The sequence below is a fragment of the Peromyscus leucopus genome, chromosome 22 (assembly GCF_004664715.2).
Source record: "Peromyscus leucopus breed LL Stock chromosome 22, UCI_PerLeu_2.1, whole genome shotgun sequence".
NCBI classification, from domain to species: domain Eukaryota; kingdom Metazoa; phylum Chordata; class Mammalia; order Rodentia; family Cricetidae; genus Peromyscus; species Peromyscus leucopus.
Genome location: NC_051081.1, coordinates 25,932,428 through 26,004,273, shown reverse-complemented (window position 1 = coordinate 26,004,273; position 71,846 = coordinate 25,932,428). Strand labels below are relative to the sequence as shown.

At 45.8% G+C, this 71,846-nt stretch overlaps 1 protein-coding gene and 2 long non-coding RNA genes across 4 annotated transcripts; 1 reads left to right on the top strand and 2 right to left on the bottom strand.

Annotated features, from left to right (window-relative positions):
* Nucleotides 1-13,604: 13,604 nt before the first annotated feature.
* LOC114683578 (cytochrome P450 1B1) lies at nt 13,605-22,415 on the bottom strand. Its single transcript, XM_028857902.2, is given in 4 exon segments — nt 13,605-17,114; nt 17,117-17,568; nt 20,566-21,609; nt 21,985-22,415. Coding segments are annotated over 3 exon segments (1,629 nt in total). The 5' UTR covers nt 21,609; nt 21,985-22,415; the 3' UTR covers nt 13,605-16,980.
* A 7,826-nt stretch (nt 22,416-30,241) lies between these two features.
* LOC119086456 lies at nt 30,242-37,841 on the bottom strand. 2 transcript variants are annotated; one of them, XR_005089736.1, is made up of 3 exons: nt 37,476-37,841; nt 36,904-37,025; nt 30,242-32,765 (listed from the first exon to the last, which is right to left on the bottom strand). It is a non-coding gene; the product is annotated as an uncharacterized LOC119086456 (long non-coding RNA). The 2 variants fall into 2 exon arrangements; XR_005089735.1 differs by lacking the exon at nt 30,242-32,765 and having other exon boundaries at nt 35,904-37,025.
* Nucleotides 37,842-39,796: 1,955 nt separating this feature from the next.
* Nucleotides 39,797-43,971, top strand: LOC114683571. The gene is made up of 3 exons (XR_003733173.2): nt 39,797-40,346; nt 41,521-41,624; nt 43,741-43,971. It is a non-coding gene; the product is annotated as an uncharacterized LOC114683571 (long non-coding RNA).
* Nucleotides 43,972-71,846: the final 27,875 nt, after the last annotated feature.

Genomic DNA, 71,846 nt, shown 5'->3' with positions numbered 1-71,846 from the left:
CCGGCAGAACCTGTGGAACTTGGCGTTCATCCCCTGTACTCACAGATCGGGCCCTGAGAATGCTCACCAGTTCCGGCCTTCTCTCTTTTCAACAACACTTAGATGATCTCCTTTCTCCCTTCTCTTGTTTCCATTCTTTGCCCATCTAGATGTTGAAGCCTCCATTTCAATCCACAGAAATCTGAAGCCTGGACAGGGACTTTCCACAGACTGGCCTCTGCCTTGGACCTAGGAGTCCTTGGAGGGGGCCAACCCAGTGTCTCCAAGATGCAAGGGGATCCAGTCCAGGGAGGATTCTGCTAACTGTGACTCTCTGTGCACAGTACTCTGACTTCGCTTCCCTTGGGAGTATTTTTGGATTTTTCCCAACAACGGAATAAGCTGAGTGTTACTAGTTCAGTTATATTGTTGCTCAGGGGAGAGGGCCAAGGGGAAACTTGATAACCGTTGCAGAGTGAGCTCTTTTCTGGGAAATTCTGAAATGTCTTCTTTATGATTCAAGGCTGGTTACCTCTGTCTGCATCGCAACCCTGGAAGTTGGCCGTGCCTTTAGCAAGTACCTCAGCACTGGGGACCAGGTTGTGTTCTTTTATCTTCCGAGGTAGTCTAGAGCCAAATGGAAATCACACACCTTCAATCTTGTATCCAAAGCATCTAGAAAAACAAAAACAAAAACCTGCCACACAGCGGGCACCAGGTAAAAAATATCAGAGTGGGAAGTGAGTTGATCATAATGAGCGTCTCTCGTGAACGTGGGCTTGGGACTGACAGCTGTGTTGTGGACAGGCACAGGCAGTGACGCCTTGGTCTTGTCAGACCCGAGTCTAGAGTCCAGACCAGGGGACCACAATGTCATTTCTTAGCATCTCCAAGGATAACCCTGCCCTGAGGGGTTTTCCTCCATTGGTCCCCAGGGATTCTGGGCCAGTGTGTCCCGCTGGGACCCAACCAGAGAGAGTGTGCAGTTCCCTTGTGCTCAAATTTGAGTTTGACAAATGACAAATAATTTTGAGCAATACTTAATCAGCCAAATGCTATGGAGCTCTCTGTAGATGCCATTTCTCATCCTTATGATTGCCCTGCAATGATAATCTCTTGTTTTAGGATTGTCCTTTAAGACTTCCGTCAGTTGAGATTATCTTTATTCACAAAGCGGAAACTCCGTCGATTTCTACTGTAATTCCTGCTGCTTCCTTTTTCTTCCATATTTAGGTTTACTGTACTTCCTGTCTGTAAGGCGATAGGTAGAACCTAGTTACTGATTTGGGGACTTTGTTATTTTCTAATGAATGCATCAAAGTTTGTAAATTTCTATTTTTTTAAAAAGATTTATCTATTTTATGTGTGTTTGCCTTTGTCTATCCACATGCTTGTCCGGTACCCACAGAGACTCCCCTAAAACAGGAATTACAGATAGCTGTGAGTAACCCAAATATGGATGCTGGAAACCAAACCCAGGTTTTCTGCAAGAGCATCAAGTGATCTTGACAACTGGGCCATCTCTCCAGCCTTCTCTATAATTATTGTTACCTGCATCCCACAGGGTTTTTTTTTTTTTAAGTGAGTTTTATTTCATTTGGTGCAAAATATTTTAAAAACTTCCCTTGATGTCTCTTTTTAGAGGTTTTTTGGTTTTTTGTTTTTTGTTTTTTTTTAATCTGTCTTCTTCTTGGTTTTCCCATAGGCTGAGACTATATTGTAGGGTTTCCTTTTTTAATTTTTAAAATATTTTTTTATAACTTTGAGTGTGGTCTCTCTTGGTGAATGTTCCATGTGACCTAAAAAAGGAAAATGTGCCATGCTGTGTTGGCTGGAAGAGTCCACAGACATCAGTTAGATCTGGATCATTGCCAGTGTCCTATTGGTACTGAGTCTCTAACAGCTCTACCTACCCACTTTTAACCAATACAACTATTAAAGTACCTTCATAAACTGTACTTAGATGTACTATGAAAAAAGTACTATGAAAGCTCTTTTTCTTTTTCTGTTTTGTTTGTTTGTTTTGTTTTTTTGAAACAGGGTTTCTCTGTGTAGCTCTGGCTCTCCTGGAACTCACTCTGTAGACCAGGCTGGCCTTGAACTCACAGAGATCCACCTGCCTCTGTCTCCCGAGGACTGGGATTAATGGTGTGTGCCACCACAACTGCCCAGAACACTATTTTTCTTAAGTATACTTGTGTGTGTGTGTGTGTGTGTGTGTGTGTGTGTGTGTGTGTGTATGTATAATCTGAGTGTGTGTGCAGGTGTGCACTTAATGAGGTCAGAGGCCAATGTGGTGTTAGACCGGGGTTATAGTCAAGTACTACCATGTTCAGTTTTATATGGGTGCTAGGGATCTGAACTCAGATCCTCATAACTTACATAATAACACTCTTACCCACTGAGCCATCTGCCCAGCCTTAAAAAGTACTATTTAAAGGGCTATGAAAGTCTTCTCCTTGATGTATTTGACACTGTTGTTAGAGTCACACACACATTCTGAAATAATCAACCCTTTCACAATTATGTCCATCTTTATCTAATTATTATCCTTGTCAGTGCTTCTTAAATTAATGTAGCTATTGCAGAGTTGTTTGTTTGTTTGTTTGAGACAGGGTTTCTCTGTGTAGTTTTGGTGCCTGTCCTGGATCTCACTCTGTAGACCAGACTGGCCTCGAACTCACAGGGATCCGCCTGGCTCTGCCTCCCGAGTGCTGGGATTAAAGGCATGCGCCACCCCTGCCTGGCTTGGCTTGCAGAGTTCTTTTAACCTGCATCAGCATGATACACCTGCCTCTATCCCTTTACTTTTAAACTATATTTAACATTGACATAGGGCCGGGCGTGGTGGTTGCTTGCTTAGGCATTTGTATAGGAAAAGATTGTGGAATAACATGGTCCCGTTATAAAGCTCCGACTCATTCTACTCATTTTTAAGATTGTAAATGTTCAATTTCATTCTTTCAAATGGTAAAGCACAATTGTCAGTGGCGTTCATTTTGACAAATGTTAGGTTTGCATAACTGCATGTTAATGGATTTGAGGAGGAATGACCTAAGGCACATCTAAATTTACTTTTGAAAAAAAAGAAAAGAAAAGGTATGTAATTAACACTATGTTGGCTTAGGAGGTGCTGGTACATTTATGTAATTGCAAGTACAATTAAACTTACAATGGTTTAATTATTTTCTCCATATGTGCTTTTAAAAAATTGCCCATAGAAGAAAAATAACTGAGGTTGAGCTGAGCATTGGATTCGGTGGTTCATGAATGTAATCCCAGCACTTGAGAGGTTGAGGTAGGAGGATTGCAATGAGTTCAAAGACAGCCAGCTGTAAAGGGGGTGGGGGGAAGGAACAGTAAATGGATGCCTGGGGCCCAGTTGTGATCCAGAATGATCCCCAGGTTTCCCAGGGGCCCCTAAATACTTTCTGAGAGTCTGAGAGTGCAGTTTGGAGGCCGGGGAAGAGATGGCTTAATTCTCGGTACTGTAGCTCACATATTTCTCTTCTACACTGCATTTTCAAATCTCCATAGGCAAGCTGTGGTTAGTTAGAAATCTTATGACCTTGTTTCCCCAGCATCTAGGCCTGATGTTCCCAATAATAATTATGACTCTAGCTGCGGTACCTGGTGTTTTGTTCCACGCTTCTCCGCTGCAATTTTGTGCCAAGGTTTTAGCATGCACTGTTTACTTGAATACTTACTCTAGGGGCAGTTGTCTGTGTTTCACCCCTGAAACACTACCCCTAGTAGGCAGCAGGTAACTGCTAGGTACCTGCGCCCACCCAGGGCATGGCCAAGATGGAGACCCCTTAAGACCTGAGATGTGTACATCCGTGATTTCTCTTGGCTACCTCGTGATCCTGGACGCTGGATGCTGGACCGCAGACCAAGTCAGAGTTCACCAGAGAACTGCATTGGGACTGTGCCTTACCTCTCCTGGATCCCATAACTGACCCCTTTGCTTGCTGTAAATTGATCCAAAATAAACCTCTTTTGACTATCAGAAAAACTACATGGAATTGCCTCATTCATTTCCATTAAACTTGTGAAACTCTAGGAACCTGAGCCTTTATCAAGGTCTTTGTCCCCAGGAGTAAATACCCACTTTAAACAGTTACAGGTAACAGCAAGTTCACACACATTTTCATAACCTGACAAAGACAGTACCCGAACATGAGATCCAAAGAAAGTTCTTAAACCCACATTACACGAGCCCCAGGAAATTTGGTACCATGTCCCAAAAGCATCTTGGCCTCCTCCTTCCCAGAGTCTTTCCCCATACAAACATTTCCTTCACCCTTTCCTCTCTCCCTTTAGAATCAGTATGTGCACGTGCCTAAATACATCTTAACCGTGAATCCCTTTTGTAGGCCCACACACACAGCCCCAACTTTTAAATGTTTCTCTTCATGTTCCCAAGAAAGCAAGTCATGTAGAATGTGACAACCTTAGAACTCCAACATTTCTGAAGAGCCTTAAAAAGTCCCTTACAGAAGCCCAGCCGTGGTGGCCTTTAACCCCAGCACTCAGGAGGCAGGTCTCTGCTGTGGGATGTTCTGTATGTCCTGTGGGAGCCCGTTCTTGAGTTCCTTGTGGTTTTACCCAGCAGGTCCGAATAGAGGATGATTAGGACCATGGGCCTGAGTGCAGGTGTCTGAGATGGTCTGCACTTGGTTGTGCTGTGGAATGGTCTGTATGTCAAGTTGCTCTGATTGGTCAATAAATAAAACCTGATTGGCCGGTGGCTAGGCAGGAAGTATAGGAGGGACTAACAGAGAGGAGAAATAAAGGAACAGGAAGGCAGAAGGAGTCACTGCCAGCTGCAGCCAGGACAAGCAGCATGTGAAAATGCTGGTAAGCCACGAGTCGCGTGGCAGGGTATAGATTTGTGGGGAATGGATTAATTTAAGCTATAAGAACAGTTAGCAAGAAGCCTGCCACGGCCATACAGTTTGTAAGCAATATAAGTCTCTGTGTTTACTTGATTGGGTCTGAGTGGCTGTGGGACTGGTAGGTGACAAAGATTTGTCCTGACTGTAGGCCAGGCAGGAAAACTCTAGCTACAGGTCTCTGTGAGTTCGAGGCCAGCCTGGTCTACAGAGCGAGTTCCAGGATGGCCAAGGCTACATGGAATCCATATGGCCTATACCCAAGACTCTGATAGCAAGTAGGAAAATGGTTTGCATTACGCAAACACCCATAATACTTGCCACGCCCCCTCAGTCCGATACACCCAGCCATTGCACACAGATGCATACATGCATGAATCCTCCACCACACCTAGACCATTAACACCCCTAAGCACATCCCAGCCTCTCACCTTACAGCTATTTCCTGAGCACTGTAAGGTGGCAGTGCTGCCGTGTGCCCTGGGATTCTAGAGTTATGCCCGCTGGGTTCCCCAGGGCTGTCCGTGACTTTCCTACCTTACCTCAACATTGTATCTCTCTGACCAACTGCTAAGTGTCTTCTTCAGCTCAGACACCTCCTTGCTGGAGCCTTTCCTAACGGTCCTCTCCCCACAAGCTCTTGATATTTCTTCATCATTGTTCCCAATGCTCTTAATACACATCTCTTTTTAAATGTTCATCAATATTTAAATGTGTTGCTTCAACTAGAAAAGGCACCTCTGAGTCAGTGTGTACGTTGATCTTTATAATGTTCAGTTTCATAACACTTTATAATAGTGCCTAACAACATTTAGGAACATCAATTAGATGCTGAATAAGTGATGGGTTGGAGGGCCTGACTTTATATAAAATTATATTGTATTTGACAACTTTAAGAAGATACAGGACTTCTCCAAAACACAGTTCAGGGTACCCCTGGTGATTAAAGGATTAAACATATTGAATAGGTACCATCAAATGTTTTAGGTTATATGCAAGAATGGTGAAGTGATAGCTAACCACAGAAGGTATAAAACCCTGGAGCCCCCAGAATACCAGGCATTACGTTTCCGAGCTTCAGCATGGTGCCTGTTGACTGGCCTCTTCCCATCACCCTCTCCCTGTTGCTCTCCCCAGCCGCTGGTTACCTCGACTCTTTGTCTCCGTTTCTACGAGCAACATCCACTATTTTTAGATTGGAAAAGAGGACGTTGGATGTACTCACCGTAAAGAAATGAAAAAGGTTTGTAGATGATGGACGTGCTGGCCACAGGGGTGACCCCTAGCCAACAAACAATGAGCCAGAACATTGCCTTGTACCTCATAATACGTATAAAATTATTTGTTGGTTAAAAACAGAGTAAAGTAAGAATTTAGTCCTAAAAGTCGGAAAGTCAGAATCAAGAAGAAGAAAAAAAGCCTTCAAGATCCGAAACCACAAACCTCCTTCCACTTGCTTTTAATGCTGTTATAGCAACTTGTGGGTCTGAATTCTGCCTCTAGTTGCTGGGTTCCTTGGTTCATGACACACTGTGGACATTTTCAGAGTCTGGAATATTGCCTTTGTGAAAAATATGACTGACGTGTTTGGGGGGATCTTGGCTTTGCGGGTTTGTGTCTCTCTGTGAGGCAGCCCCAGCTTGTCAGGTTGCTTGCACAGTCCAAGGCCAGCCAAGACACAGGCAGAAACAATCCTATGGGAGCGCTTTGCCAGCCAAAGAGTGCTTTCAAGCTTGAAGAGGTTGCTATCCCTATTAGTCAGTGCCTGGAGAAGTGGATCGTGTAGACCACAGTTGACAAGCTTTCTCTGTAAAAGGCCAGAGAGTGAATATTTTCGGCATTGCGGGCCATGTGGTATCTGTCATAGCTACTGAACTCTGCCATTGTACCATGAAAGCAGCCACGAGCAATACGAGAGCAAATTAATGTGGCTGTGTTCCAGCTGGTTTTATTCACGGGTATAAGAATTTGACTTTCATAACATGTTCTTGTGTCGTGAAATATTATTCGTCTCTCGATTTCTTCCAACCACTTAGAAATGTAAAACTACTCGTAGCTCACAAGCTGTATAAACACAGGTGGTAGATCAGATTTGGTTCGTGGGCTGAGGTCTGTGGACCTCTGATGTCATTTCAGATGGCTGGTAGCCAATGGAGCCACCATATCAGAGGAACGACTCAGAAAAACATCCAACATGTGATGGCAGTATTCAATTAAACATAGCTGTCGCTTCTCCATGCTTTGTTCTTTGACTTGAGTCTATTTTCCCATGAGGGTGTTGGCATGTCTGCCTGTAGGTAAAGGCCAGGTCAGGATGAGTCAACCATATGGAATAGGGGAAGAGGTGGAGGAAGGCAGGGTGGAGGTCCCCAAGGAGGTGAGAAACCACACTCAACTGCTCATCATCCTTCCACATGTCTTTAGGTCAAGGCTTCATGCTTAGCCCTGAAAGAAGAAGCCATCTTAGAGACATCACTCCTGGGAGGGCAGTTCTCAGCCCATCAGGGGAAGGATTGGAGGAAGGATCATGCAGACTCCCATCTGTTTCCCCCAGCTCCGTTCTAGCAGGGTACCAGATACACTGGTCTACATTCTGAGGAGCAGCATGATGGGATTAGAGACAGACAACAAACCAAAAATTAAATTATGTTAACTTCATGCTGTCTCGGGATACATGCAGGGATTGCCAACAGAGAAATAGAGCAAGGTTCAGCATTTGAAAGAGCTTGAAAGAGGGGACAGCTGGGCGGTGTGGCACACGCCTTTAATCTCAGCACTCAGGAGGCAGAGGCAGGCTGATCTCTGTGAGTTCGAGGCCAGCCTGGTCTACAAAGAGCGTTCCAGGAAAGGCGCAAAGCTACACAGAGAATCCCTGTCTTGGAAAAAAAAAAAGAAAGAGAGAGAGAGAGAGAGAGGAAGGAAGGAAGGAAGGAAGGAAGGAAGGAAGGAAGGAAGGAAGGAAGGAAAGGAAGGAAGGATGGAAGGAAGAAGGAAGGAGGAAGGAAGGAAGAGGAAGAAGAAGGAAGAAAGAAAGAGAGAAAGGACAGATAGGCTCACCTTGTTTCTATAGCAACTGGTTCCTGGAAGCCACATTGCAAAACACGGTGAAACATCAACCCCTTTCTTCCACGGCTTCGTCCAGTGTCAAGGCCAAACTGAGCACGGCTGGATCTGCTGTGGGCCTGTGGACACCGAGGAAACGGAGCCTTAAATTACAACGATGATGACTGAGTAAGAGAACAAAGGTGGCCCTTGAGTCTGACTGTGTGAGGACAGCGGTGAAACATGAGCCAAGAGAACAGAACGGATGGTGGCGGGAAGTGAGCTCAGAAAATCCTGAGCTTCATCACCACAGATTTCCCTGAGGCCTCTGCCTCTCAAGCTGAATGTAACCTGACGCCTGGTGTCCCAGAGAACTGTGTGGTGGAACAGCAAAGCAAAGGCCAGAAGAGAAGCCTCCGCACGGGCTGCTGGCCAGCAGAGGATGTGTGACACGCCCCCCCTCACCCCCCCGCCCCCCTATACAGTCTCCCTCCAGGCGACCCATTCTCGGCAACTCTACTGGGATTCGGTGACTCTCTTTTTCAATCATAGCTAGTAAAAGTGTGTTCCCCTGGCACAGTCTCAAGAAGTGTGGAAGAACCACGGAGATACACAAAATCAATTTGGAGACATTTGGTACACGCCACGTTCAAGAATCCCACAGATCATTAGAACACACTTTTTGTTTATTTTATTTCTGTTCCCGAGACAGGGTCTCACGCAGCCTGGGCAATCCTCAAACTTACTATGTGTGGGAGGATGGCCTTGACCTCATGCCTCTGCTTCCGAGTGCTAGGATTACAGGCATGCACCATCAGAATCCACTGTAATTTGTATTTTTAAAGGCACTGTTGAAAAGTATGTTCGCTCCGGAAGCCTGCTGTCCGGTTGTTCATTTCTAGAAGGAGCCAGTGAGCTGGAGTCAGGGAATGGTCTGGACCACACCAATGCCATTTGGCAAAAGCAGAAGCCAAAGCAGAGGAAGGACTTGCCCACAACATCTGTCACAGGGTGTGCTCGGACTAGTTTACTTCAAATTGCCCGGATTTTAAGTGGCTATGAAATCAACTCAATGGGTGTAGCCAGACTTTTTGTTAGTGCTGTGGGTAATTCATGTGCTGTCCGGTGATGACTCCCTGTCTGAATTTCCTGCACAGGGAGGACTTAGGCAGAAGCTGACATCCTCAATGCTTACCCCTTGGTATTGCTTCCCTTAGAGAGTGTTCCCTGACTACTCATTGTAAACAGTCTCCCAACACACTCACACATGCTCATGAACACAAACACACACACACACACACACACACACACTCACATGCATATATACACACTCTGTATGCACACCACACACACATGTACACACACACACCACTCTGCTTTTATAACACAACTGAAATGTTGTTTCCACCCACCCGTCCATCCCACTAAGACTATTGATTGGCTCCATGAGCTCAGGGCCTGGGGTTAATTGTTATATCCAGGTTCCCACAACAATGCCTGGTTGATACACAGTTAACACCCAAAGGCATCACAGTAAAATGTCTCTGGCTTGTGAGTGGTTCTACCCCAAAGACTGGTGGTCCATTTCCTGTTGAACTTGGAGAATCTGGCATGCCCCCTCCCCAACACACACACACACACACACACACACACACACACACACACACACACACTCCAAACAGCAATAGTGTCAACTCAGGCCTTGACCCTTCTTCACAAAACCGTCTTGTTGCTTATGCAGAAAGAGTTGCCATGGGCTCTAGCAACCTATCTCAGTCCGTGGAAGCTTCTTTACACCAACTCCCCTTTAAAACTTTTAAAATTGTTCTGTTACGATTTTATTTCTCATTAAAATTATATGTCCATGTAGCTATTTCCATAATCAAGAACTATGTTGCGGAATATTACTTTAACGATGTAAAGATGTGTTACATTTGTCTGTGCTGCATTTGTTTAATTATGTAAAGATGTCCTGCGTTTGTTTCACCTTGCCAGCCCAGGGCACCTGATTGGTCTGATAAAGAGCTAGACAGCCAATAGCTAGGCAGAGAGAGGGAGAGGCGGGGCTGACAGGCAGAGGGAATAAGTAGGAGGAGAAATCTAGGCTCCAGAAAGAGGAGAGAATGAGGGAGAGGTAAAGGGGCACGCTTGGGCCCAGAAGCCAAGGAGCTGCCAGACGGACAGACAGACACACACACACAAGAAGCAGAGAAAGTAAGATATACAGAAAGAAAATAGAACCCCAAGGCAAAATGTAGATAAAGAGGAACAGATTAAAATAAGAGCTAAGCTAAGACTGAGCATTCATAGTTAAGAATAAGTCTCCACGTCATGATTTGCAAGCTGGCTGGTGGTCCAAAAGCAAAAGCCTGGTACAAAACTAAATCCAACTTTCTCCACCACTAAACTGTTGGAATCATGCAGTATATAACCTTTTGAGACTGACTTTATTTATTTTTTAACTAACATAACTCCCTTGACAAGTGTCCACATTGTTGGGTTTATATTCAGTTATTCCTTTTCATTACTGAGTCAGATTCTATTATGTGACTGTACCACATTCACTTTGGCTAATCACCTTTGGGGGAAAAAGTCATTTCCAGTTTGAGTGATTCCGAATAGAGCTGCTGCAAACATTTAGGTATAGTTTCTGTGTGCATTTATTTCTCCTATGTAAGATGAATATCCTGGAGTCGGGTCATACCACACCATTTTGCATTCCCCTCTGGACTGTATCAAAATTCCAGGAACTTCACCTATTCCCTAACTCTTACTACTACCAGCTTTGTTTGCTTTTTAAAAAATAAATGTAGCAGCCAGGCAGTCATGGCACACGCCTTTAATCCCAGCACTCAGGAGGCAGAGGCAGGCAGATCCCTGAGTTCAAGGCCAACCTGGTCTACAGAGCAAGTTCCAGGACAGTCAGAGCTACCAGAGAAACCCTGTGTTGTAGAATATTATTTTATGATGTGTTGCTTTTGTTTGTGCTGTGGAACATTTGTTTAATGATGCAAAGATGTGTTGCATTCTTTTTTGCTGCATTTGTTTAACTCTGTGAAGCTGTGTTACTGTGCCTGTCTAAAACACCTGATGGTCTAGTAAAGAGATGAACGGCCAATAGCAAGGCAGGAGAAGGGATGGGCGGGGCTGGCAGGCAGAGAGAATAAATAGAAGGAGAAATCTGGGAGGAGAAGAAGAAAAGAGCAAGATAGCAAGGAGAGGAGGATGCTAGGACCCAGCCACACTGCTAGCCACAGAATAAGAGTGAAAGTATGATAGACTGAAGTAAGAGAAAGGTATAAACCCAGAGGCAAAAGGTAGATGAGTTATTTAAAGTTAAGAAAAGCTGGCTAGAAACAAGCCAAGCTAAGGCAGGGCATTTAAAAGTAAGAATAAGACTCCGTGTGTGTAATTTATTTGGGAGCTGGGTGGCAGCCTCCCCCAAAGAGCAAAGAGCAAAAACAGCCAACAACAACAACAACCCTGTCTGGAAAAACTAAAATAAATAAATAAATAAATAAATAAATAAATAAATAAATACATTTAGCCACTAGAATGGATTTGCAATAATATGGTCCCCCCAAAAGGATGGAAACTGTTTGTGAGACTACCAAGGATCATGCCTTTCAAAAGCTGGCAAACTACCTTGTATTTCCAATCATAGGCCAGTTGGGAAGAGACAGGTGACGGTACCAAGGCAAGGAAGTCAGCTTTCCGGGACAGTCCCGATGAGGATGCTGCTGCCCCTCCACCGAAGACTGCCACACTAGAATGTGTTAAGAGCTTACTTAAGTACATTGATCCAAAAGCCCTAAGTGTACACTATTCCTTCCGTTTGTCTTTACTCTCTTACCTGATGCATGCTGAAAAACAGTAATGACCTTTTTTTAAAATTTTCTTCAAGTTTGTACTTGTGTTTTGCCAGGGGTGTGGGGTCCCTCAGGACTGGAGTTACAGACAGTTGTGAGCTGCCATGTGGGTGCTGGGAATTGACCCCGGGTCCTCTGGAAGAGCAGCCGGTGCTCTTAACCACTGAGCCACCTCTCCAGCCAGAACATGTTTCGTTTTCCTTCCTTTTTCCTCCTTTTCCAAGGATAACTAAGAGGAGCAAGCCAGAGAGCAAAGATTCACCAAGCTAAAATAAGAGAAAGCTGAAAGCCAGTTAGTTTCTGAAACATGTGTACAGAAAAGTGGACAGATGTTAAAGTGCCAGGATGACCTGGTATTAGATTCAGGTTCTTCAGGATAGGGCACCTTTTGAAATGATCTCTGTAACGTGCCATCTACCCCTGCTCCAGACTTTTCTGGATCTTAGCATGTGTCTCTTGTTTGATATTGTTCATGTTGATCGTAGTTCCATCTTATCTAGGTCATTACCCCTTATTCCTCCTGAACAATATTTGATAATCATTCCTATTGTATATAGTCTTGTATTAGGTTTGAACTTTCTTATTTAGACAAAAGGAAGAGATGTAGTAGGTAGCTGTTCCAGCTTTGACCTGGAAATACTACCCCCATTGAGGCTTCCAGTAACTGTTATGCCTACGAGGCAGGGCTGAGACAGGAGCCCTTAAGACCCGAGATCCAGATGGGCCAGCTCTCTTGGTTCCTGGGCCCTGGACACTGGACGTAGACCGAACAGAGTTTTCCAGAGAACATCGCTGGACTGCACTACACCTTTCCCAGATCCTGTAACCTATCCCTTCACTTGTAAGTCACCCCACAAAAAAAAGCTTCCTTTTACTACATGGAGTTGCCTTAATACTTCCACTAACACAAGCCTCCAGTGAGCACACCTGGGTGATGCCCAGAGCCGCCTTCCTTTCCCACCTGCATGTAGCCTGGATTCTATCAGTTAATTGGGTCTACTCCCCCAAACAAAAAAAAAAAAACCTGACCCCACTGAGATTTTAATTTCCCCCCAGAAAGCATTTCTCCCTTGTCCTGAATGGATATGACCTTTTTACAAGAACTTTTTTTTTTTTCCAAACATGCATCTGGAAAACAGGTGAATATTCCTTAAGACCAACTCACAGCCATCCCTTTTGGGTTGCTAAACGGATGCTCCCAGCCAAAGTATCGGTGACATAGAGTGCCATTTTGTCTTTCCTGTTTATTTTCTCATTTTCATAACAACTGGGGCAGTTGTCTGGAAGAAATAAGGGCCCCTGACATTGCACGGCCCCACCGCCTGTGTGTGCAGAACAGTGAGGCTCTGGCTATGCGTCCCGTGACACCATGCAACTTACCAAATACATACAGGTTGCAGAAGAGTATTTCCACATAGTGCACCGCAGAATTTTCTCATCCATTCTATTTTATCGGACGTCAGCTACGCTTCCTAATCAAGGGGCACAAATCTTCAAAATGAATGGATGGCATGCTCAAAGAAACGGTCAGCATGCTGCCAAGGGGGATAGATGTATCCTGCATTTTTCAGATGAAGCAGAAATATTAGGTCAACATGTTAAGGCCTCAATCCAGTCTTTCAAAATTATGAGTTTGCTCTTATTTTTCTTGGCTGATCACCAGTAAAATTTAATCTTGTGTTGGTTTTTATAAATTCAGTAATATAAAGACCAAGGATTTGCTCGAGAAAACTGGATGCTAAAAAAGTACTGAATGAAAAAATAAATTGGGAAAAAAATAAGAGCAAACAGGCTAAGGTATGGAATGATCCAACAAAAATGATGCATATTTATTTATTTTTACATTAGGGAGTAATGGACTGATGTGTAACAAAGTTGAAGGCAGTCACACAGCACACAGTGGGTATGTGAAAGCAGAATTAGTACACATAGGAGCTGTAAGGACCACACGCTTCAGTGTGTCAATGCCAGAGCACATAATAATAGTAGAAATATATGACCCATGAGACTTTGCTATAACATAAAAAGAAACTTCATTCAATTATGAAAGTGAATTTTATTGTCTAGGTAATGGTGTTTTGTAATAGATAATGACCGATAAAACTTTTTTAAAAAAAATTTTTAGTACATCAAAAGGTAAAGGCTACACATTAGTTAATGCTGTGTGCATAGAATCTGTCTTGGTTATGACTGTGCACTGTATCAGCTATATACACACTAAGAACATACATGATAAAGTACAAAAACACAAGAAGAGGCTAAATAGGAAGTTATCCATGGGTTATAGTCACCAGGTAACATGTACTCTTTATCATACAATCGTGTCACAGCTAAAAATATACTAATTAACATACATGGTGATATATCTACTTGATCTAATACAGCCCTGGTGTGAAAACATTAAGAGTGTGGTAATATTTCACAGGTAAAGGCTAAGTTCTGGGGCATGAACTCTTTTGATTAATCCACAAAACATACCCGAGACATCTTTTTTTGTTTTGAAAAAAAAAAAAAAAAGGATGTTCTGACATAATCCAAGCATTAATACCCAAATGAGGCATTTAGTAAGAAAGCACTTTTGCTGCGCTGAGCTGAACATTCTGCCTTATGTGGTGATGAGCAAATGAAGTCCTTCTGTGGGAGAAATAACATCAGGCTTTCTGATTAAGTCAGTAAATCCATCACGATAGCCTCCAGATCCGGTATTATTGCTCATTTCTGGTTTACAGCCTCCTTCCTTTCACTGGTTTCTAAATACATTAAAGAACGCACCCCCTGCTTCTTCCTCTGGCTCTGAAAGCCTCTGGTGAAAACGGTGCCCACATTCACAAAACGCACATCTGGGTCTGGTTAACTTAATGAGGGGTCCAGATTGGTACATGACGACTTTCACTATGACGGATTTCTCAGAGAAAGAGGCCACAGGAGCGCATGTCTCTGTCCCAGTCCTACTGAGGGCATGCTTTTAAGAAGACTTTTAAAAAAAAACTTCAAAAACTTTGGATAGAGTTCATTTCTGTAGTTGAAATCAAGGCCTTTAAAATACTGACACAACCCATGTTTCACATTTAAGGGGTTCTGTTGTGAAAACCTTTAAATAAAGATTAAATTTTTATAACTCAGTTTCCAACGACAAAATAAATGTAGAGGGGAGAGGTCAAGGAAGGTTCCGGCGATTCTTAAGACACCCTTAAAATTTAAGGGCTGTCACTCCAAACATCTTTTTCTCCCCAGAAATGTTCATGTTTCAAATTTTATTGTTCAATAAATTAATTTGGAGTGAATGGGAACCATTTAAACATCTTTCTTCATACTCATTCTTTGCGTCTTGCAGCTTCTGGCTGCCTCCACACAAAAGGCATCACACACTCCATCCTTTGTAATTCTGATATGAAAATTCCACAAAGCCCAGAGAAACAGAGCAAACAGTAAGCTCTCTGAGCGCCGTGGGCTTCTTTTGTTCCGTCTAATGGCAAGGAAAACAGAAACGGGAACCCCCCACCAGGCCTGCTCCTACTTCTGCATGCTTCCAGCCCTTCTCCAAAGGTTTTCAGCTTGTTTACATAGTCCAAATACATCTATTTCCTCTTTCCCGGCTACCAAAAGGTGACTGCTCATAGTGTGCCAGCCTAAATAAGAAAGCTGATTTTAGCTTCCCCCACCGTCTCACTAAACAACCTCCCAAGACAATTAAAAAAAAAAAAACAAAAAAACCACAGACCTTAATACTCAACTTCAAAAACAGTAACAACAACAATAATAACGGTTAAAAAGAAATTGCCCAGTTGTAATGAGTTTCCTATCATATGTCCTAATACAAAGAATATCCAGAAAATCCATAGCCTTTTTTTCAGTATTTGTCCTCAGACAAAGGTTAGGTGTCTCCCCTTTGAAGGGATGGTGATGCTATTTCCTCTAGCTTCAACTGAAACAAAATAATCAAGATGGATTTTAAATTAATTTAAAATTGAAGCATGCTAAGAGTTTGGAACCTTAACATTTTAATGCGGTCAATTCCAAAAGGAGCATCTTTATCATAACAACTACCAGATAAGAACATGTTTTGCTGGTTTAGTTTTGAGATTTGTTCCTTGCCTGAACCTTGAATGGGAAAAAAACAAATCTTTGTTACATGGTTCCCTGATGTCAAAACAGATCCATTTAGTCTAACTCACTGCATGGATCTGGGCAAACTTCAAATGATTATATATACTGTTTGGTTTACTATATGACATAAGAAATATATCATTCAAATGTTTTGCTGATCAAATAATTAATATTCATATGATGTTTATGTATAATTATGTAACAAATTTACATGCATTGAATACTATTTGGTGACATGAGGTTTTGTTTTGTTTTTTTGGTTTGTGAGACTTATTACTGATACCAGTTTATTACAATCCCATATCTGAAAGCTTAAGTTGGACTAGCAAATATTTTTTCTCCTCATAACTGGAATAGTTTACGTTAGCAGCCAAATGACACACAACTTTAACTTGCAGAAAAAAAATTTTGCTGTCTAAACAATTTACCTTTAAATTAATTAATCGCTGAAATCTACTGCAGTTATTAAGTTACCTATTCATTTCTTTTTGAGCAACTGACTTTAGGGTCCATCCTAAAGTGGGAGGCACATCTGCAGGCAGAAAGAAAACCTTACCCAGGGCTACCTCAAAGGAGTTAAATTACTTTCCTAAGTAGGTTGTTTCTTGGTGGAGAATTTCTGGTCTTTACAATTTTACACTGAAACTACTTGTCTTCAAATCTTGAGTATATCCTAAACCTTTGCTTAGTGTGGTTTCTGAAGGGGTCAATTTCTGCACATAGAAGTTCCATCTCAAATCTACCTGCAAAGGCAGAATTACTGAAATACTTTGTTGGTAGTTGTGCACATCTATTGATATGTGTGCATGTGTTTAATTGGGGCGGGGGGAGTTCCCTTAGGAAGTTTTTGCTGACAGGATCCAAATTCCTTGGGCCCTTTTACTCTGATTCAAAAATACATCCAGTAACGGTGGCATGGGACCTGGAGGAGCCATGGTAAACATGCTTCACCTTCAGACCACTTGGTTTCTGCTCACTTAAGAGACGTGATGGCCAAAGTGGAACTGGAAAAAACAAACAAAAAACCCTGTGTTTTCCTCCCCAGTTAATGAGGCGGGTATTGTAACATTTCGGCTACCTCTGGCTTCTCACTGACCAGCCTCCTCAGTTTGCAGCTTTTGAACAGCACTATCAAGTAGCTCCATGGACTCTCTGAGAGACACGTGGATTTTAAACGACTTGGGCTTAATGGTCAGGCCGTAACTGAAACTCATGTTTGAGGCTCGTTTGGGTTAGCCTTGAAATCGCACTGATGAGCGAGGATGGAGATAAAAAGAAACAGGAGCATCTTAGAGAGCTCTTCCCCGATGCACCGCCGTTTGCCCACAGAAAAAATCATCACACTGCTGGCTAGTTCCTTATTGATGAAGCCATCCTTGTCCAGGAATCGGGCTGGCTCAAAGTCCTCTGGGTTAAGCCACTTGGCTGGGTCGTGGTTCACAGACCATTGGTTGACAAAAACCACCGTGTTCTTGGGGATGTAGTAGCCTAGGACCACCGTGTTGGCCGTGGTGGCGTGAGGAATGGTAACAGGCAGAAAGCTGGAAAATCGCATCGATTCATAAAGGAAAGCCATGACGTATGGCAGGTTGGGCTGGTCATCCATGCAGGGTAGACGGTCCCTCCCCACAACCTGGTCCAACTCAGCCTGCACCCGAGCCTGTACATCAGGGTATCTATTTGGATTTCAGCAAGAAAGGGGAAGATTGAGAGAGAGGGGAGAGGGAGAGAGAGGGAGAGGGAGAGAGAGAGAAAAAAAACAAAATTAGTTCACCCTCCACCTCACAGCACACAGCAATTCTACTTTAATTCCACAAACTATCTAGGTCTGTGACTGAATTACAATTTCTGAAAGAAAAAAAAAAAAAACAGGTTACCAATTTCTCTCACTCAATATTACAAGTTAGACAATTTTATTTTTCTGTAATAAGCCTCTTATAGCCTAGGATTAATTTCCCATTGTGAGAAAATAAAACTCTTAAGTTTTTAATAGTCTAAAAATGCACATTAGTGGCCAAACCTACTTATGTACCGGGCACAGTGCCTAGGCCCACAAGACATTTTAGACACCCAGGAAAATATTTGTCTATCCTGTAAAACCTTCAGACCTAAACAAATGGACTTCTAAGTATAAGTTCTCATAACATGTTTTTAATATTGATTTTATACCAGTGTGGTCATAAAATATACTTTCAATGTGTTCATAAAGCATTCTACAACGGCCAAAGGACCCCAGGCCCACAAAAGCTCAAACACTGCCCTGGACATGGATTATTTTCCTTTCCTCATATCATTAGACAATTCACTGTTATTATTTTATAAAGTATTACTGGTCTCCTGATAGATAAAGCTACACATTTCCTAAATTTAAAAGGCAGAGTCCCAGTTTGTCAGATGGGGGTACAAATTTTACTTCTGCGCTCTTGCTGATAGAAACTGGGATAATTCTTTTGGAAGAAAAAAATCTTAGTGCACAGCAAACTTTACAAAGGCAATCATTCCTCAGTCCTTCATTTTTTAAACCCAATTATTTATCTCTAAAAGGCTATTTTCAGAAAATAGCTTAACAGGTATAATGATACTTAATTAGAATAATACTTAAAACTTATGATGCAGTCAAAAACCAACAATTAAAGCTGAAAACTGATTTTATATGTGTACAATATTAGGACAAGATATTATGTAGCCATCAAAATTACTAAAAATACAGGCTTAATACAGAAAAATAAAATTGTCTAACTTGTAATATTGAGTGAGAGAAATTGGTAACCTCTGTGGTTAAGGGCATCAGCTGCTCTTGCAGAGTGCCTGGGAACAATTCCCAGCGCCCATAAGGCAGCTGAGTGGAGTTTGTAACTCCAGTCCCAAGGGATCCACCCCCTTCTGACCTCTGCAGGCACCAGGCGTGCACCTGGTACACAGACATCCACTCAGGCAAAACTGCCATATACTCAAAAATAAATGAATGAAAAAAAATACTTTTTAAAAGAGAAAAAGCATGCTAACATCAGTGTTAAACGTTGAGGAAGTTTAAATAGAAGGCTCAAAAAGGGTGGAGGTTGGAGGAGAATAATTACAGCCTTGAAAATAAGCTAAGACTTTAAATGGTGAAATCCCGGCTGCTGTTAAAACCACTTAACAGAACTTCCAACGTTTCCCACGAAGGGCCAAATAGTAAGCATTTCTGACCCCATGGAGCAAACCCTCCCTGCAACAGTTACTAGTTGGCCCTATGTAGACACTATGTAGCAGTGGACCGACTAGGTGTGCCTGTAAAATTTATGCTCTAAACAGGCATCATAATTTACCCATTCTGATTATATTGTCTCTTCACCAAAAAGAAAAAATAATGTCATCTTTGTTTAATTGACAATGACCCCAAAATTATTTTATTTCTCTGGAACACATGGAAAGCCGCTTACACAGCTCAATAATTTTTTTATTCCAAAGGGTACAAGCTCATCTTGGTATGTGAAAGACCTGGTGATCCCACTCCAAGGTGGTCTTTTTCCTAATCTTGAGTTGAATTCCCTTTATTCTCTGCCTCCCCTTCCCCAGCCCCGACCCAATAGTCCCAATATATGTTTCCACGCTTTGACTTTAATATTGAAAAGTTATTTTAAATAGACTTTTAAAATGGGAAAGTAGGGTTGAGGATTTAGCTCAGTGGTAAAGTGCTTGCCTAGCAAGCACAAGGCCCTGAGTTCGGTCCTCAACTCCAGAAAAGAAAAGAAAAATGTGAAAGTAGATGTGCAACATCTAAAGAAATACGAATTGTGTGAATCCAAATAGGAATGGATTCTGCATGCCAAATTCAAAGGTGGAGCACATATTCAGTATCCCTTACGTGCTAAGAAACGGCATAGGGTTTCCAGATAAAATACAAGCTAAATTTGAATTTCAGGTAAACATTAGGTGACCGTCAAATTCTCATAAAGGATTCATTTGCTTAGACCACCTGACAGCGGGGGGTGGGGGGGCTGCTTAATCCTTGCACGCAGCAGCCTTGAAGTTCTGTAGAGGTCTGTGCCCTGGCCCACAGATTAGGATGGCCCTGGCACCTCCTTGATAACTTAGACTCCTCTCTAGATCCTGATCACATCCACAGAAGTGGCTTTCTTTGCTCCTACTTTCTTTGCCTCGGGGTGAATCTTATTCTCAGGTTGTCCTCTGGGGACCTGCCTCCTCTGGCTTCCTTTGCCTGGTAACAAAGCCCTGCCCTGCAGCTGGATGTTAAGACCCGGGCTGGACAGCCTCCGAGGTGCCAGCTGCGTGCGCCATGTTTAGTTAACATTCTACTGCACCACCTTGAACCTTGGAGCTGGTCCAATTCTGCTTCTATTGAGCCACGGAAGGATCAAGGATGATCTCTCATGGCAAAAAAAATCTTGTTTTTGCGGGGGAGGGCTCTTCCCAAATTTGTTCCCAGCCACGAGAGGAGTAGGGAGGGGCAGAGACAACTTCAGAGATGCTGGCAACCGTAGGGGGTGGGGAGCGCGTCTAGGCCTGCCCTAGTGGTCCCGGGGTTATCTTCCCTGAGATCTCAGTTTTAAGGAAAGGAGGTGGGGCCGGGCGAAACCTCAAACCCTGCGCCTAGCTAGTGACCTTTCAGCCATACGCCCTTTTTCAAAGGAGGAAAGAAAGGATCGACCCATCCCTCCTGGAGACTTTACCTGGTAAAGAGGATGAGCAGCCACAACAGCGCGGTGGAAAGGGTGTCCTGGCTGGCTCCGAAGATGTCCGTAATAGTGCCGGGGACGTTCTCCAAATCCAGCCCGAAGGGACCATCGCCAGGGCCACCGGCCGCCTTCTTTTCGGCGGAGAGGATGAAGGCGTCCATCATGTCTCGGGGAGCAGCCCCGGGCACCAGGCTTTCGCGGTGCTTGAAAAACTTGTCCAGGACGAAGTTGGTGAAGCTGCGGTTGACCTGCTCGAACTCGCGGAAGGCGGTGCGCACCGGGTTAGGGAAGAGCTGCAGCCAGGGCAGCACGTCCACCAGGCTGCCTGCGCCCACCGTGCGCCCGAACTCTTCGTTGTGGCTGAGCAGCTCTAGGAACTCGGCATCGTCGTGGTTGTACCGGCAGCCGAAGCACACGGCGCTCATGACATTGGCCACGGCCACGATGATCGGCTGCGTCGGATCCAGGACGGCGCCGCCCGAGCAGCGTCGCACCAGGACCGCCACCAACTCTCGGGCCTCGCACAGCGCGTGGCCCTCCAGGAGGCGGCGGCTGCGCGGGTGGCGCGTGGAGAAGGCGCGCATCGTGCCATAGGCCGCGCGTCGCTGCGCCTTCCAGCGCTCCGAGTAGTGGCCAAACGCCAGGCTGCGGCCACCAGACACCACGCGGAAAGAGGGGAAGGGCGGCCGGCCCGCGAAGACGCTGCCCTGTTGCACCAGGGCTTGGTGGATGGCACTCTCGCCGTTCAGCACCACGACGGGACAGCTGCCCAGGCGGATCTGGAAAACGTCCCCATAGCGCCTCGCAAGGCGAGCAAAGTACAGGTGTGACGCTCGGCCCACAGACGCCGCATTTCCGATCAGTGGCCAAGGGAAGGGACCCGGGGGCGAGGACCACGGTTTCCGCCGCCACTGTCGCAGCAGCCACTGTCCCAAGTGCACGGCGGCCAGGACGGAGAGGAGTAGCAGAAGTGTGGTCTGCTGAGTAGACAGCGGACTCAGCGGCTGCGGGCTGTCTGCGCTAAGGCTGGTGGCCATGCTGGGGATACAAAAGCAAAATGTGACACACTCAGGTGCGCAAATAAAAAAAAAAAAAAGAGTGAGTCCCCCGCGTCCCAGCCCCAGCATGGGACCACAGAGCCTTGTTGAATAGAGAGGAGGCGGTGCCTAGCTCAGGTCAGGGGTGGCTTTCTGCACAAGGTGCTTAAGACGACCCTTCCACACCCACCCCAGCCTCCAGCAGAGACAACCCGCTTCAGAATCCCCAGGGGCTTAACGGTTCCCGGAATTCCGACATAATGCCGGTGGCAGACCCAAAGGCAGGTTTCTTTTAAAGTAGCTAACACCCCACCACTGAATTGCAAGAACCGGTCTGAAGAGGCCACGGGGAAGGTGACTCCGCGGACAGACTGACCTGCGACGAAGCGTGGTTTTTCCAGCGGTGCAGAGCCACCGGCTCTGGGAAAACGCCCTGGAGCCTCTGCCCAGAGCAAGACTTCAACCTGAGAGTCCCCAGAGACCTGGAGGCCCGCCCTAGACACCTGATGCCCCGCTGCTTTAGCACCCACTCTTGGCTCAGTCAGAACCTAAACTTGGATTGGGCTGGAGGAGAGGGAGGGGGGAAAAAAGTGTCTCAAGTCTGCTGAGCTCCACTGCACCTGGGGCTCCGCAAAGTCGGGGCTTTCTCACGGAGTTGTTGGAGTTGCGGTTGAGACGGGTGGGGGTGGGGAGTTGATAAAGTGGAATCAGATCCCAGGCCGTGGACGGCTTTCAAGCTGGCGTCGCAGAGGTGTCTGCGGCGCACCCCCGAGGCGACACGCGCCATCCCTCTACCCGGGGGTTTTAAGGACTGGGTAGAGGCTGGAGGGAACGGGACCTCGAGGGGGTGGGGCGTGAGGGGCGGGGCGCGAAAGTCTGGGGCTCGCGTCCGTCCGCGCTCACGGTGACCCAGGGTGGTCCAATGGGAAGTCCGCGCCGCGCGCTCCGACGGTCCTGGACGGGTCCTGGAACAGTAGCTGGCCGTTTTGTCGGGAGCCGCCTCGTCAAGTTTTCCTTTGGCGATAACGGCTTCTTATCATCAGCCATCCCCGAGTCAAGACCCCACGCTTTCCCCAGAACCGAGTTTGGGACGGAATTTCCCACGCCTCTGCGCGCTGGAGCAGAGAGCACCCAAGAGCTCGCCCCCCTCCTCCAGGTGACTCGAGCTTGGTGCTTAGCTCGTGATCCTTAGGCACCCAGCCAGAAAAGGAAACTTGTCATTTTAGGAACAGGGGTAGCTTGGGTTGCTTACGGTTTGTCTTGCCTTGATTTTTATCTTAAGGTTTTGCGAACCCTTTGGCCCTACAGCGTGGCTCATTGTGTGCACAGGTCCTCTTTCCACCTCTGCTGGCGAGATCAGGAACCCCTGAAAGCTGCTGCCCTACCGCCCCAGGCGTGGACCATCCTTCGGCACACAAAACTCAGCAACATCCTTCGGCACACAAAGCTCAGCAGGCCTGGAGACTTCCCAGGTTGGAAAGATAGGGGACGCGCCACCTGCTGGTCACACGAGACAGCTCTGATCGCACCCAGGCTGTAATGCAAGTTTGGGCGCCGCCGGGGGCAGTCCTGGAGCGCGAGACCTAAGAGGGGGCGGTGGTGAGTGGGAGGAGGAGGCAGCTCTGCATGCCTGGAACGCTCGGGTTGAAAAGTTTCTGCTGTCGCCTCCCCCTTGCGTGCGGAGCTGTGCCTTGCGTGCGCGACTTCTGGGAAGTCGGCTCCAGTCATCTCCCTGGGCGCTGCTCTCGGCCGCCCCTCCCGCGCTTCTCACGGCACCTGACACGCCGAGGCGGCGGCCAAGGGCGGGGTGCCTGCCGCCACCACCCTCGGCGACGCACGCACAGCTGCGCCCCCAGGGCCTGCCCCGGGGATGCTCGATCGCAGCCGGCTTCTCGACCTTCCCTCGCGCAGCCTGGTTCCCAAACGAGGGGCTGCTGGCCATGGGGGACGCTTCCTCCTAAAGGAAAGCCTCGGGTGTCTCAAGGCCCTGGAAGCAGCTGCTCCTGTTCCTACCAGTTAATGCATAGACTCGTACTTTGAAAACACCTGTGAGAATAAGGTTTGTGCCAGGCGAGCCGAGGAAGAGGTAGAATGCTTCTCTTTAATCAAGTAGGAACTGTAGCTCCGGGCCATTGGTGCGATCTCCAGACAACCCACTCCCAACGTTGTGTTATTGTCTCATTTACAAAAAAACAGATTCAGAGAGATTATGGGACTTAAACAAGTCACACAGTTCTTTAGAGGTGGAGACAGGATTTGAACTCACAAAGTCCCACTCCAAATCCCTCATACGGGTTTATACCGAGTAAAAGCATACTTAATATGTGTATACATATATATATATACATATATATATATATATATATATATATATATATATATTCCGATAAAAGCTAGCCAGAGGGTGCCTGGCACCCACAAGGTGCAAGGAGAGAACCAATTTACACAAGTAATCCTCCAACCTCCCACCTGTTCCAGAGCACACAAACACACACATAATAAATGTAAAAGTTTTTAATCAGCTGGAAATATTTGACGCTTTTTGTCCATGATGGAGTGTTTATAAAACTCACAAAGAAACACTATATTCACCATGTTTAAATTGGCCACGTATGAGGGGGGCCGGTGGAAGGTGCCTCACAGCTGATATTGGAATAACTGATTGCATTATAAAGAAACTTAATGAAGGGGTCTGAAATGAAAGTGTCTAACATCTTTCAATAAAATGCCTGGCCCGCTAAGAAAAGACACCTTTTTATAAGTGTTTTCAGTAACTTTTGCTATGCTTTCTGAATGAGATTTTATATACACCATGGTCGAGTACTCAGAGCAGAAATGAAGTTGGCCCTGGGCCAGGGGTGGGGGCAGGGAGTGGGGGGGGAGAGCACATTAGTTTAATAATAAGCATTGATTTCCCAGAGCTGCACTAGTCCAACATGTCTGTCTTTCTCATATAACAAAATGCTTGAGACGGGCCCATTTTAAAGGAAAGCGGGTTTATTTGGGATCACAGTTCAAGAGGCAGGAAAGCCCTCCAAGAGCAGTATGCCAGCTCCCGGGAAGAGGGAGAAGGGAGGGGCAGCCATGGCTACAGTCCATTAGAGCAGAACGGGTCCAGGAGAGGCCCGAATACGCCATGGTCGTTGCTCCCAGTATCTAGAAACTCCCACTAGTCACCACTGCTACATTGAGAAACCAAAATGGCAACACATGCAAACCACAATAAGCTCTTCCAAAGGAGGTTTGTGGCAACCTTGTAGTATTCAGCTTTAGCGGGACCCTGGCTATGATGGTCTGGGACCAGCCCTAGTCTCCCACCGCACTCATTTAGGAGATGAGAATCAGCAACCGGCTGGTGCACAGCCCTAGCCCATCTTGCAGCTTCTCTGCCAGAAATAGAGAAGAAGGTGGAAGCTGCCTCCAGACCAAGCCAGCTTCTGTTTTCAAGTATAGAGCAAGGCTAAGACCTCCTGTTTAACAAATGCTGTGTGGCTTTTAGTTCATCACAGGCATACCTGCCTACACAGCAAAGGTCGTCCTTGGGCTCGGCTCCTCAAAAAGTAGAGGAACCAGTTGGACGGATGCTGTCAGGGAGATAGGCTCTTATCAAAGCAGACAAACCAATGTGGCTGGCCACAGGGCACCGTCTTCAGGCCTCGGGCTCTTCTGAGCTTTTTTAGTACAAATGTCACTGAAGGGGCTGACTTAGTCCTCAATTAAAACTTCAGCATAAATAGATAGATAGATAGATAGATAGATAGATAGATAGATAGATAGATAGATAGATCCAAAGCACTGATATGTATCCCTGATCCATCTCAAAATGGGGTTCTGTTCTCTCTTAACTAATCATCCATGTTGGGACTTTGGGATTACCATCAGAATTTCTCAACCAAGCTGCAGATCTTGGCCTAGGAATCTCCTCTCAGTCAACAACACAGAGGCGGGGCATGGATTTCAACCTCCAAAATCTCAAACTTGAATTTTTCTTTCTCTCTTTCTTTTTTCTTCCTGCAACTAACTTTCAAAAAGAGCAGTTAAGCTAGAGAATGGATTAACGTGGAGGTTTAAAATGCCTTATAGTGTATTGACTCCAAGACACAGCTAAAGTTACGCAAGGCAAAAAAAAAAAAAAAAAAAGCACCAGCTCAGAGGATGGTTATGACATCTCCCAGCATGGAATGACCCAGCCAAGTGGCTCTTCCTCACTGGCTGCCTCTACTCCTCCTGACCTTTGTGCTTCTAATTCCTTCACATTCTTAAACTGGCCACCGGCAGACTTCCACTGAAAGCCCTGAAAGAAGGAAAACATCTCTTTCAAGGTCCTAGAAGGACTCTGATAGGCCAGGTTGGCGTTGGGTTTCACGCCACACTGAAGAGTTCGTTTTGTAATTAGAAAAAGAAAGACGGGCAAAACACCAGGAAGCTGAGGAGCCACCACAATCCACTCTGTGCTTCCTGACTTATGCACAGTATCCTGACCATGTTGGGGACTCCATCTTGCCCCACCCACTCAAGGTTCCCAGGCCTCATAGATGCCTCAGATGGTGCAGCAGGCGTGTAGCGCTCTTTACCAACAACGCCACCCCAACTCTGTCTCGCTTCCTCCTTTTCTCCTGGTGTCCTTCCTTCAGGGCCTTTTTCTTCCCCTTTGTTCTTTCATTCTCATTTTCCCTTTCTCTGGGTCCATTTCCAGCTTCCACATCTCCTTCCCTCTGAGACGACCTTTTTCCTATCTCCGCTCCCTTGCGGCTATACTATCTGTATTTCTATCTCTTTCTCTTCCTCCCTCCCTTCCTCCTTTCCTTCCCTCCCTCCCTTCCTTCCTTCCCTCCTTCCTTCCTTCCCTCCTTCCTTCCTTCCTTTTCTCTTTCTTTTCTTTCTCCCCCCCGCCCCATTTGAAGGGTGGCAGCCTGGGCCTTATACAGGCCATCAGTGTTCCATCACTGAGCTACATCCTGGCCTCTATGTCCACCCCACCCCCACGCATACCTACTTCCTACACACATACTTCCTACTTCCTTTGAACTCCCTTTTTCTTTCTCACAGAAGAGTAAAGAGCAGACACAGAGGGGCCAGAGAAGGAGGAGCAAAGGAAATAATAACAGAAGGAGTAAGGAGGTAGAGCAACTAAGAAAAAGGAAAAGGAGAAAATAGCAGATCCCAGGGCTAAAGATGAAACTTCGCGATCTTTTGATCTGGTGTTCCAGCCACTACACTAGAACATCTGGACACAGCAGGGGTGCCATGGGAAGGGCAAGGGCGCCGTGGCCTGTATCTGCTTTTGCACATCTGTCCTCTGGGGTCCTCCCACAGCCTGGTCTGGTTCTGAAATGTGCCTTTCTGACAGCAGAGCAGGGGATAAAAGCCCTGTTCCCTGGATCCTTTGACCTTGCATGAAACTCTTTAGACAGACGGAAGATATTGTTTTTCATTTTCCTTTTCTAAAGTTAAATGCTTACTAGGTTACTAAGAAAATACAGGTTTTGACAAAGTTCCCATTTAAAAAAACAAAACAAAACAAAACACAGAACATACAGTTTGGCTCTGGGAAAGCTAACAGCAGATCCAGACTCCAGGTCCAGACTTTTAATTTTTGTTCCATTTGCCTCTTCATTTTTAGTATTATATCTGCCCTCCCCTCCCAAGTTTTCTTTTTTTTTTCCACAAGGAGATAAAAATTCAAGTTTGAAAAAAAAAGAAAAAGAAAAGAAAAGAAAGTTGTACTCATGCCCAAGGTTTGAAAAAATAATTGGTAGTTAAATAACCTAAGTGGCTGTTTTTCCTGCATAATCCCAAAGGGAACGTAAGAGCTGGATAATTATATGTTAGCATTTTTTGGCCTTGACCTCAATGGAATTCACCCCTTCTGCTATTAAAGAAGCTACAGCCTTTTCTTTTGCTGAATTTCTTTGGTTAGAAAGTTCTGGATACTAGGAGGCTCTTTTCAATAGCAAGGAAGTTCCAGAATGAACTTCGTTATCTTATAATAAACCTTGAGCTACCTTTTGACATCCAACTGAGTGAACACACCTTTCAAGTGGCATGCCTGAGGACGGCCTCTGAACCAGTCTCTGGTCACCTGGTCTCTTAGTCATCATTTGAATAACCTGTTTAAGCCTTACATCCAGTGTCTCTGCCTCCTGAACAGTGTAAAATTTCAATACCCCTGATGAAGCATATGCCTAGAACTGAGCATCTCCCAGATCTGTTGTCTTGTCTAGACCAGAGAGGCACAGGCACTTTCTATCACACGTGGTGTTTCTTTTTTGCTGACTGTTCGCCTCCTACTTAAAATATTTACACTTCACTAAGACTGTGATCAAGGAGCGGCCTCATCTTGTGAACCTGGACCTGATAGCTGGTGTAGGCTTTAACTGCCCATTTTTCAATTAATGGATTTTTTTTTTCAATGTAAACTTCACATTTATCCTTCCCCAACGCATCTTACAACTTGAGGATAATTTTCTAGCCCTGGAGGCCATGTTGATACTCTTGGGTTTTGTTTTTGTTTTTGTTTTGTTTTGTTTGTTTTTCAAGCGTGTGCTGTTTTTTATTTGTTCTTTGAGAATGTCATATATGGGTATAATGTATTTTTTTTTTTTGTTTTTTTGTTTTTTTGTTTTTCGAGACAGGGTTTCTCTGTGTAGCTTTGCGCCTTTCCTGGAGCTCACTTGGTAGCCCAGGCTGGCCTCGAACTCACAGAGATCCGCCTGGCTCTGCCTCCCGAGTGCTGGGATTAAAGGCGTGCGGCACCAACGCCCGGCCAAATGTATTTTTATCATCTACAACCCTCAACTCCATTCCTCCAACTCTTCCCAGACTCCCTTATATTCCCTTCCCAATTCTCTCTCTCTCTCTCTCTCTCTCTCTCTCTCTCTCTCTCTCTCTCTCTGTGTGTGTGTGTGTGTGTGTGTGTATGTGTGTGTGTCCTTTCCTCCCTCCCTCTCTCTTCTCTCTCTCTCAATAACCCAGTGAGCTCAACTTGTGCGCTTAGGTGTGCATGATTATGGGACCATCCACAGGAGAATGGGTGACTTCCTAGGGGTCACACCCCTGAAGAAAACTGTTCATCCTAAAGCAGCCATGAGCTACCCAAAAACTGCCCAGCTAGGGCTTGGGCATCAAGAGTCACACCACCCACTGCCTCAGCTAGCTCATGCAATGCAGCGTGAAGCAAGGAGCTGGACCATTCGCCTGCTCTCAGGTCTTCAGAGCCAGGTCACCCACACTCACACCACCAGGACCGGTTCTACTGTTTTGCCCAGGTGGGGTGCAGGGCCGGCTCTCCTGTGTGCTGCAGCTGGTGAGGGGCAGGGCCAGTTCTCTCACTCTTGTGACCCAGGAGCCAGCCTCAGAAGCAAGGGTCCAAGCAGGGAGGACATCTTCCCTTGCCCATGCCACCACACAGCAGACTTGGGGGTGTGGGTCAGCTCTCCTGCTCTCACGCCCTCAGGGCGGCCTCACCTGCATCCCCGACACCAGGGTCAGCTCTAGTGCGCTGCCCAGACAGGAAGAAGAGGCTGCTTTCTCATGTGCTGCAGCTGGTGAGGGTCAGGACTAGCTCTCTCACTCTTGTGATCCTAGGGCCAGGCAGTGCTGGAGAGCTCACCTCAGTGGTGATGATGAGGGAAAGATGGCAGCCAGCTACCACCCAGGCCCAGAACCGGGGCTATGAGTTGGCCCACTCTTGTCTATGAACTGTTGGAGCAGGTGAAGGCGATGAACCTACAGATCTGAAACAGCAGGATCTCCATGACACAGGATAATTACAGGATATTCAAGAGGAGTCCCAGTGAGAGTCCATTATGGGTGGTGTCGCAGAAGCCAGAGGCCTGGAGCCAGACCAATGACGCATGGCAATGGACATTTGCAAGTAAAGATGTGTGGACTAAAGGATAAACTGTGTGACTCAGTGGGCCACACGACACCTTCCAGTACAAGATTCCTTTCTCTCTCTTTTTTGTTTTTGTTTCTGTTTCGGTTTTTCTTGTTTGCTTGTTTTGTTTCTTTGTTTGGTTTGGTTTGTGGTGTTCCTTTTCAATTTGTTTTTGTTGTGGGGGGGCAGTTGCAAGGGCAGAGGGCTGATTTGAGGGGACAGGGAGAGAAGTGAGATCGGAATGCATGGTGTTAATTCCACAAAGAATCCATAAAGTTAAAAAAAAGGAAGAGTCCCCACCCACACCCATGCTGCCCTGATAACTGGCTTCGTCTTGTGCAGGTCTTGTACAGGCAACCGTGGCTGCTGTAGTTTCATAAGTGCCACGGCCTCTGTTATGTCCAGAGGATGTTGTTTTTACAGCAGCCTTTCCAGTGCTGTGGTTCCTACAGTCTCCCTACCTCCTCTTTTCTGGTGTTCCCTGAGCCTTGGAAGAAGCAGGTATGATACAAGCTTTTAGGGCTGAGCACTCCACAGACACCTATTCTCTGCACTTGGACCAGTTATAAGACTGTATTAACTACAACCTACTGCAAAACGAAGCTTCCCTGATGAGGGCTGAGAGGCTGTATTGAGTCATGGTTATTTTTTTTAATAATTTATTTAACTTTATTTTATGTGCATTGGTAGGAAGGTGTCAGATCTCCTGGAACTGGAATTAGAGACAGTTGTGAGCTGCCATGTGGGTGCTAGGAATTGAACTTGGGTCCTCTGGGAGGGCAGCCAGTGCCCTTAAACACTGAGCCATCTCTCCAGCCCCTTGAGCCATGGTTATTGAGACAGCTATTTAGAAGCAAGTTTGTTACTATGTCTAGAAAAACCATGTTTATACTTTTGTTAACCTTGAAGAAAGAACACTAGATCAGGACAGTAAAAGCGTATGAAGAGCCTGTCTGTGGCCAGGTAACTGTGGCCCTCTCTTGATTTCTTCAAGACAATGATCTTTGGGCCATGGTTTGTACTGTATTCTACACTTACATTATTCTATGATCACAGTATTATGCACATTTTATTATTTTCTGTTTTGACCAAATATACCAGATAGAGCTTTTAAATTATGTATATATGCATGTGTGTCAAAAGAGGGCATTGGATCACCGGGAACTGGAGATACAGTTGGTTGTGAGCAGTCCCTCCAACCCCAGAAATACATTCTTAAAACATGCATGCACAGTACATAAATAGACTCTTGCTCTGCAAAAGTCAACCAATAGATGACACACAGAAAAACTGGAAAGATGCACTCCCATTCCATCTCAGACCCCAGATGGAGAAACCCTACTTATGTGCATATATTTGATATGAACGAGATCTTACTCGAATTATTACTCTTTGGTGATCTTTTCCAGCCCAACAATGTTGGCCTCGAAGGAAGATGCAGATCTGCTGCTTTTGGATGATTCTGGAGAATGTTTTTGACATAATTTATTTAGCCGCAAGTAATGACTTGGGTGATCATTTGTGCTGTCCTTGACTCTAATATCATTGACTCCGCATCAGTGATCTGGCTTTTGCTTCTACTTCTGCAGGTATCTGTAAGTGTTGGAGTCTACCCAGACATATAGGATAATTTCACCCCCTTGCCACTTGAAAGGGCTTGCTAGTTTGTATCCCCCACGGAGCCTTGATTTTTGTACCAGGTAGCACGTGGTCATAGCACCTGCTGCTCTTCTTACAGAAAGGACACTGTTACTTTAACTTAGCTTCGCAAATGGGGAACACAAAGTTAAAAATATCACCTGTCTTCCAAACTAGTCTTGATTTTAAAGGACCTGTGTGCGCGCGTACTCAGAACATCTGTTCTTCCTGACAAATGAGGGGAACCCCAGGTTAAAGACATGGAAACATTAGAAGGGGGGATTCCAAATCTCCTCATCCCAAAGGAGGCTTCACAGAGTCTGGGGAGAGAAACAGCAGCATCCCACACCCAGACCTGCTCTGAAATGATAACAGTTCTTCACATTCCCCCTCCCTCCACCACCAGCTCAGGCCCAGATGCCTTCCAAGCTCATCCAGTCCTTTACAGGAGACTAAAAGCCATGTGTCCCACACACCGGTCATCAGGAGCTTGGCACCCGTGGGTCTAAGTCTGGATTCTCTTATTTATATAAACAGTAACTTAAGGTCCATTAGACATTCCTGAGCCTGAGTTTGCTCAGTTTAAAAAACAAACAAACAAACAAACAAAAACATAGTATCCCCATGGTCATGGGAGTAAATGAGAAAATCAATTAGTATAGTTCATGGCAAAATGAACCCTCAAAAATCAACCGGTAGTGGTATCAGTATTATGTTTACTCTGACTGAGTTTATTTTTGAGCTGCAAATCTTGGTCTTGAAGGAGTGCTTGGGTCTCCGTCACAGGAATGAGCACCTAGTCTGTCAGCTCTGTGTGACAACTACTAGGACAGCAACCCCTCACCCCCTGCCGGCTCCTGCCAGCCCCTGCCGGCTCCTGCCAGCCCCTGCCAGCCCAGAGCCAGAACCCTGAGCTTCTGCGTATCTTTCTTAGATAATGCGCTGAGTGCCAGCCAGACTGCCAGGGTCTGAATGCCGCTCTTTCGTGTAGCGCTGAGAGGCTTCTTTGCTTTCTCATTTCATTCCTCCAGGCCCAGTTTAGACGTCCATAAAATGGCAGTGACAACAGGAACTAGTTCCAGGAGCTGTGTGAGGACTAATGAGCGAGCACACGCCAAGCTTGTAGACTGGTGCCCGTACCATGGCGGCCACTCAGGCGGCACCAGTTCTGGCTGTTCTGTGGGAGGCCATTTGCTGCTGCCTTTAAAAGGCTCTCTCACCCAGCCCTCTACTCTTGGCAGACAGGCTAAGGGGCAGTGGCCAACCTGTGATTTCCTCCAACTCCAGCTGGTGGCTCTGCGGCACTTCTTCCTCACCCCATTTTACCTTACCCAGGCTTGCCTAGGCAGAATGCTAACTTGCAAAGGCTGTGTGCTCCCCCAAAAACTCCTGGAGGGGCCATGCTGGCTCCCTCCTTCTGAGGCTCTTGTCCAGGCTTTGGCTTTTATGGGTGTGTTTTGCAGCCCTAGGGGTGAAACAAGACTCCAGGAGAATACTCACCAATCCCTGGCAGCAGAGATGGGGAAGCCAGGCTGGGTGAAAATTCAAGGGTGTGCTGTGGGCCTTCCTGGGGATGGACACCAAGGGAGCAGTACTGTGGTGCTTTCTAGAAGGTTCATCTGCTTTCTTCTCTTCCAGCCCTGGGAAGAAACGCACATGGCTTCAGACGTGGGATGTGTGACCCATATGGCAGTCATACTGTGATGTTGTCACAGGCACCTGCAGCAGAAGCCAGGGCACGGAGATCTTCAGCCCTCCCTCCTAAATGCCAGGGAAGAAAATGTCCAGAAGCCTTCCCGGTCCAAACTGGGAAAATTACATGCAACAGTCTGTACTTTGGCACCGACTAACCTCCAATTTTCTTTTTTTTCCCCTTGTGCTGAGTCAGACCCTGGTGGGTCATTATGTTTTGAGAATTTAAATGCAGGAAGAGGGATGGGCTTGTTAACATCCAAGAGTTGACAACCTGGCACTGTGGCCTGCTTGGAGATGGCTGCAGCATCCAGCCAGCTGCCATGCCCTTTAGACTCTCACTGTCCTGTTTCAGGGATGCCTCATGCAGTTAGGATGTGCCTGTGCCTGGAGTCCTCTGGGTACCAGCCACATCCCAGTGAAATCTCTGGGGTATGAACTACCACAAGGCTATGTAAGGGACTCCACACTGGCAGAGGACCTATTTCTGTACTGTTTTACTGTTAAGCTATATGGCCACCTGGGTTTCCTTCAGCAGATCAAAAAGGTCAAAATCAAATTACGTATATCATTTAATAAGGGATGCACACACCAACATTTTGAGTTCTACATACAGGCCACTATGCCCAAGTATAAAGTTTTTCCTCTGGTGTCATAAGACAGGATCTATAGCTTGTGTTCCTCTATTTATTCTCTTAGCATCCCCTAAAGCAACAAAACTAGTTGGAGACAGAGAAAGGAAAGGGACTAGTCTCCCACTCCACACCCCCCCACCAAGTGATAGGTGTTGTATTCCATTGCCTTAAATCTTAAATCATATTTCTCCTAACCACCCTCAAGAGATTGATATATTAGCCTATTTCATTCATGAAAGGGTTCTTTGTTGAAAGCCATATGGGTTGCAAATGAAGGTGGCTGTCCGTCCACTTTGTATTGATATAACAAATTATACAAAGCGGGGGAAACTTACAAAGTAAAGAGGTTTATTTGACTCAGAGTTCTGGAGGCTGTGTGATCCTAAGAGCGTGGTGAAGCACTCTGGCAAAGATTCTCTTGTGGTGATATATTGTGTCCCCCAATATGTTGTGCATCCTAATAAACTTATCTGGGGTCAGAGGACAGAACAGCCACTAGATAGACATAGAGGCCAGAAAATGGTGGCACACACACCTTTAATCCTATCACTTGGGAGGCAGAGACCTATCCAGATCTCTGTGAGTTCAAAGCCACACTGGAAACAGCCAGGCATGGTGACTCACAACTTTATTTATTTATTTATTTATTTATTTATTTATTTATTTATTTATTTATTTATTTAGGTTTTTCAAGACAGGGTTTCTCTGTGTGGCTTTGGAGCCTGTCCTGGAACTCACTCTGAAGCCCAGGATGGCCTCCAACTCACAGAGATCCGCCTGCCTCTGCCTCTGCCTCCCGAGTGCTGGGATTAAAGGCGTGTGCCACCACCGCCCAGCTACTCATGCCTTTAATCCCAGGAAGTGATGGCAGAAAGCAGAAAGGTATATAAGGTGTGAAGACCAAGAACTAGAGCTGGTTAAGCTTTTAGGCTTTTAGCAGCAATTCAGCTGAGATTCATTCTAGATGAGGACTCAGAGGCTTACAGTCTGAGGAAACAGATCAGCTGAGGAACTGGTGAGGTGAGGTTAGCTGTGGCTTGTTCTGTCTCGATGATCTTCCAGCGTTTACCCCAATGCCTGGCCCTGGGCTTGATTTTATTAATAAGACCATTTAAGATTCATGCTACATCCTTGACTTCACCACAGCATGGTAGAGAAGCAGAAAAGGAATTAGCTACATGCAGAAGGGCTGGCTGGGAACAACTTCGAGCTATAAATCCACTCTCGTGAGACTTGGTTCACTTCTTCTGGGTAACGTTAATCTGTCCCTGAAAATGGAGCTACTATGACCTAACTATATTTCCTTAAGCCCCACCCTTTAGAGGTCCCACCACACTAACACCACCACCCTGGGAACCAAGCTTTGAGAGAGTGAACTTTCAAGAGATAATTCACGGCCACACCATAGCAGCAGATGAGATTTGAACTCAGGTCTGTGTGGAGGCCCAAATTACTCAAGGTCTGAGAATCTGAGCTTGCTTTACCCAGCAGCGTTGCATAAGGGGATGGTTTGACCATGGGCATGGTTACCAGGTGTTTGGAAGGGTCTGCACTTGGCTGTATCTAGCAAGGGTGAGGTCTTTTGCCTCGACCCTTGGCATTATTATAAAAAGCCCTTTTGAATAAAGTTCTGGGCCGATGGGTATTGACCCAGGTCCTCCCAAAGCTATCCTGTGTTTTTGTTTTTCTCCTCAGCTAGGCCTATCATTCTGCCTGATATTTTCTTACCTCTCTCTCAAGAGTACCCAGGGTAAAGTGGGGGCAGGTCCTCCTATGTCTGCAGATTCCAAAGGCTGCCGTTACCAATCCAGTAAGCAAGCAATCATTGACTTACTGTCCATCCCCAAGACTTGACAAGCCTCTCCCTTCCAGCCTCACACCATGTATATATAGGCTTCTTTCATACTATTATAAGTCTGTTAAGGATATAGGCCATACAAGTGCCCTTGATGGCCGGGTGAGGTAACTCCCTACAGGAGCTTAAGATACCAACAGGCAGCCATCTCTCACAGATGTGAATCAAACTCTCCCCCACCTCTCCTGGTGTGGGGTATCCTTAGTCTTTTGCTGGTACAACTTAATGTCTGTAATTTACAGACAAAGCTTGAGCAAGCGTTACAAAGCTTCCTTTAAAACAGTGGCTAGAAGATGAGAGAGTTGGTATGAAACTAAAATGCAGGCTTCGTAATTAGATCTGCTACATTCAAACCCATTATATTGATATCATCATAAAATTCACACTCTTCCAGTCCCCAGAGATGACAGTTTGAATCGGAAGGAGATGAGCAAAACCATGACTTCATGGGCCACAGTGCCAAAAGCTTAGCTCAATATTTCTCTAACAGTTTTCTTTCACGACCTCTTCATACTCTGAAAAATTACTGTAGAGCCCAAGGAACTAAAGTTTATCTTGAGTTGTATCTATCAATATTTACAGTTTTAGAAATGAAGGCTGAAAAACTTAGAAATGTTTACTCATTAATCCATTAAAAACAATCAAGACAGTGCATGGTAATACAAATCTTTTCAGGAAACATATTTTCCAAAACCAAAATATTTAGTCAGAGGGACATGGCTTCGTGTTTTTACAAATCTCTTTAATTTCCAATTTAACAGAAAACAGCTGGGTTCTTCTGTTTCTGCATCCAATCTATTATGATGTCAAACATCATGGCGAACTTGGGGGTAAAAGTGAAAAAGGCAAAAGATTATCATAGTTCCAACTGATGGGTCCCTCAAAAGGGTCTCAGAGACATGGGGGGTGGGGGGTGGTCCTGGACCACACTTTGGAGACCACTGTCTCAAAGAGTGTGATTTTCCTGTGATATAGAACATTGACAGGGACAATGGTAGGTCTCAAAAGGAGTGATGTTCCAACTCTTGATGTCATGAGACAAGCCCCTAAGACAAGTGCGGGTTCATTCAGGCGCCACCTTAACCCCACTGGACTGGTGCAGAGGAGTCCCAGCAGGGGTCTGGCCAGAAAGATGTCACCTTCCCATGGCAACCACCCATCTGAATGATGGACTCTAAGCCCAGGAAAAGGATAGAGATTAGTCCCCAAATCCAAGTTGCTCTGAGCCCTGGGATACCTGAGTCAGGTGGGCTGGGAAAACTTAGCTCTGGAGAAGAAGGCAGTACTCTCAGAGTGGGCCAAGAGGCAACCAGCCAAAGCCTAAAATTATAGTGGCACCTTGGATGGCAGTTATGCCCAATAATACCAAGGGTGACAATAAGAATATATCACTAATAATATATTAAGCACTACCACGAATGGAGCACTTTGAGGCAGGCGGTGCGCCAAGCACTTGATGTAAATCTTTTATTATTAATCCCTCACGATCGCCTCCTGGAGATAGCTATTAGCCTAATCCCCTTTTATAGTGAGACAGAGCAAGGCAGGAAAATGTGAAGTTATCCATCAAAATCACAAGTCTCCATTGTGGTTGACCTGGAATTTGGCTCCGGATCTACCAGGTTCCAAGAACTCGCTTGCTGCTCAACCACGCTAAGTGGGGAAATTGCTGACCGTGGGAACGTCACCCGTGGAGGACCAGACCGCACACATGTCTCCTGTTGAGAGAGGAAGGCTGTTGTCACAGCTGGAGCAGTATTACTGCTCCCTGTGGGAGGGACCGTGAAGGCAGAGTGGATGGACCCTGTTCCTAGTGTAGGCAGCGTTCTAAAGGGCTCAAAGATGAACAGTTCCAGGGACACCGTGAAGACTTAGGGGAGGCAGGGAAGTGGGGAGCTGAGGCAACCACAGCCTTTGGGGCATGGTCCCCCAAGGTTCAGGCGTCCTCTTGCACCCTTCTCAGTCTACCTACACCTGTGTATAGCAGTAAGGACCAAGTCAACTTGGCTTTGCTCCCACCAGCTGAAGTTCGGCACCCCTGCCTCCTCCCCCGACCCCCATAAAAACCATGCCCCATCAAAGAAGCTCTGACCGGGGTCCTTAGCAACCCTGCTGCCCAGCAGGTCTGTCTGGCCCAAGTCCCACTCTCGCATCCCACCCCTTCTGACCTCAGCCTCTCGGAGGTGCAGGAATGTCCCCCGTCCACAAGCTCTATCGCCCCCACTCCGTGAAAAAAACAAAAAAAAAAGGGGAAACTGCGCGAATTCCATTCCAAGGCATCCTCCCTTCTCCGGAACCAGAGGCTCCAAGGAGTTCAGCTTTGCACGCGTGCGCGCTTGCGCTGTTGAATTTGCGTGCAGAGAAGCACAAAAGACCTAACCGGATATACCTGTTCTTTCCCAATGACCTGAGAGCCCGAAGTTTATGTTAAGCCTTGGGTTATGGCAGCGCTTGCACGCAAGGCTCCGCAGCTTCCCTCCCACAGGCGATTCCGAGGAGGAGGAGGTGGTGGTGTGGAGGACAGAGGAGCCGCTCTGAGGTGACAGCACATAATTTAAATCCCCCTAAGCTTTCCAAGCATGCAGACTGTTCCTTTTCTTTCTTTCTTTCTTTCTTCTTTTTTTTTTTTTTCCTGTCAGCATATCACCTAAGTGATTTGTTCCACTCAGGCAAGAAATATCTGATTGGAACCATATTGCTGTTAAGCCCCGGAGTGAAGCTTAGCCGGTGTGTGGCTAGACAGATGTCAGCTGAGGCGCAACAGACCCCCCCAGACCCTGTACTTCTGAGCCAGGTCGTGACTAAGGGGTTCGAGGATTGGAGGCTTTAAACACAGTACTCACGTGTCTGTCTCATACCTCATCACTCATAACCGGCTTTACTTACACTGAGAAAGTCTGCAGAACAACGTTGGCTGTGCAAGCCCAATAACCCGGGTTCGAGCCCAACCTGAGAGGGTGTCATACCTCCAACCACTGTCCACTGTCCTCTGAGATACAGGACTTGGTGGTGGTACAGGTGAGCAGTTAGACACACTTCAGCGGTGAGGATTTTATTTAAGCCGCCAGCTGCAGGACCCACCCCAGCACTGCTTTGCCTCGAACGAGCTGCTTCGGCTTTGAGGCAAGGAACTTCTCTCTGTACCTCAGTGAGCTCATCTGTAAAATGGGCGAGCTGGTCCTCACCTACAATACTGTCATTTGCAGTTTTGCAAATAACAATCGCATTATTATGGCCATTATTATTACTAGTATTTCCGAGGACCTCTGCAGCTGAAGTTTTCCTGGTCCTGCCCTGCTACCGAGGCCCAGTGGTCCCGTAACCACTCAGACCTAAGTAAACACTCAGAGGCTTATATTAATTAAAACTGCTCGGTCATTAGCTCAGGCTTACTACTGACTAGATCTTACGCTTAAACTCAGCCCATTTCTGTTAATCTGTATGTTGCCACGTGTTCTATGGCTTTACCTGTATGCTGTTACATGCTGCTCCCTGTATGGTGGGCTGGTGTCTACTGACTCAGCCTTTCTCTTCCCAGAATTCTCCTTGTCTGCTGATCCCACCTATACTTCCTGCCTGGCTCCTGGCCAATCAGCGTTTTTCTTATCAACCAATCAGAGCAATATATTTTCACAGCATACAGAAAGACATCCCATCAGACCTCACCATCCATGCAATTCCTTTAAGATTCTTAGTTTAAAGTGTTTGCTCTGATGAAGCGAAGCGAGGAAAACTATAATACTCTGATTTAGTAAGAGTGTTCTAAGCCCTCCTCACCCCCTTCCACTTATCTTACGGTCTCTGTATCCACAATACTGTCGAGGGGCTCCACAGCCTGCCTGAGGCTGTACTTCCACTCAAAAACCTCCTGCTCTGGCCCTCCCCTCCTCCATGTAGAACCATTTCAACACCGGGGCTGCCTTGGCCTGCACTTCCGCTGATTCCGTCTCACATGATTCCAGTGCATATCCTCAGATCTGGAGCCTTGGGGACTTAGTCTTCCATGTGGCCTCCTCCGTCTTTCTTTCTCCACCACCCGCTGTACACTCATGGGGGTGAATTAACTGCTGAACCCTGCGGATTTCCTCACAGTAGAGAGAGAATGCGCCACAGGGTTGGGGTAGAAGTTTACCAGTAGGGTAGAGAGCGCTAGCTCCACTCTCCAAGGACGCTCTTTCAGCATGGCCAGTGGGAATGGTTAGACCACAGTAGCTAACTTTGATCACTTCTTCAGGAAAGATTAAACTGATCACCTTGGTAAACGTGTGGCCACTGAAAGAAGTGTCGAGACAATTAGAGCATGTCCTTGGCAGACCATTTCATTTTCTTAAAGAAATATGAACTTTCTTACCAACAAATGTTTACTTAACAGGAGTCTGTGGTTGTCCATGTGGCCAAGAGAACGGGACTGTACATTTCGCTTCTCCCAGGCTCACGAGGCACAGAGGGGACTCGAAGTTACTTATTGGGAGAGAGAACCCTGTAAGTAAACTGAGGATTCAAAGTGTGTGGTATCTTTTGGGGTGAGCATTAAAAAACAAAAATAAACGGTTACAGCACATCTTCAGAAAGTGAGAAGGAAGGGAGGCTAGCGAAGGCGGAGGGGTTAAATAAACTTTGGAGACAGGAAGTGGGTAAAACACATCACCACCCATGCAGGGGGTGGGGAGCTGTATAGTGCAGCGCATCTCAGGTGCGCCCCCCCCCCATGGCGACCGCAATTCAGGCTTAAAGGAGAGCAAGGCTCGGCTCTGGCATATGGTCCTGCTTGTGTTTCTTGAGGCATTTCAGCAATGTTAATGAACGTGGCCAAGCTGGCTTTAGTAGGCAAGGGAGTGAGTGGGGAGGGTAATAATAGCAGCGGGAAGCTGGCCACTGCCAGGACCGGTGGAAAGCGTGCACACACTGCCTTGAGAGGGCAGAACTCCTGCGGCGGCAGCAGCGGCGGCAGCGCGATGTGGACGGACCAGAGCAGAGAGATGTAAACGCCAGAACCCCAGAGTTTGGGAAGAGTCTGAGACACGTGACCAGCGAGGAAGGTGCATGGTTTTCCTTCCCGGTCTGAAAGGGAGATTGGTGCTGAGGCGTTATTTTAGGGGATGGGGGAGGGTGGGGGGAGGCCCCGCCCCCATGCCTGGAAGGTTTCTAATGATTTGATCTTAGAAGCCCCCACAACAGTTTCTACCAGGACTCTGACAGCCTGTGAGTAAATAAATATCCCTTCATCTATCTGCATTAGGTAAATGTCTGTCTTACCAGTGCTGGGGGGAATTAGCTTCGCTGGCAGAATTTCACAAGTGCCTGTGGTAATGGAAGGCTGCCAAGGTGTATCTAGGTAACTCAGGAGACGTGATACCTCCAGATCTGTGGGGTTCTAAGAGATAGATAGTTTCTGATCTCCCATAGAGATCTTGAACCGATATAAAGAGGAGAGGGAACATTTATCTCAGAGAGTCACAGCTACACAAAACACCTTATCAAGGGCCCTGACTACTGAAACATTGAGCCTTGAAAAATCACGAACGAAGATCCCCAGAGTCTGCAGGGGAGCGAGTCAAATAGCATGAGACCCTACAGATCAAGTCCGTGCGGCCTGCTTGCGTGCAAAAATTCTACCACCAGCGGTTCCCTCCGAGAAACTTGGAAACTTGGAGAGGGAATGGCCCCCTTTCTATATATTCAGTCAAGTGTGTGCTGGCTGAAAGCAGTTCCAGACCAGCTCACACACCACCCATCTTATTTTTATTTGAAAGTAAGCTTAGAGGTGTTAGGTCTAAAATACAGGACAAACAGCTAACTGAGATGTCCATCAATGTATCAAAGCGGATGCTGGCGGCCAGATTATTCCAGCATCCTCAGTCTACCGGTTACAGGGTCCTCCTGGCTGGCATACCCGGCCCCCACCCTGAACTCTGCAGCCCAGATATTGGGGTGGGCTTCCCTCCCCCCAGCTCCTCTGGCCCCTATGTAACTCAGCCACTTGGGCTATACCACTCTCTTGGCCAGTTTCTTGGCCCATGCACCTCCTCTCCCCTCTCCCTTTCTCCCTCCCCCCTTCTCCCCCTGGCTCGGCTCAGGGTCATGTCCACTCTGGACTCTTCCAGATGTCCCTACCTCTAATTATGCTCTCCCTTTTATCTACAATAAACCCTCCCCTCCACCATACCTAGGAGCAGTCATGTCCTTCTTTATATTTCTCTTTTCGCTCAACAGGGACATCCAAGTGTACAGAGAACATCTCAGAAGCACAAAAAATTCCCTAACCCATCACATCATGTATGGTACAGACACTGGACCAGCCATGACAATAATGTCAGGTAATGTCTTGGCTCTAATGGAATTAGTTATATGTTCATTCATGGTGGGGGGAATATCTTAGGTTTCAACCATTTATTAGCAGCAGATTGTGAAGGAAAACCAGCCTGGTGTGTTGACCCTGTGAAAGCAGTTACAGTTTCTAATTTCCACGCGCCCTCTGTGGCATGTGATACGTTTCAGAAACTCACTTAAAATTGAGAAAATAAGCTGTTCCTTAAGTAACACAAAACAGCTCATTTATGAATCTAAGAAGATTAAAGAATATGGTTTTACTGTGTTTGTTTAGAACCTGTGCCAACTTTTTTTTCTCCCAGAAGCACAAATCTGATTTTTCTTTTCTCAAAAGGAAAGAAGAAAGAAAGAAAGAAAGAAAGAAAGACAGAAAGAGAGAGAGAAAGAAAGAAAGGCCTTTAACAGAACCAAATTTTTTTTAAAAGAGTGTTTTACAACGAGATTGTAACACTCAGAAATCTTGACAAGTAATTCACCTTTGTTTTGAGAGTGGGATTTTTGCACTCTGTTATATATGTGCCTTTGGGATTGATTTTATTTTTTATGGTTACATCATTGGGTTATTAGAGTTCTATATGATTTAATATAAAAAAATGAGACCATTCTCCAACTAGTTGTTTATAATCTCATATGATTTAATTTCCACAAGAAGTCTTTTAAAAATGAAATTTCAACCATGTTGCTTGGAACTTTGCAATGAGTTCCCACCGGGTTTGTAAGAAAATCCAACCATCTTACTTGGGCCCACATCACCCAGATCTGGGCCACCCTTCACTGTGAACTGCTCTCCAGCCAGCCTCGTAGCCCCTAACAGCACCTTAAATACCACAGCGCTTTCTCACCTCAACTGAGCTTGCTGTTGTCTTGTCTAGAACATCCCTCCCTGGTCTTTTCACCCTTCCTTACTTAGCCTTCATCACGTATTTCCTGTATTTTTTCTAAAGAGGTGTCCCACATCCACCCCATTGCTGCCTGTCCTGCCACCCTCTTATTACCTGGCACCCATTGCCATATTCTCCTCTTTTTTCTTGGTTGGTTTATGTCTGTGAGTTTGGATCTGTTACAAAGCATGTCTCCCAAAGGATTGTGTTGGTAGCCTAGGCCTCTGTGTGGCAGAATTTAAAAGTACTGGAATTGTTAAGAGGGAGAGCCCTGTGTGGGTTCCTTAGATCACTGGGGCATTGCCCGCTGGAAGAATTAATGTCATTCTTGTGAAACTCTTGCTCACTCTCTTGAGAGTGGGTCATTACCGAGAAGAGAGATTGGTCTGTCCTCACAGTCTGGCTTTCTGTCTACCATGAGATTTCTTCCACACATGATCCTGGGCATTGTAATGTCACTCACCAGTGGGCCTCCATGAAAGCTGAGCAGAAGCAATGGACTTCCTCTCCTTCCACCCCTAAATTATCAGTGGGCTCTCTTTGCCAACTTTGTATTGATTTTATGTGTCAACTACCAACTAACTAGAAATCCATGCATCATAGGACAAATGCAGTTCAAAACAGGTATCAATCAATGTCATCCATGTAGACTCTGCCATGGTAAAGTCAGAGAAAATATGTGGTGTGTGTGTGTGTGTGTGTGTGTGTGTTATGTATATGTGTCTGGTGTGGTGTACGTGTGTTTGTGTGTATATGTGTGTGTTGATCTGAAGGTAGACAGATAAAGTTGATGTTCTCTCTAGTGTCTAATTTTCTGTTGTTAAAGTTTGAAATCAAAACTTCAGCTGGGCATATGAAAAGAGGAAAGGCTATTGGAGAATTAATTCAAAATGAAAAGGTTTAAAAGGATTATTGTAAATATTAAGAAAGAAAGTACATAGATGTGTGTGATGAGAGCAGCTGTTTCCACTTAAGCTATACATCACACATTTAAGGTGAATCGACTATAATGAGGCATTTCCCCCAATGCTTGAGATGGAAAAGAAGATGATTACCTCTTTTCTGGAAGGTGGTGTCTTTGACTCAGTAGCCTTATCTGGGAATTTACCCTATAGAGAACTGGCCATGTTTAAGATATATAAAACAAAGATATTCAATAAAGTATTTATAATTGATAATAACTAGTGGTAACTTGGGGGTCCATAACATTTTTTTTTTTCAGAAAGGCTTAACCAAAGTGGGAGGACCCACCCTGAATGTGGGAGGCACCAGTGATGGACCGAGGCCTCAGACTGAATAAAAAGAGGGAAGTGAGCTGAGCGGCCACGCCCATCGCCGCATCCTGACTGTGGACGCCTTGTGATTGGCTGCCCCACAGCCCTGGCACCAGGACGTCCCTGCCGTGGTGGACAATATCCTCAAACTGTAACCAAATAAACCCTTCCTTCTTTAAGGTGATTTTGTCAGATCCTTTGTGAGAAAAGCAGCTAAATATAGCACCGAAATGTTCAGCCAGAAGAGCAATACATTGAGAGATAGCAATAAGATGGGATAGTTTGTAGCTGTGAAAGATGCTCCATGTTTATTGGTATGGATAGACAAGTGTGATGATGAGGCATTGAGCCAACGAGAATGAGGCAGCTTTCAAGCTGTGCATAGAGTAAAACCCACATGTTCCCATCACTACTTTTATGTCTGCATTTTAGCATAAAGAAAGATAAGGTGTCCCCCCAAATGTCAAAGTGGGAATCTCTCATTCTCTTCTCCTGGATTGGTTGAGATGCTCCGCACTAGGCAAGTTAAAGATAATATGTGGAAGGAGGGGAATATCTACCCATGTGGTGCTCTCTCCTTCTCTCTCCTTCATTTGATTTCCCACCTAATTCATTGACTCCATTAGCTCAGTGTTCTGAAAGCTCAGCCACGAGGCTCGTACAGGGACAGGGATGCTGAGCGTTCACCAGCAACCGAGCTGAAAGACAATCTACCTATCTGGTCCATGGAGGGGTGGCGGGCTTGGGGTGGCATTGACGATCTTATTTTCTGGGCAGTGATGACAGGGCAGTGGCTGATAAGGGTGATTTCCTCTCCTGCGAGCAGAAGCGAACACTTGTGGAGTTCCCGGCGCATGGCAGCACTATGCAGGGTGATCTACATTTAGGAGAATCTTGCTTAATCGCTACAATCACTCTGCGCTCATCAAATTGTTAGCGTCATGTTAGGAAGAAGGGAAAGGAGAGGTGCAGTGGAAAAGAATCATTACGGGACTTGTGTTGAAAGGAGCAAGCAGATGCGATAACAGGCTGCTCAGTCTTCTCTCAGAGATCAGGCCACAATTTCAGTTTCCTGAGACTGGAGCAGCAGTTTCTGGTAGGGCCATGAACAAAAGACAGTCCTTGCAGTAGCTCCCTTTCTGCACATGTACTCTGACTGCTCAAGGTTCAGCCAGTTGTTTACTGTCTGGGACCCCTCACCAACTTAGAGCTACATGCATGGATCAATGTGAATGTGTGAGGGCAGCCAGCCTTCATGGCAGCTCAAGGACAGAGCCTGAGCCACTGAGTCAGCCTCCACGGCAGCTCAAGGACAAAGCCTGAGACTTGTCCAGGCCTGCCCCCAAAATGATAACTGTAACCCCCAACCAGTAAATTCAAAGGTTACACACCCTCACCCAATCATATGATGCCAAGGCTTGTACCACCCTGCTTGTGGTTTTTCCCTTTAAACCCCCTCACCCTGAGAGCTCAGGGCCATCCTCCTTCACCTGGCTAGCCATTGTGTTGGACGCGGACCAAGCCTGGGCTTGTAATAAACACCTGTGTGTTTTGCATTTGAGACAGACTTTCCCGAACATTATTCGTCTTCCCCACATAGCTCTGCTGATTAAAACCCTCTCCTGCCTTTTCCCCCATTGCTTCCTGCTTGTAATGAGTGGCCGGATGTGACATCGGGTCAGGCCTCTAGATGAGAACTCCATCAACACAGCTAGAAAGAGAATCATTTTTGCTAATAACTTCAAGCTAATCTAGAAGGAAATGTGTTCATCTGACGGTCCGGCTGGATATATGGGAATGGAGGGAAACGTTTGCTGTGCATTCGTAACTAAAATAGGGGAAGAGAACACCCATAATGCAAATAAAACTACGTATCGAGTAGTATTCCAATACTGCAAAATAAAGAATTCTCTATCTGCCAGGTACAAAATGGTAAATGTTTCTCTTGGTGATGGGAGGGTTTTCTTCTTTGTACTTTTATGATTTTCCCTAAATGACAATATATTTCTACTGTGAGCTGAGAAGTCAAACGTGAGAAATTTTTGTATTGGATGAGTGGTTCCACGTCGTGTCTATTTCTCCACAAATATCCATTCATATCCTGATGTGATAATACACGCCGTATGTATGTATGTACATGTATGCTGTACTCATATGCATAAGGTGCTCACATGTATGTGGTGCTCACGTGTATGCAATGTTCTGGAGTTCTGGGCTACACCTTCCATTCCTACCAGGGTCCTCTTTGCCTCTTGTGAACTCTCCAATCCTCTACACGCTCAGACCACTCTTCTCGAAAGATGAACCCTGAGTACTGCCACCCCAGCCTTCTTGTGAGGGTTTCTGGAAGGTGCCATTCCCAAGCATCACCATGGACCCTGCTTTTGAGCTCCATGGCCACTTTCTGGGAAGCCAGCCATGCTTTGCCGACCTGCAGCCTTCCTCATATGCCCTCCAACAGTGACGTTTAAAAAGTGTTGCCTACATTATTCGAATATAAAGAAGAATCCCCAAGGGAGTGAAACCCTAAAACCGACCAGCTCCAAGGACCCTAGGAGACATACTGCTGGGCAGGCACCCTCAGACTCGATGGAGGGACCATAGGACTCCCTGCCTGAGACTTCAGCTTTAGGGTTACAGCAAAGGTTTTCTCCTGACATTAGCTACATTCTTCCCTTCCTTTCCTTATGCGTTTTCTGAAAGACAGTTTAAACAGGACAGTGTGTCGGACTTCAGCATACGGTTTGTGTTCTCCCATGCCCTTTTCCTTTTGCATCTGGTAGGTCCTCTCTCTCATTCTAGTACTTTCTTTGTAAAAAAAAAAAAAAAAAAAAAGCCTGCATATCCTTAGCCACCAAGGCAGTGTCTCTGGGGGCCCAACTCTGATCATCACCACATACCTGTAAATAATTAATAAGCTGTGTTTGGTTAATGAGCAACATCCCGCTCCGATATTAATAACAGATTTTAAAATCTAGATACAGCTGGTGACAATTAGTGACACCAGGTTGTCTCAGGGTTTCAAAGCATTAACTTAGAGAGGGAGACTGAATGCTGCCAGATGGGACCAAGCTTAAAAAAAATAACAAAAAAAAAAAAAATAGAGTGTAAGGGGTCTTAGGATATGCAAGTTCATACACATGCACACACAGTGGGATGTCCTTGTCTCATACAAATGTCAACGTTGTCATCACCTCCCAAGACCCTGTGACTCCTCCTCATTGTTATGATCCTCTTCAGCTATTCATTTCCCGAGAGCAAGCATATTTTTCAAATCAAAACTTGGGGCTCAATGGTTGGCCGTGGGCCAGAAATGAAGAATGCCATGGAAGAGTTGGGAGAAATTGGATGGTTTCTCAACAGTGAGGTATCAGCAGCAATTCCCACAGACCACATTTGTTCAACCACATTGAGTAGCTTCCCTAGGTTCCGAGCAGAGGGTGGACTTTGCTCAGCGGGCCTCATGGTTCTCCATTCAAGTTCTTCCTGACATCATATACCTCTTCTGATGTCTCACACCTTCCTTTCCTCCCAGTAACGGTTCAAGTTCTTACTGTGAGATCCTCCAGCCTTTGCCTGCTTTCTCCAGACCCCACTGGATGGGGCAGTTCAGCCAGGAGCCTTTTCTGCTCTCTGCTCATAGAGGACCTTCTTCAGATCAGTTCTAACTTCCCTCTTCCATCCCTCCGACTGGTTCTTCCCTCCCTCAAAAACCAGCTACTTCTCACAAAATCCCTTCTTCATCTTAATGCTCCCCCTTTGGACAGTGGCTTTGAACTACCTTCCAGCTTTCTCCTCGGCATGGGCTCTCTTTCATAAACGATAGAGAACGACCAGAAATCTCTTTACAACGCATAGGGGAAATTCTTGCCTGCAATAGGCAGAAAGCAGTAGAGAGACAATTCGCCTAAGCCATTTCTCCTAGGACAAGGGGGTAGGGACGGGGGAGAAGTTCTTACCCCAGGGCGACTATCCTCTGGGCAGTCTCTATAGCTTTTCTATTTACAATTCAACCGTACCTCCCATGGGAGCCCAGGATGAAATTCAGTGGTAGAACACTTGCTTAACATGTACAAGGCTCTGGATTCTCCATCACACACACACACACACACACACACACACACACACACACACACACACACAGCCTCAAGGAATGGCTAACGTAGTAAATTATTTTCTCTTTTGAAGACAAAAAAGAGATCCCTCTTTAGTAAAACCAGACTCAATAGGTTAGTGACCTGGATTCTTTTTCCTTTTTCAAACTCCCTTCCTCAGATGCATAGAGGCCTGCTCATAAAAGGGTGCTCGTCAACAACCATTGACTGGAAGAAGTGCCTCATGGTGCTTCCCATCCTGACCCAACAGCCCTCTTCAGAGATCTGTACCGGATTCTCCTTTCACATGCTTCCCCTTCCTTCTCTTTGGAAAGAATGAGAAGTTTGACTGACATATTTATCAGCCATCTAATGGCATGATTAGAGCTTCATTACATTCAGCGTGACTCGGGAAACGTTGTGGCCCTGTTTGAACCCAGTTTCTTCATCCATAAGATAGAGAAGTTGCTAAGTGATTCATGGTTTCTGTTAGTGTCTACACTTCATGAATTCCTTCTCAGAATTTATTTCTTGGTCTGTAAATACAACTCTGATGGCATTTACATCTTAAGTATCACGTGTCATTGTGGAATGGGAAGACTTTTCTTGAATCTCCACAGAATTTATAAGAAGAGTGAGCCAGATGAAGGGTGGTGTGCAGGACTCCCACAAACATCATTTTACATGTTCTTATGACTTGAAGTCCCTTTGGCGGTCACCTTTCTCCTGGAGTTTCTGATTTTTTTTTTAAAGATTTATTTATTTATTATGTATACAGTGAGTGTTCTGTCCGCAGGCCAGAAGAGGGAACCAGATCTCATTGTAGATGGCTGTGAGCCACCATGTGGTTTCTGGGAATTGAACTCAGGACCTCTGGAAGAACAGCCAGTGCTCTTAACCTCTGAGCCGTCTCTCTAGCCCCCGAGTTCCTGATCTTTAAACCTGTGTTTAATATTCTTCTAGAAGTTATTCCAGAGAGAAAGCGTTCCCCAGATGCATTTAAATCCATACCTGGTCTAATTTATCCTTGTGTGGAGTTTCAAATGGAAACATTTCCTGAGAAGCAGCCAGGATCATGAAAAGTCACCCTACATTGAGAAGGAAAGCCAAACAAGAAATGACCGTCGTTGTGGGATTTAGTTCTTCACATTGGTTTGCAAACTTGGGCAAGCCCCATCTTATTTTACCAGCCGCATTGCCAGAAAGTGTGATGAAGTCTCTTAAAGGGCTGTGAATGAAGATTAGCCAAGACCTTCCCAGGTTTGCATGTGCCTTTGATTTGGGGGTGACTTCCTGTCTTAGTCAGAGTTCTACTGCTGTGAAGAGCACCATGGCCAAGCTAATTTTTATAAAAGAAAGCATTTAATTGGGGGCTGGTTTACAGTTTCAGAGTTTTTAGTCCATTATTGTGATGGTAGGAATATGGCGGCATGCTGGCAGACACGGTGCTGGAGAAGTAGCTGAGGGTTCTACGTCTGGATCCGCAGGCAGCAGGAAGAGACACTGGGCCTAGTTTGGGCTTTTGAAACCCCAAAGCCCACCTGCAATGACACACTTCCTCCAACAAGGCCACACCTGCTCCAACAAGACCACACCTACTCCAACAAGGCCACACCTCCCCGTCCCTCTCAAGTAGTGCCACTCCCTAATGACCAAGCATTCAAATATATGAGCGTATGGGGGCCAATCTTATTGAAACCACCACACTTCATGATTCAGTTTGATTTGAGGATGACTTCTTGACTTAGTTTCTCTAGAAACCAGGTAAAGGAATGTGAAAATAGTAACTGATCAGCAATAGGTCCTCTCTGGATGTGAGCAAGCATGACAGTTAGGTAGGAAGCCCCATCTTTGGGTTTCCCTGGGTGCAAGGACCTTAGTAACTAACATGACCCTGTGAGGACCATGGACTCCCCATGGAATTCCTCCAAACTATATTAGTTTCCATAGAGTATGGGACTTCTTGTATAAGGTGACCTGTTGTTAATCAGAATTGCTCTGATGTGACAAAATGCCTGAGATCATCAACAAATAAGAAAACCAAAGAGTTTATTTGGGCTTAATGTTTCAGCCCATGGTTGGTTGGCTCTTTTGGGTATGTGGAGCACAGCATCATGGCAAGGAGCATGTGGTAGGAGAATTACTCACCTCATGGCAGCTGGAAATGAGGGATGGGGAAAGGGAGGAGACCAGCATCCCGATATCACCATCAAGGGCACACCTCCAGTGGTCTGACTTCTTCCATGAAGCCCCACCTTGTAAATATTCCACCATCTCTGGTAGTGCCATTGGCTAGGGGACCAAGCCTTTGGTGTCTGGCCAGATGGCTTCCACATTCTCCTAATGTGTGACTTTGGGACTCCCTTCTTCATACCCACGTTACCACTTGGGAGTCAAAAAAGAATAGCTTCAGGCTATTGTGTGGATGGCTGTACGGACTGTGGCCAAGATCCATAGAAGTGCTAGAACACTCTACATCCCAGCCAACATTTATTTGTGAGTCTACTGGAGTCCAACGTGGGCTTTGTCCATCTCACACAATTGAATGCCTCATGGGAAGACCTCCTGCAAAGACCTTATGAATGGAAATTTGCCTTTTAGTGGTTTGAACAAAACCTTTGATCTCTGAATTTCTTTTTAGTTACCAAGTGAATGGATTTGTCACAACAGTTGGTTCATAAAGCACAGTGCACTTGTAAGATAAATAAGACAACAAATTTTATGAACTGCGCATTTTACCACAATTAAAAATTTTAAATTAGAAATGCCTTCTAAAGATCCTATTTAAATACCAGGTTAATACTAGTGGACATTTCACTATAAGCAGTGAGGGAAGAGTTTGCATTGTTTTTGAAATTCCGTCTTCTGACTAGTTCAAACTTACATATTGTTCACCTTTTACCACGTGACAGCTTTAGCCATCAATAAAGTTGATGGTCATGCCCTTTACAAAAGTGTCTTCTGGGGTCCAACTGTGGAAGTTCAGGCTACCCAGAGAAGAGGGGAGCAAGGCCTGGTCACCCATGCTGCCTACTTTAAAACAGAAAGAACAACCAGAAATGGGGGCCAGGATTCTATGTGGCATCATTTCACACTCTTCTTCCACTTAGTACAGTTTCCATATTTTACTGCTAGAAAATAAAATACCTTCCTATATTTACAGGACTTGAGGTCAGAATAAATAATCCTATTATGAGGTAGAATGCTAGTTTCTTAGTGGTAAAAGTAGTTTTTGCTTTTGGGCTCTCCTCCTCCTCCTCTTCTTTTTTTTTTTTTTCCTTTAACTTATTTATTCATGTATTTCATGTATATGAGTGTTCTGCCTCCACATATACCAGAAGGAATCAGATCCCATTACAGATGGTTGTGAGCCACCATGTGGTTGCTGGGGATTGAACTCAGGACCTCTGGAAGAACAGTCAATGCTCTTAACTGCTGAGCCATCTCTCCAGTTCCTCTCCTCCTCCTCCTCCTCCTCCTCCTCCTCCTCCTCCTCCTCCGCTTCCTCCTCCTCCTCCTTCTCCTCTTCTTCTTGTCTCACTGTGTAGACTAGGCTGGCCTCAAACTAACAGTCTCTGCCACCTAGTCCTAAATGGTTTACTGGAAAACAGGGTTGAAAGGACCAGTTGTGATGTGCTGTGGCGTACACATTCTCACGGAAACAGCAGCAGACAAACTGGAGTGCCAGGTAGGTCTCCTGGAGCTGCTGCCTGGGGAGCACACGGGCTTTGTACTAAATCGTGTCTCTCTGTACCTCAGTTTTTTCACCCACAACCTGAGATCAGAATTTCTGGGCACCAAATTTTCTTCCAACTTGAGAACTCTGCTGACTCTATGGCCAAATTGGCAGGCCCAGTTTGGGCCCTTTTAGTTCAGTCAATACAAACCGAGTCACTTCTAGACAGTTGACATAAGTGTTTACCCTTTTCACTTAAGTATTCCTTTGAGACTTAAAAAAAAATGGGAAAGAACAGGATACAAGACTTTGGGGGAAAAAATCTGTAAGAGACTCATATTACCGAGAAAGAACACAAAGAAGCGATGGCCAGAACTGAAGTTATACACCAGTGGTTCTCGATCTTCCTGATGCTGCAACCCTTTAATACAATTCTGCATGTTGTGGTGACCCCCCAACCATACAATTATTTTCATTACTGCCTTATAACAGTAATTATTCTTACTGTTATGAATCGTAATGTATCTGACATGCAACCCCCAAAGGGGTCATGACCCACAGTTGAGAGTCATTGCTCTAAGTGGAGTTAACTAACAGCCTAGATAAAAACTGACAATGGAGTATAATATAAGAAGCTAGAAAGCAAGCAAGGAAGGAAGAAGATAATGCTAATTTCTTACTTGATTATCACTATTTTCTTAGACTATCTAATGAAGAATGAATTTGGTAAGAATATTATAATCAGGACAAAGTCTGTTTAAAATTTTATAATTCCAGTGATTCCCTCTTTCAGGTATAGCTAGAGATACCTCAAAGGCCCAGGAGGAATTTCTGGAAGAGGGTCGGGGTTATGGCAGCCTCCCCATCATCTCTTCCATGCACCAGAAGAATCCTGTAACAAAAATGCCACATGGGAGAGCTCCAAGACCTCCACCTCATCTGCCTCCAGCCGTCTCCACAGTGATGAGTGAGGCTCATGGACGGAAAGCTACAGTTTCTTCCTAAAGCAACCTTTATGAGAATAAGGGTTTTTTTCCTGGAGGTTCAAGTTCCTGGCACATATTCAGTACCTAATAAATATCAGCTAACTGAAAACATATTGAGCCAGGAAAAACCATTTTAAAATATTGATAACATTAGCAAGATGGCTGGGCGCAAAAGGGTGCTTGTCACTAAACCTGAGTTTCGTCACTGGAAACTACATGGTAGAAGGAGAGAACCAACTCCTGCAAGTTGTCCTTTGACACTGGCAGGATACACACACACACACACACACACACACACACACACACACACACACACGGTAGATAGAGAGGAAGAAAGAAAAAAAGAAAGACAAAGAGAGAAAGAGAGAAAGAAGAAAGAAAGACAAAGAGAGAAAGAAAGGTAAGCAGATAGATAGATAGATAGAAAGATAGACAGATAGATGGATAGATGGGTGGAAAGATGGATGGATAGATAGATGGAAAGATAGACAGATAGATAGACAGACAGATAGATAGATAGAAAGAAAAATAGAGACATAGTAACTAGTGAAATCACCCATCTATGTCTACTCCGCACAAAGCCATCTCTAAACTCTGTCAGCCACAGAGTACGCTATGCTTTTTTGGGAACCATTCCTTGGTCACCCAACCACCCAAATCTGCAGACTTCTCCCACATTCATCCAAGTCTCTTTGAGGACAAGCACTTTCCCCTCCACTGACCTGCTGGCCCCAGATGATACTGTGTCCCAAATAAACGGAAAGTACCCAAGAAACAGCACAACCAACCCTCCCCCATTTTCAGCTTCAAAGCAACACTCCCCCACAACACACACACAAAAAGAAAAAGAAGAAAAAAGCTCAAAGTCTAAGGAAGTTAAGAACCAAATTGTTGAGGTCGGAGGTGAAAATGGGAGTGGGGGTCCACTTGATGTGCTTTGAACAGGCGGCTGGAGGCTGCCAGGTCCTGAGCAAGTATCCTTAAAGAAAGCACATGTAAGGACACCCCAGTGTCTGTCCTGCTTTGAAGACAAACATCCCCCCGTAATTAGAAACAGCTTTATTCACATGCCAGATGTCTGTGCTTCCCTCCCAATTATTTTCAGAGATGTCATAAAGAACCATTAGTGACAGTGTGAAATGTCCTGGCTTGTTTTTATTTTTTAATCTGTCCGTCCTTATGTTTTCAATCGGAGGAAAACACTGCAATGTGATTCCTCTTAAAAGTTTTTGTGAACTGAGGAGAAGGGGTTCATGGTAAGGATATATAGGCACCCAACTTTGATCAGCAGAAATCCTACCACACACAAAGAGCTTACAGAATTTTCACAAAATGCCTTTTAATACTCTCTCAGTCTCTGACTCCGTCTCTGTCCCTGTCTCTGTCTCTGTCTCTCTCTGTTACAGAAACACACACACACACACACACACACACACACACACACACAAAGAGAGAGACAGAGACAGAGACAGAGAGACAGAGAGAGAGATCACTGAGTCCTGAGCACTCCCTACAGAGAATGACTGAAAGTCCTTGGCAGCAGGAGGTCTACGGCATGAGGGCATGAGTCATATTCCCCCGAATCCTGCGTTCATCAGACCCCTGGGGAACATAGTGTTAATTTCTGGAAACCATGTTTGGAAAGGGACATTTATCAACTAGAGAAAGGCCAGAGCCTGGGGAAGCACAACTAGGATGAACCGTGGATACTTCAGGACAGGATCTGCTTCTTGACCCCAGTCTGCCAACTCCCTTACCCTGAATGGATGTGTCGAAGACCATGTCTTAGGGATAACTCTTGAAGGTAGTACCGGTGGTTAGCAAAGGCACACAAGACACAGGAAGTGACAGCTCATTTTAACCACTTGAAGGATTGTCACAGAGTTTCTGTGCTGTGCAGAACAGAGTCAGAGCAGTTTAGGGAAAGGCACAGGGACATGGCTCCTACTCGAAACTGTTATTGTTTTGAAAAGTGCTGTGGGTGTTGGGCACATTCCCAGCACCTGATTTTAAACATTTAAGGAACAAATAAAGACATGTGGGTATGCAGTCAAATTATTTCCCTGTTTAAGAAATCTTTATTGGACCTGATGCCGGATGATGCTGAGAGAAGGCTGGATAGGGAACTATCTTCGTTTGCTTTCTATTGTTGTGATAAAGACATGACAACCAAAAGCAACTCGGGGTGGAGGTTATTTGGCTTACATGTCCTGATCACTCTCCATCACTGAGGGAAGCCGAGGCAGGAGCCTGGAGGCAGGACCTGAGGTCAAGGCCACAGAGCAGCCCTGCTTTCCAGCTTCCCCTCCACATCTTACTCATCGAGCTCCATTACACAATCCTGGACCAACCACCCAGGCACGGTGCCATACACAGTGGATTGGGTCCTCCCTCCTCAGTCATCAGCCAAGAGAAAGGCCCACAGAGCTACCTACAGGCCAAGCTGATGATCGAAAAATAAAAAGTTCCCTTGTACAACCACTGTGGAAATCAGTATGGTGGTTTCTCAGAAAATTAAGAATCGAACTACCTCAAGACCCAGCCATCCCACTCTTGGGCATATACCCAAGGAATGTTGATTCATACCATAAAGATACATGCTCAGCTATGTTCATAGCAGCACTATTTGTAATAGCCAGAACCTGGAAACAACCTAGATACCCATCAATGGAAGAATGGATGGAAAAAATGTGGTACATATACACAATGGAGTACTACTCAGCAGAGAAAAACAATGAAAGCATGAAATTTGCAGGCAAATGGATGGAACTAGAAAAAAATCATCCTGAGTGAGGTAACCCAAAGCCAGAAAGACAGTCATGGTATGTACTCACTCATAAGTGGATTCTAGATATAAAATAAAGAACAACCAGACCACAAAAAAAAAAAAAAAAAAAAAAAAAAAAAGTTCCCACTTCCCAGATGACCCTAGCTCATATCAGATTGGCAAAAAATTAACCAGGACAGCAAAAAAAAGAGGCAAGGCTGATTCTTCCTCTTGAAAACTTGCAGTCTGTTAAGGAATGCAGACAATCATGTAGGTAATCATGCAAGGTGAGACCGGCCAGGATAGGGGAAGTGGGGACATCTCATAATGGGTCCTCACGGATCCCAGAGGACATAGATCAAGTGAACATGAGGAGAGATGGGTCTGGAGAGGTGATTTTAGCGTACATGAAATCCACACTGGAGGCAGCAGTTTCTCTGAAAGAATTACACTTGGAGAACCCTCCACAGTCTTGATGCCAGCCGTACCTTTAACTTCTAGCCCCACTTACCCCTGGCCTGATATTTTTCTCCCAGTTTCTCTTTGCAGATCAACCCTGCTTGATGGCCGAGATCCGCTTTGAAAAACAAGGCAAATGAGCTCAGGGTTACTTCAAGGGTTAGTGCCCTTCTCGTCTCTACTCCCAGCCCGTTGCCAAGGGAACGAGACCTTTAGTGAAGAGGTTCACTTGAGATAGTTTATTATTTCAGACAAGATGATGTCTACACAAGGATGGGATGCAATTTGCAATTAAGCACCCACACGACCCCAGCCTGGTGAGAATGGCCGCCAAAGAGCAGCAAGATGGTAAACATGTTCTAGAATTACAGACTGGTGCTGAAAACATGGTCTGGTGAATACATAAATGCCATTGGACTGTACACCAGATCATGGTGAACTTCATGACATGTCAATCACATATCAATAATAAATCTTTGAACAAAGCCATGGGATGGCTGCTAAAGGAGGCTGGTTAAACTTAATGCTCTCCTTGTATTTACTGGAGCGAGGAGAATTTGTCTTCTGACACACATTTTTTTTTTTTTTCCGTCTTCAGAAATTCCTAACAACCTACAACCCTGTCAAGGCATGAAAAATATTTCATTAGTGACTCAATACACAGCCTATTAATTAATAAAATAATTGCATGCTGTCCCTGTGGTATTTATCAGAGCTAAACAGTGAAGGAACTTCCGGGAAGAACCTGAAGCTTGGCCCTGATTGTGTCATGGATCAGGACCTTGGTGACCTCAAAACCTCAACGATCTGGCAGGGGTCAGAGAACCACAAGGGGCCCATTCGCTCAGCTCTGACACCAGAGACCAAAGTCAGTGCGTCTGACATCAAGATTTCTAACTTTTGAAATGTTCAGGCCAGCCCTGGAGGACAAGCAGGCAGGAATTATTAATGAGAAATGAAGGACCAACGCATTCAAGTGATTGTTTCAGATTTACACCAGGAACAAGACTGAATTTGCCTACATTTTAGTCCAGAAGCCCTGGAATGTGGAAAAAATAAAACCAATGAACCCTCCATCCTAGGAATGTACCGGTCACGTGGTGAGCTTTGAGGGAAAGGTATATATAGGATCTTAAGAGGAATGCACAAGGTTCTCAAGAACAGAAGGGGTTGGTGGGACTTGAGTTCTGGTGCCAAGAGAGGGGTAAGCTGGGCAAGGTTGCAGGCTGAGGAGTTTGCATTTCCTCCAGACACGAACGTAGGAGTTGCTGGGAAACCCTGAGTTTCTCAACTTTGGCAGTCAGTATTCAACTTGAGTTTTTACAGGAAACTGTCCAGCTCTCTGGAAATTTTGTGTGGCATAAATATGACTCTGGGATTCCATATGTTAGCTTGGCAAAAGGCAGAAATACTTTATAACCCACCCAGGCTTAGAATTGCTGACATTATTATCACGATTATTTCCCATAAACCTCTCTAATGTGAAGTTGGACTTTTTACAAGGCGCTTCATTTTCTGATTTCACGACTTCTTACAAACAAGCAAAAAGAATGAAGGTGGATTGCGGAAAGCAATTTGTTTTTCATAAAAATCAATTCAGTCTTGGCCTGCCTCGAACAGGGCTGCATCCTCAGCCAGTTCACCGAGCTTCTTGGGTTCTTGGCTTCGTCGGCAGCAAATAGTGGGGTTAGGAGAGGTCATCTTAGAGTCCAGCTCAGCCTAAGACGCAGTGAGCCTGTGCCGCATACTTGAGAGCATTCTTTTTCTGGATGTTGGGGAGTTCCAGTGCTCCTGTCTGTACAAATGGAATCTCCTGAGTCACCTTCAATTCTCATCCTAAGAACAGAGAGCCCCAGCCACGGTCTGGAACCACTGCCCAAAAGCTATAACCAGGGACACCTACACTCCAAGTGTAAACAGTGTGTCAACAGTGGCTATTTACACTTCTGAGGGAAAGTTACATTAGAGGGTCCCAGAGGGCCCAACCTGCTGGAAGGACAGTCTGGTTTAGTGCTGAGAGATCAGGCTCTGATGTCAGGCAGACTTCAAGGAAATCTACTGCAGGCTAACGACCTTGGTCAGGAGAGTACTGAGTACCAAGTGGCCATTCAGGCAGGAAGGGCAAGCTATGTGACTGGATGTACCACGGGGAACATTGAGTGCTTATAAAAATCGTTGTGAGATGATACATGGCAAACAGGCTAGGTTTCGTAAAGGAGATACTACTCTTTCCTGGCAAAGTTATTTGCCAAAGGTAAGAGAGACAGCCAAGGGGGTGGGGGTGGGGGGAGCGTGAAACTACATCCACTCCGGGGAAAAAGGTGTGAACTGACGATTGAATGCTTTGGTTGCACGCTAATGAAGGAGTACAGTGAGAGCCAGGCAAAGACGAGGTAATGGGTGGGAACTTACGAAACAGGAGAAGAAACGGAGACACTAAATGAGGTTGATGTTCATCCTTCCTATTGTCAACAGAAGGCCTTTCTGAGCAAAGTCTAACCATTTTATCAAGAAGGAGGAATGAATTAGCCGCCCTGTGTCCCCACTTAGATAAATGCACGGGCATTTTTATGAGCATGTGGAACTTATTGGAAAAGTTAAGCATTGCACACTTGGAAACATCGATGCGTTTTCTGGACGGGCGCATTCCAGCCGATAGGCTCTTTCTTCATAGTCTCCACGTGCCACCTGTTTTCTCACCAGCTTTTCTCTCTGCAGATACCACACCTGGTGATTTGGCACTAGTCACTAGTGGCCTCACACGACCCTGCCAGCTGCCGTGAGATGGCAGAGCTAGACATCGGAGTCCAAGGCTAGTCCGTGCAGGTCTGCCGCTGCCGAGTACTGGTGCACAGAAGTGGAGCAGATGGCTGAGACATGGGCTGTCAGTCCTGATGCCTTTGGTTGGGATTTGACTCCATCGCTTCCTAGATGTGTGACACAGGGCAATCGCTTCAAAGCTCTAGTTCCACATCTGCTAAACGAAGCTGGTGGCAGGACTCACTTCATTGAGAGCCAAGAATTGGTACATAAAAACCTCTTAATACTTTCCCATAGTGTGTTACCAGCACACCCGAAACGGCTATGTTCTTTTTCTGCAAACTCTGGGTCTAGGTGCTTACGGTAGGCCCTAAGTTCAGAAATATAAGTCCGTTTATTGGTGAAATTATTAAGGCCACTCCACGAAGTTAAAAGGGAGGTTTATTTAGTGGCGTAACTTACAAATGAAGGGATAGGTAGGTTGCAGGGTCTGGGGAAGACGTAGCGCAGTCCGGCGGTGTTCTCTGGAGAACTCTGCTCAGTCTACCTCCAGTGTCCAGGGTCCAGGAATCAAGAGAAGCAGCACATCTGGATTTTGGGTCTTCAGGGTCATCCCTTAGCCCTGCCTTGTAGGCGTGACAGTTACCGGAGCCTCAATGGAGGTTGGAACTTCCGGATCAAAGCTGGAATGGCTACCCACTACACCCATTTAACTATAATGTAAAGCATAGAGGTGGATCTTACAGGATATACCATGACCTAAGTCCCATATCAATGTACATCCTATATCAATGTACACCCCATATCAAAGTACAATCTCACACCAAGGTAATGCCTATTTTCCAGTACAATGCCCTAAAATCCCCAAAGAGGGGGGGGAAAAAAGAAAACAGATTTTTGTTAAAATCAGAAACACAATAAAAAAAACTACCAAAGTTCTATCAGTTCAGTCATGTGAATTGGAAAGTTCTATTATTTTTATTTGGTTACAATTTAAAAGAGACTATGTTATGCAAAAATGAATAAACAAAAGCAAAGGAAAATATTGGGCTCTGCCTTTGGAAGAACCACTGCTCCCCATGTGTAGCTGAATGTAACTGGCCCCCATAAATCCCAAAGGGAGTGGCACTGTTAGGAGGTGTGGCCTTGTCAAAGTGGGTGTGGCCTTGTCGAAGTGGGTGTGGCCTTGTTGAAGTGGGTATGGCCCTGCTGGAGGAAGCGTGTCACGGTGGGGGTGGGCTTTGAGGTCTCTTTTGCTCAAACTTTGCTCGGTTTGACAGACAGTCCACTTCCTGTTGCCTCCTGATCAAGATGTAGCCAGCAGCACCACCATGTCTGCTTGAATGCTGCCATGCTCCCCGCCATGATGATAACGGACTGAACCTCTGTGACTGTAAGGGAGCCACCCCAATGAAATGTTTTCCTTTATAAGAGTTGCCATGGTCATGGTGTCTCTTCACAGCAATAGAAACCTTAGCTAAGACACCACTCCACTGTGATTTTCCAAAGAGGTCTTTAAAAACAGTCATCATTGATGGCGGCCAGAAGGGAGCTGATTACGCCACAGATCTTGTCTCGTTCAATTATCCCGAGAGCCCTCTTTGTAGGCATATTTTGTATCATGCCCATTTTAAAGACGAGGCAACACTTCAAATCCCAGAGCGGAGCTGGCACTCACGTGCAGCCAGAATGGCTCCAGGCCTTGTACTTTCAACAGTGAACTGGGCTTCCTCTGACCCAGGTTGATCCATCTCAAGGACCCAGCACCCCTGGCTTGGCCAGAAAAAAAAAAAGAGACCAGAAGTATACTGAGAATAGACCTAATATCCATGGTTACAGTTTGGATTTCAAACGTTCCCTAAATGCTTATTTGCTGAAGGCATGGTCCCCAGCAGAGCCATGTTTAGATGATTAGATTAAAGGGTTCTTCCCACCTCATTAACTGATTAATCTGTTGATGGCTTCATTGTTGAGTTGACTGCTGGAAGATGACAGAAACTTAGGCTGTAGGGCTAATAGGTGTCCTTAGAAGTATGCCCTTGATGGCTCTATCATTTATCCCAGGTGTTTCTCTCCCTCCCGGCTTCTCCCTCCCTCCCCCCAATTCTCTTTGTTCCACCACATGATCCCCATCAGTGCTTTTACAACAGCCCAAAGAGATGGGACTAAATGTCCATGGACTGAAACTTCTGAAACTGTGAGCCGAGATCAATCTCTCGTCCTCTAAGTTGACTTCCACAGGTATTCTGCTCTGGCAAATCAGATGTGCTGCACACACATATATATACACACCTCGGGCTGCAGCTGGAATGGAGACTCGATTCGATAACATGAATAGGGAGAGTGAAGTGTAAGTGTGGATCTCATTTCTCTTATCACCTCACCCTTCCTTCCTGGGTTGGGGGGCACTCTAGGGACTGTGCTAGTGCTGTCCAAAGATGCATGCAAATTAATGGTCCTTTGCATATTCATGTCCCCCTAAGCAGCTCAAGGTTGGGTGAAGTCAAGCATCCTCTGGGCCAGATGGGTCTTCCATAAGCATTCCTGTAAGCCTCCCTCATATGAACCTCCCCTGCAGTCAAAAATGGAATGATTTCATCGTCAGAATCTTCTCTGTAAGATTCAAGGCGCTCCTATGCAGAGACAACCATGGTCTACCAGAGGAACCTGGAGATGCGGGAAGGAGCCTGTTCATACTGTTTTCACGTTACAGACTGAAAGGCTGAGCTATACGGAACCGAATCACGCCGCTCTGCAATTTGCAAAACCATCTGTGATGCTATAAAAATGTCTCGCCATCCTCTTGACTACATAAATCACTATTTTTATTGCCTTCTCCCCAGATAAGATGTGGCTTTAGTTCGAGAGAGCTGTTTATTGCTTGGCAAGCTATTAAATAAAAGGACCTCATTTCAACTCTCCCTTCTAGTGGGTGGTAAAAATAAAGGGAATTTTGCTCAGGAGGAAAGGAAACGGGATGGAAATGTCAGACACTGAGAAGTCTGCTCAGAGGCCTTTGGTCCGTCCACGCAGTAAATGAATTTGTTCAAGCACAGGCTTAGGGAAAGATGTCGTAGGTTTGAAATTGGAATCACCATTATGATTATTCACTTAATGTCGCTCTTGGCTTCCAAAGCTCTTTTTTTTTTTTTTACAGTGAGTCCCTCAAACAGCCACACCACAGTGAGTCAGTGTACCACGAGGGTGGCAGGAAGGACAACCCAGAAGCAGAAAAGAAAGCGATAGCTAATTGCTTCTCTCGCCTCCAAATCCCTCGCGCCCTCCGCGTGTCTCAGCCAGTTCTCCTCTGTGTCCTGTGCCTTCCTTCTTCTCCCCATCCATTGCCTCACTTTGAGATGGGGGAGGTCATGGTCTTCCTGCCAACAGTTGCGACACTCTCAGCAGATGTGGCAACCATGAAGGCCAGGCTGGGCCCCGCCAATGGCCTCCCTTCAAGGAGTGTGCACCCTACGACCAGGGGGAGCTCACTCATCTCCACAAGATCCCATCACCTTTGGTTTTGTTCATAGTGCCTTGGTTAAAGGCAAATGAAGATTGAGAGTTGGTCAGTCTTACCCGTCCATGTTTTTTTTTTATGGTTTCCAGCTCTGGGTCTGCGCAGCAAAGTCCCCCAATGCCAAGATTTTATGCCTAAGTAAATATGCCCCACTTGTTCAAACAGAAATTTGGGCAAGTTGACACATTGGAAACAGGACCGTCTCCTTGCAGTTTGGAATGTATGGGTCGTGTGCATGAACCGGAACTCCTAAGATTTACTCTCTCTCGGGAAAAGCCCCCTCCAGGCTCCCTTACTGTCCTTTGCTCAACTTTCACCCCAGCTGTTTCGTCTTAACGTGGAGAAACATTTTGTTTCTAGACCAGAAACCCACACAGACTGTTGTCAGCAGCTAGAGGACGACTTTCCCATTTGTGGAGGAACATGACGAAATCCAGCTTGAGGTACTCAGGAGATGGAGTCTCTGGTAGCGGCTCTCCCATCCCTGTCTCTCAACTGCCTTTGTCTCCGACGTTCTCTGCCTCTTCCCTCAGTCCAGCTCCTCTGACGCACTGACTGAGGGGAGCTGCCTCCCTGCAGACCGGTGGTTCTCAACCTTCCAAATGCTGCGACCCTTTAATACAGTTCCCCATGTTGTGGTGACCCCCAACTATAAAATTACTTTTGTTCCTACTTCATAACTGTAATTTTGCTACTGTTACGGATTGTAATATAAATATCTGATACGTAGATGGTCTTCGGCGACCCCTGTGAAAGGGTTGCTCGACCCTCAAAGACGCAGCCACCCACAGGTTGAGAACCACTGCTCTGGGCCTTTATCCCATAGCATCTCATAGGTTCAACACCCACAGACAACTGGTAGCCTTGAGCTTTTCAGGGTTCCAACCCCAAGTCCAGATAAAGAGGCCTGATTATTTGAAAAGGAACCATGGGTCCACTCTTGACTTAATTATTGAAGGCCGGGGAATAGGTCATGTAGCTGCCATTAAGAGATAGCAGGCAAGATAAGGTTTTCAAAGTAGGGAGTGTGGAATGGGAGAAATGACTGCTTTAATCCATCAATCCCCATGATTTGTGTTCCCACTGATTTGCCTATAGCTGGATTTCCTTTTCCCATGGTGTCATTTGCACCAAATGCAGCATCTTTGTGCGAGGGGATGTGGGGACCTATCCCTAGGAAAACTCTGACATAAGGTATACATTTGTAGGCATCGTGGAGAGAAAACGGCAGAGTTACGGACAGACAAGGACCAGACTATTGCAGGAGTCACGGCCAAGAGGACTCCTGGGGACATGGGGACCGTTTAGTGAGGCCACCACTGGAGAGGAGGGTGGGAAGGATGTGGAGGAGCTGCTCGTGTTTTTAATCTCACTCTACAATTCAGTCTTGTCATACGACTGGGGTGTGTGAGGTAGAGAGAAGCAAAACAAGTTGGATCCCAGAGCTGTTTCCTGGATCTTCTTTACAGAAGTCCAAATTAGAAAAATAAAAAAATGCTTCTGAGAAAAGAATGTTCTGCGTTTGCAGCCAGCTACTTAACGCTGCTCCGTGTGAGCAGCCACCAGACAGAGGATAAATCAGTGGCTTTGGCTCAATGGGACTTCGGCCCACAGGTCTTATTGGCCAACTTCTCTAGGAGCTTGCCGTCGGGAAACTAGAGTTCCGTGTGTAAACACTGGCCCCGAAGGGGAGGACAGTCAAACATCACATTTGCTTTCGTGCCTCCTAAATGCTTTGGGTCAATATCGGTCCCCAGCTGCCTTTTCCCAGGAGGAAGTTGGGCATAAGCCAAGCCACCCATATGTTACTTCAGGGGAGACATGGACGACTGAAGTTAACATCAGAGAATGGGTCCCGGATGCTGTTACAGCTCCCAACCTCCAAACTGGCGTAGTAGTCTGGAGCACTGTTGCACACTAAATCCTCTTGCTTGGTGCACAGGAGCTGCAGTTATGACCCCAGACTGAGAACTGTATATGTGGATGGGGCTGGTGGCATTCACGAGTGACGGTATTCATTTGGACACTTAGCATGCTGCTGGAACGGGAGAAAGCACATGAGATAGCGTTGGTTAGCAAAGGCCCCATTTCCAATACTGTGCTTCTTACAGATGTGTGTCATTATCTTCTCTAAAACAGAAAACAATGAAAAGTCGTCCCTTCTGCCAGACAGAAGGCTTCGGGCAGCAGAAACAGGAGCATGGCATGACAGACGAGAAACGGACCTCCCCATGCCTCTCCTTCAACTTACCTGCCCCTGGTGCTGCTCACTTGTCTCCAGGAGATCTTGGACTTCTCTGCCTCACTCCACTGGGACCTGGACTCAGCCTGCCTATCTTCCTACCTGGGATGGAGGCACATCTCTTGTTTCAGACACTTCCTCGAGGGACTCACACAAGTTCAGAAGAGTAACAAGAAGTTCCTCACAGGTACTATGCTCTAATGTATGTTTAGCAAGATTAAATTTTTTTTCTTGTTTTATTTTATGTGTAGGGGTGTTTTTGCCTGCCTGCCCGTCTATGCACCATGAATGCAGTACTCGTGGAGTCCAGAAGAGGGTGTTGGATTCCCTGGGACTGGTATTACAGATGGATGTGTGTACCTTAATGAATGTTGGGAATGGAACCTGGGGCCTCAGGAAGAGTAGCAAGCACTCTTAAGCACTGAGCCATCTCTCCAGCCCTGTTCAGTGAGGTTTTGTTGAATTTTTTTGGTTATTATTATAGCTCTTTGCTAAAATATTTCTATATTATTATTTCTCTGTATCTGCCTACTTCATATTTGTGGAGCCAGCCAACCACGAATTGAAATATTTGAGGGGAAAATTGCATCTGCACTAAATACGTAGAACCTTGTTTCTTATAATTCCTCTCTAAACAATACATCCGTTTACCCAGCATTTACATTGTATTAGAAAATGTGTGCAAACTGGAGATTATTTAAAACATATGGAAGGATGTGTCTGGGTTACATGCAAATATCACACCATTTATGCAAGGGACTCCGACATCTGCAGATTTTCATATCCTTCGAGGGTCCTGGAACCGATCCCCATACATTGAGAGGGATTGCTCTACTCCAGGGAAGACCCTGAAACTAAGGCAGGTTTGTAAGGAGCACGTGCAGAACCCTCCTTCAATGTGCCTCCATTTACAAACAAACTGAAGAAATAGAACCCAAGCAAACACAGCAGGAGGGTACCACTAAATGCTTATGCCTTAAACATAGCGAACCCTCGTATTGTTCGGGGAGAGCTGGACCAGCTGGGAAGTTATCCTCTGAGTTCATGTTTAATCTCATCATTTATTTTTTTCAAGCACTGTTTGTGCAGAACCACATGACAGCAATGTCCTGGCCCGTCCTTCCCCTGGCTGGCTGCTGTCCTGGTGACAAGAAATGTGAGCAGCTACAGCAAGGACCTGCTAAAGCACCCAGGATGCGTATAAATCGGAAACTAGATAAGTGTTCTCAGAGCATGACTCCACTGTGCTTACGAATATTCAAGAAATGTTCGTTCATCGGTAGACTCCAAGCCATTGCAGATGCTGGGTGGGGATGGCGTGGGCCGGCGCCATTGACGCAAAAGTTAGTGTATGCAGGAGACCTTGCCAAACTCTGGGGGCCTGTCTGGTTTGAGACACACACATTGGGGCCTCCATCAGGGCTGGGTGGAGGCCAGGGAAGACACCGTGGCCTGGAGATGAGAGGATCGACATGGAAAAGAGTCTCAGGGCTCAGTGTGCATGCAAAGCCGGTCATTTGAAAGATGCATCCATTTGTGCGGATGGTCCTTTCTGGCTGAGAGTCTAGGGTCCTCCGAGGCATAAGGTGACGCCAGCATGGAGGAGCCAAAGATGCCAGTCTGCCCTCGAAACTGGGCAGGACCTCAGAGGCCCAGGATCACCAAGGTTTCAAGCAGAAGAGGTGAAAACATACAAGTGCCTTAACTGAAGGTTCAGGACCGAAGTAGTTCTGGGACTCCCTGGAGGTCCTAACAATGTGCAAACACAAGTCCCTCTTTTGTTGTTGTTGTTGTTGTTGTTGTTGTTTTGTTTTGTTTTGTTTTGTTTTGTTTTTGTTTTGTTTTTCAAGACAAGATTTCTCTGTAGCTTTGGAGCCTGTCCTGGAACTCGCTTCATAGACCAAGCTGGCCTCAAACTCGCAGAGATCTGCCTGGCTCTACCTCCCAAGCGCTAGGATCAAAGGCGTGTGCCACTACCTCCCGGCTCCAAGTCCCTCTTAAAGACCTTCTTTCCAATGCCTTCTCCTGTTCTGTTCTCTCTCAGTGTCTTTTTAAGAGTGTGTGTGTGTGTGTGTGTGTGTGTGTGTGTGTGTGTGTGTACATTTATGTGCAAGTGCAGAAACAAGCATACCACAGTGCTTTTGTGGAGGTCAGAGGGACAACCTGGGGTGTCAATTATGGACTTCCGCCTTATTTGAGGCAAGGTCTCTTCTTGTTCACCCTTACGTAAATTGTTAACCATGCTTGTTGGGCGGCTAGCTTCCAGCCCATTTATGACTATAGATGCTCACTACCACCTCCAGATGTACACAGGTTCTAAGGATCTGAATTCCAGGGCCTTGCACAGCAAGAACTTAGCCACTGAGCCACCTTCCAAAGCCCTGTTCTGTTCTCTGTTTTCAAGCAAATGTGAGTTTCTGGGCTGACCTACCTACCTACTTAGTACCACATTTACTGTAAGAGAATGGTGATATTTTCTTTGCATAATAATGTGAAGTAGATCAAGGAAACCAAACAATTTTTAGAGGGAAATGGATTTAGAGTATGTCTTAAAGCAGCAGTTCTCAACCTGTGGGGTGTGACCCTTTGGGGGGGTCGAACGACCTTTTCACAGGGGACGTCACCTAAGACCATCTGCACAGCAGGTATATTTACCTTCCGATTCAGAACAGTAGCAACATTATAATTATGAAGTAGCAATGAAAATAGTTTTACAGTTGAGGGTCATCACAATGTGAGGAACTCTGTATTAAGGGGTCACAGCCGTAGGAAGGCTGGGGACCACTCCACTAAAGGATGCCATAGACCTGATACCCCAGAAACACGAAGACAGAATGGAATTGGGTTCTATAACAAAGGTTGGATGGCTGGTCCTTCAGCTAGAAGTCCTAAAGCTCCCCACCTCTCCTTCCCAGTGGGCAGAAAAGCATAGAGAACAAAGGGTTGTCAGGGCCAGCTTATGTTTAGATAACATGGTGCTAATATGAATACCTGGTATTAGTCCCCTAAAATTTAGTTGACAGTGAACTCGTAGGGGACTGTGAGTCAGCTACTGATGGCTGATACCAGAAATCCGAGGAATCCCAAAGTGAACAGTGATGTATGTAGTCTGTCATATAACTATTGCAGAATGCTACTTTTTAAAAATTCTGTATAAATAATGACCCTGAGGTGGGGGAGGGGGGTCGTCTTCACCTTTGCGGTTTGCCAGCCAGCCCATGTATGCCTGTGTGTGTGCGCTTCGTATCTGTGGTCTGTATTGGTCTGTACATGTGCCTGGGTGCAGCCTGTGGGTGCCAGTGCGTGCCTGGGTGCCTGCTGGCATCTACCCTCTCAGCAGCCTAGGTGCCAGCCAATGAAATAAATATGTCTTATCTGTGTGTGACTCCTCAAATCTCTTCAGCTTCCTGGCCTTATGCAATGCCCCTCTCTTCCTGGTATTGGAACTTGGACATCACAAAAAGTCCCTGACGGATTGCCCCAGATCTGGTTCACCCGAGTGTGCCGTATGTCACGGGATGGTCAGGGCCCACTCTCGTTATGCTGCATCTGTTGAAGCCTGGAGACATACTGGTGAGAACGTGCCTCAGCTGCTCTCCTTTCTGGATCTCTAGTGGGCCCTCACTTGACAGATACTGAGGAAGACAGAGGTAGGCAGGCCTCTATCTTTATTCTTCAGAGCTGATTAGTCTCTCCCATGGGTTAGGAACAGGCAAATTCACCATTTCACTCGATGCTTGTGAATGCCACAGTTGAAATGCACAGCAACACCTCCAGAATGGCTGCCACCCTGGGCTGTGAAGGAAAATGATCAAGGGAAACAGAGGGATGCTTCCAAGGAGCAAAGATGCATGCCCTGGAGATCAAACACACTACCTGCAGCGTGGTTCTGCCCTTTACAATGAAGTGACTGTTCATTGTTAATTTCAATGAATCTCAGTTGTTGCTCATCTTTAAAAATGTCGCTGACTTCTTGGAGTTGCACAGTGCTCACTGGAAACCAGCCAGGAAGCAGCTGGACGTGAGTGTTTGTTACAAAGTAGCTGCGGTCAGGTTTCTTAGATTTCATTCCCAGGGACTGTATTCTCATCTAAAACAGATCTGCCATTAGGTCTGTCTGATTGTTGAATGAGCCAAAGGTAAATGGCTTCCCAGGAGCATTTCAATTTTCTAACCAACTCACGCTGTGTGGGACTCTAAAACTTGCATTTATATGTCTTGTTTTGTGTAAAACAAACACACACACAAAAATTCATTTATTTCTTTGTGGTAGAATTTCATCTTCAAACTTCTTTAAAATGTTCTTTGTAAGCATATGGTCAAGTATATTTTCTTTGCTTTAGAAAAAAAAAGCAAGCAAGCATTCTTCCTTTTTGGTTTAAAAACAATTAACACTGAAGTTTGGGGGCCCAGACTTTCAGATTTGGAAGAGGTTAGAGGACAAAGGAGGCACACCATTGCAATCTGCTTTTCCCAAGGAGATTCCTGAGAAGATATGCCTAACTGGGTTATTGGTAGTGATGTTTTTCCTTATTTTTCATAATCCACAGTAGTGGTAGGGGTACTAACTTATTCTTTAGGAAGTCTCTGGACTTTTTAAACAAACCAATATGTGGCTATGATGCCACTTACCTGTCCTGTCCTTACACACCAAACACAAACATACATTATAAGAGAATGTGTTCAGGTTCCTACCCTGCTGTGGGGTGGTCTTTCTGTATGATGTGAATATGTGTTGTTATGATTGGCTATGTTTGGCCTATGGCAAGTCAGGTTGTAGCCAGGCAGGAAATCCAAGAAAGGACAAGAAGAAGAAAGGCAGAGGGATGGGAGATGCCAGTTGCCGCTCAAGGAGAAGCAAGATGCCAGCAGACCAGTAACACCATGGCCACGTGGCAACTTATAGATTAATGGAAATGAGTTAAGATATAAGAGCTAGCTAGCTAGAAGCTTGAGCCATAGGCCATCCAGTTTGTAATTAATATAAGCCTCTGAGCAATTATTTTATATGTGGTTGCAGGACTGCAGGGCCGAGCAGATCTGGGTGGGACGGGGTGGAACCAGAGAAACCTTCCAGCTACATTTGGCGCCCAATGTGGGGCTCGAATTTCCACCTAAAACCTGAGAGAACTTAATAAGAGATTCTAAAATGTTGCCAAAAACAACTTCCTATTTCATGTCTCACGTGGGCTGTGATACAGAGATGCCATGGTACAGAGACACCACAGTGTTCGGCTTGAGTGCAGCATGGCAGATTCCCGCCTCAGTCGCGCATCCAAGCTGCGCAGCATGCTGCTTGGCAGATTTAGTCCTTACACTCACACAGACAAAAAGTGTTTATGGGTCAGCTGCGTGCTACCTGGTGGCAGCCTGGACCCCAGAGTTGGCAGGGTAAGCATGACTCTCCCGGGTACCTCCACCGTGTTGGGAAGCTGAGGTGGGCGGAGTCGGCAGGCGAGGCTGCCACTTTTCACCCTACCCATGCGATTTAACAACTTAACATCTCTCCTGGTCAGAAAAGGAGTATACCTGTAACTGCCTTCTCTGTTAGTCACTTTTGTTTAACCCTGTCCAAGTACTAGGGAGAAGCAGCTAAGGATGGGAAAGTTTATTTGACTCACAGTTTTGCTAAGTTCAGTCCATCGCAGTCAGCTTGGTTGTTTCTGGGCCTGTGGCAGGGCGAGTGTGGTGGCAGCAGCACGTGACACGGGAGTGTGGTGGCAGCAGCACGTGACACGGGAGTGTGGTGGCAGCAGCACGTGGCAGGGCGAGTGTGGCAGCAGGAGCACGTGGCAGGGGAGGTGTGGCGGCAGGAGCACGTGGCAGGAGTGTGGTGGCAGGAGCACGTGGCAGGGCGAGTGTGGCGGCAGCAGCACGTGGCAGAGGCTGAAGATAGGAAGCAGAGGAAGAGTAAGGAGGAGGACAGGGACACGATTTCTCCCAAGGACCTGCCCCCAGTTACCTGTTTCCCTCAGATATCATCTGAAGCTTCCAGACCTTCCCAAAATAGACCGCCATCTAGAGACAAAGCCCCAACACATGAGCCTTTTCCTAGGGAGACGGTCTATCTCCCAACCCTAACACTGTCTTTCACTGTCTACTTCCGTGTTGGGTTTTGGAGCTGGGTGCAGACACAGGCTCACCGGGGGAAGCCCTACAAGATGCCTGCAGCAAAGTCACCTGTCACTGAGCATGCTCCCCTGGGTGGTGCACTCTTAGCCTCCCTCTGCTCGCTATCATGGAAAGTGGATGTTATGCATTATGGGGTAATAATTGGGTGTATTGAATTCAGCTCAGGAATTTGTCTTGCCAGCGTATATTTTCTTAGTAGCTACCCAATTACTAAAAAAAAAAAAAAAAAAAAAAAACCAAAACTAAAAGTGTCCTTTCAAGGCTGAGGGAGAAATACTTGAACAAAGGACCCTTTCTTCCCAAGGCTACCATGGGTTATCACAGCTTCATGTCTCTTCTCTCTAAATGTTGTTCCCAGACGGAGGATGTGGGGGTGGAAGTCTCTGCAGCAGAAGCAGAAAACACCAGACTGTCCTCTGGCCACGGGCCTGCCCTCCCACTCAGAAGAGGTCTCCAGGGAGGGACGCTAGTCAGCCGGAGGTCAATGGAGTGCCCTCTGTGGTCTCTCCCAGCTGCTGCCGCCCTCCTCCTCCTCCTCCCAGGACTCATCTTCCTGCTTCCAAACCACCCAGGTGTTAGGGGCTTTATTTTCCTTGAAGCTAGGGCAAGCCTCAAGATTCTGTGACCCTTGAAAAGAATGTGCTCCCAGCCTGCGGTGAACTCGTAGTTCTTACTTACTCTTTTGGAATTCTTTCACCTCCCATCTGTGGGATGAATCACAAAAAAAAAAAAAAAAAAAAAAAAAAAAAAAAAAAAAAAAAAAAAAAAAAAAAAAAAAAACACTTTTTTAGCTGAGTTCAAATGCTGAAATGAATTATTGGCTTTCCCCTCACCCCCACCCCACCCCACCCCCGAGAACTGAGGAGCCCAGAGACAAAGGGACATCTTTAATTTAATGTGTGGGATGAATGAAAGCCCCCTGTTCCAGACAGACACGTCAGTTGGCGGTATTTCTGTGTTTTCTTTATTTTTTAAAGGAGCCGATAGTTGGCTGTGAGTTCTAATCCAGTAAGGAACAAAGGCCGCTGTGAAAGAACTGGTTGGTGTCTTCAAACGCTTTGCCCCTTACTAACTGGAAAGCTGAGGATCACTGTTGTTGTTCCACTTAAAAGCGTATGAAATTCCAAACTCACCCGAGAAGCGCAGAAAGAAAAACGTCACACAAGGGGAAGGCGTTGATAAAAGCATCGAGAATCCATCTCCTTTCGCCATCAATAAAACCGACAGACTTAATGATCCTGTCTTAGGGTGTTCTGTTGCTGTGAAGAGACACCATGACCGTGACAACTCCTATAAGGAAAACATTTAGTTGAGGGGGTTCAGTCCATTATCAACCTGGAAGGAAGCAAGGAGGTGTGCAGGCAGACATGGTGCTGGAGGAGCAGCTGAGAGTCCTACATCTTGTAGGCCACAGGAAGTCG